The sequence below is a fragment of the Hyperolius riggenbachi genome, chromosome 5 (genome assembly GCF_040937935.1).
Source record: "Hyperolius riggenbachi isolate aHypRig1 chromosome 5, aHypRig1.pri, whole genome shotgun sequence".
NCBI classification, from domain to species: domain Eukaryota; kingdom Metazoa; phylum Chordata; class Amphibia; order Anura; family Hyperoliidae; genus Hyperolius; species Hyperolius riggenbachi.
The window spans coordinates 423,682,492-423,754,580 of record NC_090650.1 but is presented as its reverse complement, the minus strand read 5'-3'; positions in this window follow the sequence as shown (position 1 = coordinate 423,754,580).

The following is a 72,089-nucleotide window of genomic DNA, read 5'->3' as shown; positions in this document are numbered from 1 at the left end:
TGTACATACTGTTAACTGTTTCCTGGCTCCAGCAACATACAGTGAACAGGCTAGGGTCTGCAAAAACTCTCCATGTCAGCCTGAGTCTTATCTATTTGCCATAAATACCTCACAATCCTTGCAAAACCCTTGCAATTCATGTTTCTGGATGACACTTATAATTGCAAAAAAAATCTCAATACTTTCTTCTAAATGTATGTTCTAAAATTGTCAGTCAACAGGAATAGAGTCTGAAGAAGGCTTACAAGCTGAAAGCTCACTGTTTTCTTTTAAATTAGCAATAAACTAGAGCTTGTATTTTGCAGACAGGAAGTTTTGAACTGGGATAATAATCCTGATTCAAAACGTCCTGTCTGTAAAATATAAGCTCTGTTTTCTCCAGCAATGCTTAGCTACTAAGATAGGGAATTACACACACAGTGGCCCCTATGCTATTCATTTTTTCTCCTGAGTTATCTCCTATCTAGTAGTTAATTTTCATCTTCTCTGTAAACTACATTTTCAAAACTTTTTTTTTTCAAACATTTTTTACAATTGAAAAAGTACCCAAAAGTTAATGAAAAGGTACTATAAAATGCATTCTGAGAATTTTCTTGCTTGCTGGTGACTTAAAAGGCATTTTATGACAACTCAAGTGAAAAAGTGAATTGCATATGGGCCCGCGTTTCTCTCCCCTCCTGCCTCTTCCTCCATGGCCACCCCTTGTAGAGTCTTGAGACACAGGCTTGGGGCTGGAACGATTTGTCTGTGATCTGTCCACACAGGAGCAGCTTACTAGCAGGTAAGGATTAAAGCATGCCAGCCAACTAGCCAAGTACATTTGTAGGTAACTTTTTTTTCCATAATAGCACCTTCATTTGGACAATCTGCCCTGCTCAAAAGCCTCTCTGGCCCATATTCAATTAACGGTTTCTCCTGAGTTTTCTCCTAGGTGATAATGTTTTATCTTCTATTTGAAATACCTTTTTCAGCAGTTTGCAACTGAAAATGTACCAAAAAGTAAGTAAAAAAGTACCATGAAATTTATTTTGAGTATTTTCTTGCTTGCTGGTGGTTTAAAAAATTATTTCATAGACAAGTTTAAAAATATCCCCTAGGAGAAAAAATTAATTGCATATTGGCCCCCTGAGTTCTGTTTGTGATGTTTACATTTAGGAAAAAAAAAAATATCTAAAGCTAGCCATGCAAACATAATGTTTGATCACCGAAATAGGCCTCACCAGCCAGTCATCATGAACCTTTCCCCCTCCACCCAGCCCCCCACCCCCACCCCCCCCCCCCCCAAAAAAAAAAGTTGCTTGTGGGGACTCAGTAGTCAGTAGAGGTCTGTCTCTGACAGCAGTTGGTGCTCGTAAGGTAGTATGCTTGCCTGCATGTTGTGCAGCTTTGCTGCCAGATACAAGCTCATTCCCCTGCTGGGGGGCACTTTAATTACCATCTGTGCTTTGCGTGTGCAGTTTGTGTGACAAAGCAGCTGACTTTCAGTGGAAAGAAAAGACTGTCCCTGGCAGAGCGTTATTGGATGGGTTTTATCTAGGCCTGTGTGTAGTGACAGCATCGCAGATCACGAGAAGCTGTGTCTCCAGCACACATCTGTTTGTCATATCTGCAATACTGGCTAATGTCTAGCAGGCAGTTCTGTGCCAGTGTGAGGACGCGCTGTGGTCATAAAGTACTGCGCCTTGTTAGCCATCACTTAAAGGGAGCCTGATGTGAGAGTTATATGTAGGCTGCCATATTTATTTCCTTTTAAACAATACTCAGGGGCGTAGCAATAGGGGGTGCAGCGGTAGCGACCGCATCGGGGCCCTTGGGCCAGAGGGGCCCCGACGGGCCCTCCCTCAACTACAGTATTAGCTCTCTATTGGTCCTGTGCTCATAATAATCACTTCTATAGATACTTTGAATAGTGGTAATCATTTACAAGCTGTTCCCCATCCCCTTCTTGCACCTCTGACACTGTAGTTGCCATTGGCAGGTTTTGGTGCACCGTATCCATTATTATGTATAGAGTGCTTGAGGGGCCCCATTGTAAGACTTGAATCGGGGCCCACAGCTCCTTAGCTACGCCACTGACAATACTAGTTGCCTGGCAGCACTGCTGATCTATTTATCCGCCGTAGTGTTTGAGTAACACCAGAAACAAGCATGCAGCCAATCTTCTCAGACCTGATAATAATGTCAGAAACACCTGATCTGCGGCATGCTTGTTCAGGGGCTATGGCTGAAGTATTACTGTAGAGGCAGAGGATCAGCAGGATAGCTAGGCAACTGGTATTGCTTAAAAAAAGGTAATAAATATGGCAGCCTCCATATCACTCTCAACTTGGGTTCACTTTGATCTCTTCCAAAGAAACACCCCCAGTTACCATACCAAAAAAAAACAAAAAAACAAAAACAAATAGTTGCCACTTGCCTTAGGAACTGAGCATTTTTTATACTTTAATACTGTTATCTTAGTAATAAGGGCTTGTAATTATTGGCCCGAATACAAAAACCAAACCTGGAAAAAAATGCACCTTTATTTCTAAATAATATATAGGATGTATATAGTATATACATTGTACTAGGGCAGGGGTGTCAAACTCAAATAGACGGAGGGCCAAAATGAAAAACTTAGACCAGGTCGAGGGCCAACAGTCATATTTATTCCCCCTCCCCATTTGGAATGATCACATGGCACCTGACAATTTTCCCCACATGCTATAGCTACGGTGAAACAACAAAAAAAGCCCTCAGTATAGGTAGGTAGCCAGGTATAGGTGCCCCAGTATAGGTAGCCGAGAATAGGTGCCTCCAGATTAGATAGCCAGCCATAGTTGTCCCCGGTATAGGTTAGTCAGAAATCTGTGCCCCGAGTATAGGTTAGTCAGGGATAGGTGCCCCTCAGTATAGGTCAGTCAGGTAGGTGCCCCCAGTATAGGTAGCCAGCCATAGGTGCCCCCGTATAGGTTAGTCAGGGATAGGTGCCTCCAGTATAGGTCAGCCAAGTAGGTGCCCCCAGTATAGGTAGCCAGCCATAGGTGCCCCAGTATAGGTTAGTCAGGGATAGGTGCCCCCAGTATAGGTCAGCCAGGTAGGTACCCCAGTATAGGTAGCCAGCCATAGGTGCCCCAGTATAGGTTAGTCAAGGATAGGTGCCCCCAGTATAGGTCAGCCAGGTAGGTGCCCCCAGTATAGGTAGCCAGCCATAGGTGCCCCAGTATAGGTTAGTCAGGCATAGGTACACCCAGTATAGGTAAGCCAGGTAGGTGCCCCCAGTATAGGTAGAAAGGCATGCGTCCACCCAGTGTAGGTTAGCTAGGTAGGTGCCCCAGTATAGGTAGACAGGCATAGGTTGACACAGTATAGGTTAGCTCGGTAGGTGCCCCAGTAAAGGTAGACAGGCATAGGTGCACCCAGTATAGGTTAGCTTTGTAGGTAGGTGACCCCAATGGGTAGTCAGCCTGACTCCCCCCTCCTTTCCTGGTTGCGAATGCAGGAGAGAGGCTCCTCCTAGAAGGCGCATATACATACGCAATGTTACCAGGGGAGCCACTCTCCTGTCTTTGCATCATCGCTGATGCCTGTGCTGCATGCTGTGCCGAGCATGTAGTGAAGAGGATCGGGGAGCGGACTTCTTCCAGCCCCTGCAGTCTTCCTGGGCCATCGAAGTGCTTCCCCAATCCCCCAGTCACCCGTATACATACTCGATTGCTCTCCCATAGCTGGGAGTGTTTTGCGCATATGCAGTAGAAGGTTTTCTGTACTGTGCATGCGCAGAGCACTTCCATGCTCAGGGGGTGGGATCAGGGCATACAGCTGGCAGAGGGGCTATGCAACGGACCACTGTGAACCTAGCCTATGGGTGTGATCCCATTTGAGGGATGTGATTTTTTTCAAATAGCCTTACAATCAGGGCCGGATTTAGGCCAAGGCCACCTAGGCTATGGCCTAGGGCACCACAGAAGCGAGGGCACCAAAGCAGCAGGCTAAACTGGTGCAGCATTTGTAAGCTTGCAAATGCTGCAGTGCAGGGAGATCAGATTGCGGTGCTCTGCTGCCAGCTGTCTGTGCAGCAGCCACCCTGCTCTCTCTGCACGTTGGCGTTGTGGCCGGTGGCTATGGACTTGAGCAGCATTGCAGAGTTAAAAGTGGAGGATGTGGAATAACAGCTGCCAGTCGCTCACATCTCCACTTGTCTCCAACATAGAAGCTTCCTCTTCCCATCTGACTCCCTGGTATCATGCCGGCAAGTCAAGTGAGAGATGCTGGTTGGAGGGACAGATGTACAGCAGCGGCTGATGGAGATGGAAGAGAAAGCTTCTGCGCTGGAGACAAGTGGAGAGGTGACATTGTTGGCTGCTGTGCTGCAGTGTGGAGGCGAGCTGCCTACCTATACTGAAAGGTGGGAGTGGGAAATGGAGGGATTAAGGGAGTCATCTGGCTACCTACACTAGAGGGGGAGGAGTCATCAGGCTATCTATACAAGAGCGAAACAGGGAGGGATCATCTGGCTACCTATACTGAAGGGGGGGCGGCTGGTGACAGTGGCCTTGGGCGGTATACAGTACAAATCCTGCCCTGATTACAATAGCAAGAGCGTTTCACATCACAAGCCCTTAGAAAAGCACTGCTAGTGGGTCCCAGGCCTTAGGGTATTATCAGGATTTAAAGAGGAACTCCAGTGAAAATAATGTAGTAAAAAAGTGCTTCATTTTTTACCATAATTATGTATAAATGATTTAGTCAGTGTTTGCTCATTGTAAAATCTTTCCTCTCCCAGATTCACATTCTGACATGTAATACATGGTGACATTGTTACTGTGGGCAGGTTATGTAGCTGCTCCTAGCTGTTTTGGCCGTTACAGACAGCTGTAAACAGCTATTTCCTGTCTGTGAACATTGTTACATTGTGGCAGTTTGCCCAGAGTACCGGTACTCAGAGCTTCTTGTGGGAGGGGTTTCAGCACAAAATCAGTCATACAGCGCCCCCTGATGGTCTGTTTGTGAAAATCATTATATTTCTCATGTAAAAGGGGGTATCAGCTACTGATTGGGATAAAGTTCAATTCTAGGTTGGAGTTTCTCTTTAAAGTTTTCCATGTAGACAAATAGGTAAATACAGTAGTACATCACTGTATCTCTAGGCCAGGGAGAGTGTATACGAGAGGGGAGAAGGTGCAGAATACCTGCCCAGTGACACAGCTCTATGTACGTTTTCTCATGTTGTCAGGGAAACGTCATAATGAGAAACGTCTGGAATGATAAACTGCTCCACTTCAGAGGTAGTAAATAATACTTGGCAAATTGGGAGAGAATGACACACAGGCCTCTCTGACAGTAACAGGTCCGTTACAGTCTGGCATGGCAATACACGCTGAAATACTACACCGGCATTATGCAACGCGCCGGATTTCAGCTGAGATTAAAGTGTGACTCCGCTTATGGGGGAGAAAGTTAACTAGATTCCTCCGCGTACATCAAAAAAGGGCGTCGGGAAAAAAGGGCGCGTGGTGTAAACGATAAGCAGTATTATCGTTTGTAAAAATATTGTGTAGAATTTCATTTACAAATAGTGTTTTAAGAATTTATAAATCATTAAATAATGTGTATGAAATCGGCAATTCTTAAAACGTTAATCTTCCCTGTTTCTAAACTGAAACTTATAATTACGTTTGTTAAAAACCCTCCCTGTACCTATCCCTAACCCCTAGACCCCCTGTTGGTGCCTAAACCTAAGACCCCCCTGGTGGTGCCTAAACCTAAGACGCCCCTGGTGGTGCCTAAACCTAAGACCCCCCTGGTGGTGCCTAAACCTAAGACCCCCCTGGTGGTGCCTAAACCTAAGACCCCCCCTGGTGGTGCCTAAACCTAAGACCCCCCTGGTGGTGCCTAAACCTAAGACCCCCTATGGATAATAATGTTTTACAAACATTAATAAATACAAAAAATAAATAAAAAAATGTAAATAATTTTTTGGGGTGGATAATAATGTTTTAGAAATGTTTTAGAAATAGTGATTTAGTATCTTTATAAACGTTATTCGTCACGGGCTCATTTTGTAAAGTTAAATCATCACAAGCACAGTTATAAAACCTTAAAAATCTCCGGGCGCCGTTTGTAAAACGTTAATAATCTCCGGCACGTTTTTTTCCCTGTTCAGCGCCCATTAAACGATATTTATAATGGGAGTGAATGGGGCGCCCTTTTTGTCCACTTGTCTCATGCGCCCAAATCTCCTGCTTCCGATTCCTCCTGGTAATCTGCAGCTGTCCTTAAAAGTTTGAACACTTGAATATTCAGTAGTTCTACATAAATGAGACCTAAAAATGAGAAAAAAAACCTATTGGAGTACAGGGAGGCCCCGACTTACGGAGTTCCAAGATAGTTGGTATGAGCGCTTTGCCTGGGCCGATGTTGTCACTACTGGAACACATGGGACGGAAGCTACATAAAGATTCTAAGGACTCTCTCCCACTATATGCCCCGGCGGTGCACATATTGGCAGCACGTATGGTGTGAAACACGCAAGAACAGCACTTTTTTCCGTTCCCACCATACTGTATGTGCTGTGCAGCAGTGCGATGTGCAGTCGCACTGCTGCATGCATTTGTCAGGAATCGCAGCGCTGATCCATTCACTGTAGTCAGGGTCGGTTCTACACTAACCTTGTGAGGATGGCCCCTCCACCTTCCCCCTCCCCTCCCTCCCCGGTCACTTGAAGCTATCCGGAGGCCAAACAGGGAACTGCAGGTCCTTTTAATAGCATTGACAGGACCCCTGCTGGTGGATGGTGAAGGTTCGGGACAATGCAAAGTCCTCAGAGCCATCTGCCGGTGGAATAATGGATGTCCATGACAGTCCTGATCCATGCTGCCGCCAGCAGGCAGAAAGGGGCAGCATAAGGTTCCTGACACCCCCACAATTATAGTGCTCCCCTATAACAGTACTCTTTATCAGGGTTGGTCCTGGACGAGATGGATGGAGGAAAGGGGAACAAAGGGAGACAAGGAGGGGGGAGATGTGAGGGAGGGCACAAAAGGATAGATGTAAGCACAGGAGGAATGGAGGGAGACATGGGGGGCGGAAGGAGACACGGAGGATATAAAGTGACCTGGGGGGATAAATGAAAGCACAAAGGGATGGATAGAGGCACAGGTGGGACAGAGAGGGACAGAGGGGGACACGGGGGGGGGGGGGGGGGGGGTCCGAAACGAGGGGACAGATGGAGGCACAAAGGCATGGATGGAGGCACAGGGGCATGGATGAAGACACTGAGGGGCACAGGAGGCATACAAAAGGCACAGAAGTGGGCACGGGGGACAGGAAGGGCGCAGCGTTTCGACTTATGGTTAAATTCAGGTTAAGAATGAACCGACAGGCCCTATCTCATTTGTTAATCAGCGATCACCTGTATACACTATGGGCTTGATTCACTAAACCGTGAAAACTGATATCACGGCCGTTTTCATGTGCATTTTTGCGGTCGGGCGCGATCGTTAATTATGGCGCGCAATCGCGAATTATCGTTTTTTTCCGCATGCAAATTCATAATCCAACGGCCGTGATATGACTTATCACGGTTTAGTGAATCAAGCCCCATGTGTGCAGCAGCTTTCATTCTTACTTTGTGTGTATGCTAAAAGGCCACAAGATGGCACTGTGCATTTTGTTATTGTGCATGTTAAATGTTATCTGCTGATGTGCTGCTCTATGGTTTTCTAGTGCCTTCTTTCACTGTGTGAGAGGTTCTTGCTGCATTGCTGTTATCCAATGATGATGCACAGGTAAAGCATTTCCCCATGCAATCCACTTCCAACAACTCACTAATAAGAATCCAGTTATATTAAGGATTCCACTTCAAACATTATTTATTGAGAGATATGATCCATAGCTCAGAGGTGTGTCTAGTGTATGGCACAGCATGGCATGAACGTCGCATGCTGGAGTATTGGATGTGTAGATCAGGTGCTGGGCTCTGGTACAAGTTTTACATTAGCCCTGCCCCCTTCCCTCCCCCAAGTGCTATATACCTAACAAATAATACAGCACACTAGACAAATAACATTTATATCGCGCTTTTCTCCAGGCAGACTCAAATCGCCAGAGCTGCAGCCACTAGGGCGCGCTCTATAGGCAGTAGCAGTGTTAGGGAGACTTGCCCAACGTCTCCTACTGAATAGGTGCTGGTTTACGAACAGGCAGAGCCGAGATTCGAACCCTGGTCTCCTGTGTCAGAGGCATTAACCAATTCACCATCCAGCCACCACTAAGCCTGCCAAGGACAGCCACAGTGTCAGATGTACAAGAAGGGGATGGGGGACAGTTTGTTATTGATTACTACTAATCAAAACATATATTGAGGTGATTATTACCAGCATAGAACCAATAGAGAGCTAATATTGTGGTGTAGGGTGGAGCCCCTCTGGCCCAAGGGCCCCGGTGCGGTCAAGACCTCTGCAATCCCTCTTGCTACGCCACTACGCACAGCCGAGAACATAAGATCGCAATGGCAGGGTGACATGTCCTCTTCATCATCCAGGCATTCGTTGTTAAAATGTCCTCCTTTCACAGAAATGTCCTCCTTTCAAAAATAGAGTTGCCCATTTTTGACTAATTACATGTTATATACTGAGATTGAGCAGCCTTTGGCCATTCTCGATTACCGGTAGTCTCTGTGACCTTGCGTTACGTTATCAACAATTATGACATCAGCTAGTGGGCTGGCAACACTCATATTCTAAAACCACCCGACAGCTCAACAGGCAGCAGTTTGCGGTTGATTGTCTAAAAAATTAATAACTACTGTAATATGTTAAAGAGAACCCGAGGTGGTATTTTATTATGCTAGTGGGGCACAGAGGCTGGTTGTGCACACTATCACCAGCCTCTGTTGCCCCATGGTGTGCCTCAAAGACCCCCCTGCGCGCCGCTATACCCCCGCAGTGCTGGCGACAATGTTTACCTAAGCGCTGTCTGTCAGCGCCGCTCCTCCGCCTCCTTATCGGCGCTACCCGCCTGTATCCCTTCCCCCCCCCCCCCCCCGCTGATAGGAGGAAAGTGACGTGGGCAGGTAGCGCCGATGCGGGGGAGCTGCGCTGACAGACAGCGCTTAGATAAACATTGTGCTGGCGACACGCTGCGTGTCGCCAGCACTGTGGGGGTAGCGGCGCGCAGGGGGGGTCTTTGAGGCACACCATGGGGCAACAGAGGCTGGTGTTACTGTGCACAACCAGCCTCTGTGCCCCACTAGCATAATATAATCCCACCTCGGGTTCTCTTTAAAATAAATTTCAAATTCCTAAGAAAAACAGAGAAGTCTCACTTAAAGGGAATGTCCAAGCAAAATAAAAAAATGAGTTTCACTTACCTGGGGCTTCTACCAGCCCCATGCAGCCATCCTGTGCCCTCGTAGTCACTCACTGCTGCTCCAGTCCCCAGGGCCGGATTTGTACTTTCCAGCGCCCTAGGCCGGCTGTCACCAACCGCCCCCCCCCCCCCCCCATTCTGTCCAACTCTGACTAGTGTTCACTGGGTTACATGGGCTCCTGTCTGTTTTGCTGCTTTGCCCCCCCTGTTCAAAGAAGCAGTGCATGCTCTGTCCACTCCATGTAATTTTGCACTCCAGCCTGGATGCACAGCAGGCAATAGTGTTCTGGGCTTGCATAATTCAGAAATGATGCTCATATATGAGCAGCACTTGTCAAGTACACATACCCATAACACTCCAAGCCTTGGCTGCTGTGCACATGCATACAGGACAGGAGTGCGTAATAACAAGAAGCCCGAGAGGACAGAGCATGCACTGCTTCTTTGTCCTTTGTGCGACTTGCTTCAGTCAGAGTCACAAACAGGTGATGGTGCAGCGCAAAGGAGAGAAACCCATCCAAACCAGAGAACAGGTAAGTAGAAGGATCCGACACTACACACGCTGGCATAGATGTCGTGTAATGCTAGGTACACACAATGCAATTCTGACAGATTTACTGTCAGATCGATTATTTCCAATGTCTGATTTCCGATCAATTTTTCAATCGATTTTCCGTTCATTTCTATGAAAAAAATAATTCAGAAAATTGATTGGAAAGCAGATCGGACATGTTGGAAATAGTCGATCTGACAATAAATCTGTCAGAAAATTGCATCATGTGTACCTAGCATAAGCTTTGGTGTACTTTACACAGTGACAATTTAGCACTTGGGGCAAGTGAAGACAGATCTTAATCAGTCAGCAGAAAGTTTTTAAGTTTTGTAATAGAATGATAATATTTATTGGCTAACCAAAAGAAAATAGTGAGCCTTTGGCTAATGAGCCATCTTCAGACTTTGTTCCTGTATACAAGATGTTAGCACATACAGTTATATATACAGTCAGCAGGAGATGCATACAATGTTTTGTAAATATAAATAAATGTAATACAGTTGTCATTCTGTTTCAAAACATCCTGCTTTCACTGATGGCTAACACAGAACAATGCTTTGCTGCTTGTAAAACATGTCAGGAAAGAGTTAAACTGTACTAGCACAGAGAGAATGTTGCTGTCATTCCTTAGATTTATGGTTTGTTTTTATTTCCTAACAGGTCTCAGGTCTTTAAAGGGAACCAGAGAGGATGACACATACATACCTGGGGCTTCCTCCAGCCCCATACGCACGGATCGCTCCCACGCCGCCGTCCTCCGCTGCCTGGATCCGCCGCCACCGGGTCCCGTCATTGCCGCGAGTCGGCAAGTCGGCAGGCGGACGCGGCCAATTCTCCGCATCACAGGGTGCTCTCCCCATACAGATACGCATGTGGCTGCTTACTGCGCAGCCGCATGCGTACGTGTATGGAGGGAGCCCCTGTGATGCGGACAATTGGCCGCGTCCGCCGGAAGTGACGGGCCCGGTACCGGCGGATCCAGGAAGCTGAGGACGGCGGCGTGGGAGCGATTCAGGCTTATGGGGCTGGAAGAAGCCCCAGGTATGTATGAAATCCTTTTCCTTTTTTCACCCCCGTTCCTCTCTGGTTCCCTTTAACAGCTCTGACCAAGTAATAAAACATCAGTCTGGGGGAGAGGAGAGCTGATAATTCCTATCCTTGAATGCGTGCATAAAGAAACTAATCTGAACTCAAAAGTTCTACTACTTGAGCCCATATATTTTTTTTCTCACAGCAGCTTGTATGTCCCCACTCATTATACTAAGGACAAGATCCTCAGATGACAACAGATGCTGTCATCACACACACTCTGCGGTGAGAGAGATGCAGGGATCTCTGGAATTCAGGCAGAACAGAGCAAAGCAGAAGTGATTTACTTTGACATGTGACCTCTTATCTCTCCAAGTCCTGCGCCCTGCTGAATTTTATCGCCCTAGGCCTTGACCTTTGTGGCCTTTCCAGAAATCCGGCCCTGCCAGTCCCCCGATGGCAGCTTGTTCGACCTCGGAGGTCGGGGGCCGCTTTGCGTACATTTTTACGCATTCCCGCTAATGCAGGAACATTAACACATACATTTTTACGCGTTACTGGTTCAATGCATAAAAATTTAAAGGGACACTGTAGGGGGTCGGGGAAAAATGAGTTGAACTTACCCGGGGCTTCTAATGGTCCCCTGCAGACTTCCTGTGCCCGCGCAGCCACTCACCGATGCTCCGGCCCCGCCCCCAGTTCACTTCTGGAATTTCAGACTTTAAAGTCTGAAAACCACTGAACCTGCACAGCTGTGTCCTCGCTCTTGCTGATGTCACCAGGAGCTTACTGCGCAGGCACAGACCATACTGGGCCTGCGCAGTATGCTTATGGTGACATCAGCGGGAGGGAGGACACGACAACACAGGTGCAGTGGTTTTCAGATTTTAGAGTCTGAAATTCCAGAAGTGAACAGGAGGCGGGCCGGAGCATCAGTGAGTGGCTGCACGGGCACAGGATGTCTGCATTAGAAGCCCCGGGTAAGTTCAACTCATTTTCCCCCGACCCCCCTACAGTATCCCTTTAAGCATTGAACCAGTAACGCGTAAAAATGTATGTGTTAATGTTCCTGCACTAGCGGGAATGCGTAAAAATGTACACAATGCGGCCCGCCGACCTCCGAGGTCGGCAAGCTGCCAGCAGGGGACTGGAGCAGCAGTGAGTGACTACGAGGGCACAGGATGGCTGCATGGGGCTGGTAGAAGCCCCAGGTAAGTGAAACTAATTTTTTTATTTTGCTTGGACATTCCCTTTAAGTTCTCACTAAATCATAACCACACTGTCGTGTATGGCAACCGTGGAGTTTGGAAATCATATTTGATCAGCTTTATCACGACTCCTCTATGCGTTGACATCTTCAGCATGTTGCAGGCTGCAGCCTCTGCTCTCTATCGCCCTCTGGTGATGGGAGACGACAGTAGCGGGTGAGTAGAGGCGAGTTACTTCTACAGCTCTGCTCACTACTCTGCAATGGCTGGGCAAGGGAAGTGGGCGGGGTGCACCCTCAGGGCTGTGCGCCCAGAGGCTGGTGCCTCCCCAGCCTCTGCCTCAGCCCAACCCTAACCAGTGCCACACCTCTGGCTACCTAAAACTGGTGTGCAAGGTGGAGGGCGGAAGCACAGTTATGCCTTACAATTTTACAGGGCCCATCATTTCTGGCTGTGTCCCCGATTCAAGCACTTTATAACAAAACTTTTTGAAAGTATTTTTCATGCTTCCTTAGGTTTGGTAAGTGGCAGCAAGTTTATGATTTAAGATCCCTTTAACCACTTGCCGACCGCGCACTCATACCGCGCGTCGGCAAAGTGGCAGCTGCAGGACCAGCGACGCAGTATTGCGTCGCCAGCTGCAGGCTGATTAATCAGGAAGCGGCTGCTTCCTGTCAATTCACGGCGGGGGGCTCCGTGAATAGCCTGCGGGCCGCCGATCGCGGCTCGCAGGCTAAATGTAAACACAAGCGGAAATAATCCGCTTTGTTTACATTGTACGGCGCTGCTGCGCAGCAGCGCCATAAGGCAGATCGGCGATCCCCGGCCAATCAGCGGCCGGGGATCGCCGCCATGTGACAGGGGACAGCCTGTCACTGGCTGCACAGGACGGATAGCGTCCTGTGCAGCCCCGATCACCGGGGATGAGCAGATAGGAGAGGGAGGGGGAATTTCGCCGCGGAGGGGGGCTTTGAGGTGCCCCCCCCCCCCCCCCGCAACATGCCAGACAGGAGGAGCGATCAGACCCCCCCTGCACATCATCCCCATAGGGGGGAAAAAAGGGGGGCGATCTGATCGCTCTGTGTGCCAGCTGATCTGTGCTGGGGGCTGCAGAGCCCACCCAGCACAGATCACAAAAAATAACGCTGGTCCTTAACCAGCTGAGCGGTCTGGACGAGCTCAGCTCGTCCAACACCGCCAGAGGCTGCCGCTCAGGCCCTGCTGGGCCGATTTTAATGAAATAAAAAGCAGCACACGCAGCCGGCACTTTGCCAGCCGCGTGTGCTGCCTGATCGCCGCTGCAGCGCGGCGATCCGCCGCGTGCAGCGGCGAAAGAAGGTCCCCCCAGCCGCCTGAACCCGGCGCAGCCGGAACAAACAGTTCCGGCCAGCGCTAAGGGCTGGATCGGAGGTGGCTGACGTCAGGACGTCGGCTGACGTCCATGACGTCACTCCGCTCGTCGCCATGGCGACGAGGTAAGCGAAACACGGAAGGCCGCTTATTGCGGCCTTCCGTGTTACTTCTGGCCGCCGGAGGCGATCGGAAGAACGCCTCCGGAGCGCCCTCTAGTGGGCTTTCATGCAGCCAACTTTCAGTTGGCTGCATGAAATAGTTTTTTTTTTATTTAAAAAAAAACCCTCCCGCAGCCACCCTGGCGATTTAATCAGAACGCCAGGGTGGTTAAGGGGGGGGGGGGGGTAAAGGGTGGGTCCTCAAGTAGTTAAAAATGTTCTGAAACAGTCAGGAATGAAATGACAGAGCAGGTGACTGGTACCATCTGGAGTACATAATAAGCCCGTATATCATGAAGACAAAGTTAGATCTCGATCTTATTACACAACTTAATGCCGGATCCCGGCTCGGCCAAGGTTTAGACGTGAAGTTTTAATAGGCTTAGACCACGGCTTGCCTAATAAAGGAGAAGAACGTCTCGCTACCGTCTAATCTTCAAGGAATTAAGAAGGAAAACACTTCATTCCGCCTGAGCGACGCTTCGTGTCTTTTATAACCCCAATTCATCATTTTTATTTTAGATCGGCCCCGTGACATTTTCCATATTTTTCTCTTAATTCTCAGCAAAGGACCTTGGAGGGATGACAGATATTGTGCAATGGAAACAGCCGCTACCTCTGTCTGATGTTTGTTTTTAAATGAGATATATATAGGAAAAAAGCTACCGCAAATAAAAGAATTACTCTGAAGTGGGATATTAAAGAAAATCGGTAAGAGAAAAAAAAACCCTCTGGGGAATACTCAGGGCCGGATTTTTACTCTTTACCGCCCTAGGCCACTGTCACCGCGTACGTTAAAAAGGGGCGCTGGGAAAAAAGGGCGCCGGGTTTTTAACGATAAGCATGGATAACGTTTAAAAATGTATTGTACTGTATTTCGTTTAAAATTAATGTTTTTTAAAGTTATAAATCATTAAATAATGTGCATTAAATCGGCAATTGTAAAAACGTTAATCTTTCGTTTAAATACTGAAACGTATAATAACGTTAAAAAAAAAAAAATTACTAAGTAACCCTCCCTGTACCTACCCCTAACCCCTAGACCCCCCTGTTGATGCCTAAACCTAAGACCCCCCCTGTTGGTGCCTAAGTAACCCTCCCTGTACCTACCCCTAACCCCTAGACCCCCCTGTTAGTGCCTAAACCTAAGACCCCCCTGTTGGTGCCTAAACCTAAGACCCCCCTGTTGGTGCCTAAACCTAAGACCCCCCTGTTGGTGCCTAAACCTAAGACCCCCCTGTTGGTGCCTAAACCTAAGACCCCCCTGTTGGTGCCTAAACCTAAGACCCCCCTTTTGGTGCCTAAACCTAAGACCCCCTGTTGGTGCCTAAACCTAAGACCCCCCCTGTTGGTGCCTAAACCTAAGACCCCCCTGTTGGTGCCTAAACCTAAGACCCTGCTGTTGGTTTTTTCGTTTAAAAATAATGTAAAAAAAAAAAATGTACTGTTTTTCGTTTAAAAATAATGTTTGGAAAAAAATATTGTACTGTTTTTCGTTTAAAAATAATATTTAAAAATGTATAAATCATTAAATAATGTGTAATCATGAGAAGCAGTAATAAAACATTAAGTCTCCGGGCGCCGCTTTTAAAACGTTATTTTTCACCGGCGCCCTTTTTTCCTATCGGGCGCCCATTAAACGATATTTATTATAGGAGTGAATGGCGGCGCCCGATTTGTCCACTAGCCTCAGGCGCCCGAATTTACTGTTTCCACCGCCACCAGCCGCCCAACTTCAGTATAGGTAGCCAGACGACCCCTCCTCCTTCCCTTCAGTATAGGTAGCCAGATGACCCCTCCTCCTTCCCTCCAGTATAGGCAGCCAGATGACTCCTCCCCCTTCCCTCTAGTATAGGTAGCCAGATGACTCCTCCCCCTTTCCCTCCAGTATAGGTAGCCAGGTGACCCCTCCCCCCTTTCCCTCCAGTATAGGTAGCCAGGTGACCCCTCCCCCCTTTCCCTCCAGTATAGGTAGCCTGATGACTCCCTTAATCCCTCCTCCCCCCCCCCCCCTTCAGTATAGGTAGCCAGCTCATGTTCACACCACAGCAGCCATCAGTGTCACTCATTTCCCCACTTGTTTCCAGTGGACAAGCTTCCTCTTCCTTTCCATCTCCAATGCTGCCCAAGTCCATAGCCGCCGGCCACAATGCAAACGTGCACAGAGAGCAAGCTGGCTGCTGCACAGGCGGCTAGCAGCAGAGTACTGTGGTCAGGTTCTTGTCTGATCTCCCAGCATTGCAGCATTTGCAAGCTTGTAAATGCTGCACCAGTTTAGTCTGCTGCTTTGGTGTCCTTGTTCCTGTGGTGCCCTAGGCCATAGCCTAGTCGGCCTTGGCCTAAATCCGGCCCTGGAAATACTTACCTCAGGAGGTGGAAACCTCTGGATCCTAATGTGACTTCCCCCTTCTTCCTCCGTCCCAGCGATCCAGCGCTAGAAGCCCCCTCGGAGAGGTAAATATTTACCTACTGCGATCCAGCACAATGCAGTAGCAGTTTCCATTCGGGCTCAGGTAGAAATAGCTGAGCCAGATTGGCTGCGTTATACTGCGCTGGGGCAAATCGCCTGCACAGTAGAGTGGACCCGATTGCTCATCTATTTCCACCTCAGCCCATCGTTGGAGCCGGGTAAGGTAAATATTGCAGGCACTACAGCCGACATCCTTGATGGCTGAGGTTTCGGGGGCTGCCAGGGTTGGATTACCGGGACGGAGGAGGAAGTGGGAAGCTTAAAGAGACTCAGAGATTAATATAACTAAAGATTTTTTACTTACCGGTGCTTCCTCCAGCCCCATAAGCACGGAGGCGTCCCTCACCATCCTACCGCGATCTGCCATCAGCCCCGGTAATAGGCTCAGTCGCGTCCACTCTGGGTCTTCTGCGCATTCACGGACCTACTGCACATGCGCAGAAGACCCGGACTGATGTGACTGAGCCTGTTACCTGGGCTGATTGCGGCTGAACGGGAGACCACGGGAGGATGGTGAGGGACGCCTCCGTGCTTATGGGGCTGAAGGAAGCCGCTAGTAAGTAAAAAATCTTTAGTTATATTAATCTCTAAGCCTCTTTAATTAGTATCCAGAGGCTTCCCTCCACCAATGTAAGTATCCCCTAGAGGTTTTTTTTTTCTTACACCGGAATTGGACCAAAAGAAGTAGATTTCTACTTACCTGGGGCTTCTTCCAGGCCCCGTCGTCTTTCAGGTCCTTCGGTGTCCTCCTGTTCCCCTCCATTGTGCTGCTGCCACCTCTATCTGTGACTAGAGCTGCGGTCACAGCTAGTGCAGATGCCCGATTCCATCCCCCCGGGCCTCCATGCACACGCTCTTGAATACTCCTCAACCAGCTATCTCCATTCCTCCCGACTTTTTGAGATAAGAAAGAGGGACACATAAGCCACACCCCTAACCATGCCCCCCGACATCCCTAATCAAGCATATACTATAAAGATTTTATAGGAAAAATATGTTGTTTTATTATTTAAACCACACTGGTCCTTTCTTTCCTGCTTTATTTTCCTTCATAGTAACATTTGAAAAAAATAAAAAATAAACAATTTTAAGTATGGAAATAACGTTTAGAATCAATTAAACACATTTTTGAGTAGAAAAAAACACATATAATTACACATATCTGTACATCAGTCCTGAAAGAGGGACAAAGGAAAAAAGAGGGACAGAGGCACAGGGCTCCCAAAGAGGGACTGTCCCTCCAAAAGAGGGACAGTTGGGAGCTATGTATCTCAGCCGACCATATGACCACTGTGCCCTTTTTACATGTACGAATATTGAGGCCCTCATCTCTGATAATTTTCCCTTCCAGGAAGAGACAGTCTATCTGAAACTGTTTAGCAAATTGCAACAAGTAAACGAAAGAGAACACCGAGAGCCCAATGTAGTGCAGTATGTACTGGATTGATGTGGGTGATGAGAGGCAAGTATGGAAAGTTATACTCACAAACATGGGTTACCACTAAGGCAACCACTGTAAATGCAGGTGGGGAGATTAGACCTGTCCCCCCATTAAGAAGTCGCTGTCTGTACATCTGGAAACAAGGGGTTAACACCCTTCCACCATGGGTGGGCTCAAACAATGTGGAAATGAACAGAGGCGCCAAAAGGATAAAAGTACCGTAGCTAAAATGAAAACAAAAACGGGAGAGGCAGTGGTGGACTTTCCCCCTTCCAAGCAGACCAGAGCCGGGACAAGGTCCTCCAGCACCCAAGGCTGAGACGCCAAAGTGCACCCCTCCTTCCCTCCCACCCCAGCCGTCACACACTGATTGCTATTACACTAAGAGGCACCCCAGGGCCCCCAGCGGCGAAATGATCGGACGTGTCGGAAATTATCTATCGAGCCATCTAAATGACTCAGAATCGAGCCATGTATTCTTCAAACACAATAGGAGAATGATAGCTGAGTGAGTTGTGCGCCCTCTCCTACACTGCGCCCTGAGGCTGGAGCCTCTCTCGCCTCTGCCTCAGCCCGGCCCTGAAGCAGACACAAAAACAGGTTGATATTATATAGGGGATGGAGCTGTTGCTGTTTGCTCCATCCCCTATTGCCTGATGAAGCAGGGCAACACCTGCGAAACATGTTGCGATGACCCTTTGGAGTGTATATATGAATACATTTGCTTGCTGATATAATATCAATCTGTTTTTTGTGTCTGCTTGGAGGGGGTAAGACCGCCATTGCCTCCCCCCGTTTTTTTTTTTTAAATTAGCTACTTTTATCCTTTTGGCGCCTCTGTTTATTTCCACATTGTTTAGCAAATTGAGGTCACATGTGTTCCGTTCCTCAAAGTCCCTTTCCTGGAAAATTCATGCAGAAACTCTCTGGACAGTACTTTATTTTTACTATTCAGGGAGTTGCTAATCCGGCAAACATGGTCTGCATTTCCCTAACCGAAGCCTATCGGTACAAAAGCCACCCAGCACGTCACATCACAACATTGCTGGCTTTCCTTAAACGCAAATGAAAACCCTTCCAGCAAGACTCCTGCCGGCTTCCACTTCCACACATACAAAGTGTAGATACCTGCTACATAATCTTAAAGGACACCTGAAGTCAGAGGGATATGGTGGCTGCTATATTTATTTCCTTTTTAACAATCCCAGTTGCCTGGCAGCCCTGCTGATCTCTTTAGCTAGAGTCCTATGGGAGAAAAGCGCTTTACAAATGTTATTGTATTATTATTGTATTAGTAGTATCTGGATCACACACCTGAAACAAGCATAATGAAATCCAGTGGTGTCACAAGGGGGATGCTGGCCCGCACTGGGTGTAACTGCAGACAGGTTGACACCCAGACAGAGGGGCGTTTTTTTTCACCGTTGGGACCGGAAGGGGAGACGGAGAAATGGTCGGCAAAGGGGCGGGGTCACTGCAGGCAAAGGGGTCACAACAGGTGGCTTAGTGATCCTCCTGGCTGCTTTCTCTTGCCTAATCCCTCCATACATGCAGCCCCCTCTTCCATGTGTATCATCCATGTACTGTAGTCCCTCCCATTTCAAGTGCCGCCCACTCTTCCATGTGTACCATCCATGTACAGCAGCCTCTCCCATTCCATGTGCAGCCCCCTCTTCCATGTGTATCATCCATGTACAGCAGCCTCTCCCATTCCATGTGCAGCCCCCTCTTCCATGTGTACCATCCATGTACAGCAGCCTCTCCCATTCCATGTCCAGCCCCCTCTTCCATGTGTATCACCCATGTACAGCAGCCTCTCCCATTCCATGTGCAGCACCCTCTTCCATGTGTAACAATCCATGTACAGCTGCCCCCCTCCCATTCCATGTGCAGCTCCCTCTTCCATGTGTATCATCCATGTGCAGCAGCCCCCCTCCCATTCCATGTGCAGCCTCCTCTTCCATGTGTATCATCCATGTACAGAAGCCCCTCCCATTCCATGTGCAGCCCCCTCTTCCATGTGTACCATCCATGTACAGCAGCCCCCTCCCATTCCATGTGCAGCCCCCTCTCCTATGTGTATCATCCATGTACAGCAGCCCCTCCCATTCCATGTGCAGCCCCCTCTTCCATGTGTACCATCCATGTACAGCAGCCCCCTCCCATTCCATGTGCAGCCCCCTCTTCCATGTGTATCATCCATGTACAGCAACCTCTCCCATTCCATGTCCAGCCCCCTCTTCCATGTGTATCATCCATGTACAGCAACCTCTCCCATTCCATGTGCAGCCCCCTCTTCCATGTATATCATCCATGTACAGCAGCCCCCTCCCATTCCATGTGCAGCCCCCTCTTCCATGTGTAACATTCATGTACAGCAGCCTCTTACTTTCGTGCACCGCTCTTTTGAGCACCAGTTTCCCTTTTTCATGTGTTGCTATGCTCCCTATTTCCAGCCTCCTCTTTCATGTAGCCACCCCTTTTTCATGTTCAGCTGCTCCTCAATTGTTGTCAGGACAATTTCCAATAGATTTCATGCTGAAATCTTGTGGAAAATGTTGTGCAGTTTGTGGGCAGGTAATAGATCCCTCTCTGATCAGATTCCATCAGAGAGGTCTCTATATAATGGTCTATCTGGCAGCAGATCCAATAATGAATGTACACCTTTAGAGCTTATTCACACTAGGGCGATAAGCTGGTGATTTCCGCTAATCGCCGAAGCGCTAGCACAATTGTGGGCGATTGAGGGCGTTTCGCGATTAGCGGCAATCGCAAAATGTGTTGCCTGCAGCATTTGCTCGCGATTCTGGATTGATCGCTATACAGTGCTTATAAAAGCGTTGATCGCGATCGTTGAAAATCGCAGGAGTGTACAGTGATTTTATTGCGCTAATCGCAGTAAAATCACCCGTGCAAAACAGTTGCGCTGGGCGCTACCGTTTTGACACTTTCAAGTGTGAATGGATCCTTAGAAGCACAAGATCAGCAGGAAAGCCAGGCAACTGGTATTGTTTAAAAGGAAATAAATATGGCAGCCTCCATATACCTCTCATTTCAAGTGTCCTTTAAAGGGGAACTGAAGAGAGAGGTATATGGAGGCCGTCATGCTTATTTCCTTTTAGACAATACCAGTTGCCTGGCAGCCCTGCTGATCCTCCGCCTCTAATACTATTAGCCATAGCCCCTGAACAAGCATACAGCAGATCAGGTGTTTCAGTGGTTCAGACTTATAAGTCTGATCTGACAAGACTAGCTGCATGCTTGTTTCTGGTTTTAATCAGATACTACTGCAGAGAAATAGACCAGCAGAGCTGCCAGGCAACTGGTATTGATTAAGAGGAAATAAACATGACAGCCTCCATATACCTCTCTCTTCAGTTCCCCTTTAAACATTATTTTGTAAATCTGGATTGAAAGCCGTGACGTTACAAAAAGAAAAATATGGAGCAGCAGATCTTTCAGTATAGTATTATGTATGGTGTTTGGGCTGCGCAAGTTTCCATAACTATGTTTAGCTACAAGAATAAAATAGGCTTTATTTCTGCTATAAGCATTCCTTGACCTCTTCTGCATATAAGCCAGAATTGGGATGGAATAAACTGATCCCACTCAGTTACTGCAGACAGCGGAGCTTCGTGACATCTGCAGATTCTATACTGAAGTGCTTCCCATTCATTTTACAGTTGTGATTACATTAATAAGCACAGCTGGGGCTGGATGGGGTCGCAGTTCATTTATAATTGCAATGTCTGTCTGTTTCTCTGTCTATCTGCTGTATCTGTACCAAACCAGGGTCATCAGGAGCTGTCATTGGAGATCTCAGATCGCTTAAGCTTCTTACACACGCTAAATGAAACTCAACTGTATCTAGTATCTGTACTATGGCCCCAATGCATTCTGACAGTGATCAGTCTGCCCAATCACTAGCTAAGAGCATTGTTCTCCCAACTCGCTTGGCTCCTGCAAGAAGTCACTTACAGGCCACTCCATCCACCACCCCCGCAAAGCAACAGGTTCCCTTTAACCACTTGACCACTACAGGTGGTGTTCTACCAATGATTTGCCAATACCTTTATCACTACTTATCACACCAAAATGATCTATAGCTTGTTTTTTTCATCACAAATTAGGCTTTCTTTGGGTGGTACTTTTTGCTAAGAATTATTATATTTTAAATGCATTTTTATGGAAATAACAAGAAAAACATGAAAAAAAAGTTTTATTTCTCAGTTATTGACCATTATAGTTTTAAAGTAAAATGTGCTACCGTAGATAAAACTCACACATTTTATTCACCCATTTTTCCCAGTTATTACACATTTAAATTATATCTTTATTCCTAGTACAAGGTATGGCAACAATATTTTATTTGGAAATAAAGGTGCATTTTTACAGTTTTGCATTCATTTAAACTATATCACTAAATACAAACCCTTATTTGAAAAATTAACAGTAATATACCCTCATGACATACATAAGTTGAGTCCCTAAAGGAACTACTTAAAGGGCTCTAAAAATAATCGAAATTCGTACTTACCTGGGGCTTTCTGCAGCCCACCGTAGGTCGGGAGGTCCCACGGCGGTGTCCTGGCTCCTCTCCCAGTCTCTCCACACAGATGGCTCTTGGCAACAATGAGCCCAAATGTCGGACCCTCTCTTCCTGGAAGATAGATGACGTTAGTCGTCATCACGCCGGCCACCTCGCATCATCACAGTGGCCGGCGTGACTGTACTGCGCATGCGCGATTAAACCGTGCATGCGCAGTACAGTCACGCCGGCCGCCGTGATGACGCGAGGCGGCCGGCGTGATAACGATTAACATCATCTTCCACAAAGAGAGGGCCCGACACTCGGGCCTGGTGTCGCCGGGAGCCATTTGTGCGGAGAGACTGAGAGAAGAGCCAGGACACCGCCGTGGGACCTCCCGACCTACGGGGGGCTGCAGAAAGCCCCAGGTAAGTACCAATTTCGATTATTTTCAGAGGTCAGGGTCCCTTTAATTATTTTTTTTTATGTACTTTTTTTTTCAAGTGTTTTATTATAGGAAGAGTGGGGGTAGTAAAGGGGTAATTGATAACAACAATAATATTTTTATAGCGCTTTTCTCCCTGGGGACTCAAAGCACTGTGACCCTGCATTATGCAGTCTCAAAGGCTCGGGAAAAGAGGTGAGTTTTTAGCCTTTCCTTAAAGCTGTCCAGAGAAGGAGCCTCTTATACTGATTGTGGAAGTGAGTTTTAAAGCTGTCCAGAGAAGGAGCCTCTCATACTGATTGTGGAAGTGAGTTCCATAGAGTAGGGGCTGCATAGGAAAAGGCCCGAGCACCAAATGTTAAGTGTATCCTGGGAATAACCAGCTTCATCTTGTTGGCAGAGCGGAGGGTGCGTGGAGGGGCATACAGTTCCAATAGATCCGCTATGTATTTGGGTCCCATGTGGTTTAGAGCCTTGAATGTCAGCAGGCAGATCTTACAATGGATTCTCCATTTTACTGGCAACCAGTGAAGAGTTTTCAGTACTGGGGTGATGTGTGAGCTGCGGGGGCATTGGCTAGGAGTTTGCTGCATTCTGAACTAGTTGTAAGGGCGCAGAACGTTATCTGGGGTTCCGACGAACAGGGCGTTGCAGTAGTCTAGCCGGGAGGATACATAATTAATGGGGGATTTTGTTTATATTTAATGTAGTGTGTGTGTATTTTTACTATTTGGCCACTAGATGTCACCCTACTTTGTTCACAGTACACAGGAAGTAACGCGTCTCACTGATGCCATTGATCATTGATTGCAGGCAATCTGATTGGTTTTGGGAACACCTGTTACCATTCACCAATCAGTGTAGTAATGGCCAGCAACGAGAACCCGCGCAAAAATGGGTGATCACTGCAAGGTACGTATATCTACAGCTAAGATGAAGGGGCAAAGAAGTACTCATCGACAACAAGTTAAATAATCATATTCAATGCCAAGCCACTGCAGCTAAAGCCAATACAATTTTGGGATGCATTAAAAGGGAAATAAAAACTTGAGATGCTAACATAATATTGCCCCGTTTAACTCTCTAGTAAGGCCACATCTGGAATATGGAATTCAGTTCTGGGCACCACATTACAGGAAGGATATTGCAGTTTTAGTGCAGAGATGAGCAACAAAATTGATACGTGGGATGGAAGGTCTCACTTACCAAGAAAGGTTAGATAAATTGGGTTTATTTAGTCTAGAGAAAAGACGCCTTAGAGGGGATCTAATTAACAGAGGGCAATATAAAAGCTTGGTGGATGAGCTTTTTGTCCCAAGGCCTTCACAGGACTAGAGGACATGATCTGTGCATGGAGTAAAAACGTTTTAGCCATTTATTTAGGAAAGGGTTCTTTACAGTAAGAGTGATTAAGATATGGAATGCATTGCCACAGGAAGTAGTTATGGCAAATTCTATATCTGCATTTAAAAGGGACTTAGATGCTTTCCTTGCGTTGAAAGACATCCATGGCTTTCATTACTAGGTAATGCCCAGTGGTGTTGATCCAGGGATTTTATCTGATTGCCATCTGGCGTCGGGAAGGAATTTTTTCCCTTTTGGGGCTAATTGTACCATGCCTTGTAAGGGTGTTTCGCCTTCCTTTGGATCAACAGGGATATGTGAGGGAGCAGGCTGGTGTTGTACTTTGTTCTCTGGTTGAACTTGATGGACGTATGTCTTTTTTCAACCAAATAACTATGCAACTATATACTGGTGTGGGCCCGATAACTGGTTAATGATCCATTTCTGGTGCACCTTCAATATCTCAGGGTCTGGAGCCCAGAAAATCTTCACCACTCATGGGGGTTTCAGGATCACATTAAACATTATTAATGTCAAGAGATGGTCGATGAGATGCTAATTGTGGCTTGCATGCAAGCATAATGCAAATTTTAAACCGCTTGAAACGGTGCCAATCAAAAGCAATGCATTTGATTGGCCCAATTAAAATAGCCTTGTAAGTCAATGATAAGTGGTGATAGGCCAATGGCTGTAACAGATACTCTCTGTCTGGAGATCAGTAACCTATACAGTATACATTGTACTAGCAGCAGCCTTATAGCTTCTGGAAGACATAAGTAACCTCAGAGTTTTGTTTGTATGATTCTAATCCTGCAGAGAAGAGGTAAAGCAGAATCGCACTGCAGCCCGTTAGCTGGAGATTGCTGCAAGCCTGTAATTTCCTTTATGGAGAGTCCGCAGCCATTGTCAGTAACCAGCGTGCGCTGCTCTGGCCGCTCCGCCACTCTGTGATTTATATTGTGGTGGGCAGAAATTCTCAGATGTGGATTCCCAAATCCCATGTGCAGGAAGTGGGGCTGACGGCTGCTGGGCCACACGCAAGAGCAGAAATATGGACTGCAAAACGCTGCAAGATGTCTCCATACTGCACAAGCCTTCTCATAGCTATGCTTAAAGCTATTGCAGAAAATTGTAACATTTTAAATAAATACATATAACTATTCAATTGTCCAAGAGGAAAGTGCTTTATTCATTATTTTTTTTCCTATTTTGTTGTAACTTAAAGGGATACTTAGGCCCCATTCACACTTGAGCATTTTGCCGGCGACTTCAGCAAAACGCTGAAACGGTAGCGCTTTTCAAAGCGCTAGTGTAATAAAAGTCTATGGGCCCGTTCTTACTTGGCCGATTTGCGCTAATCGCTGCAAATCGCCCAAAAACACGAAACTCAAACGCGTCCCCTGCACCATTTTCAGGCGATTTCCAGGCGAACGCGGTTCAGTGCTATAGAAGCGCTAAACGCGATCGCTGAAAAATCGCCGCAGTGTTCAGTGATTTTTCCGCTGAAAAATCACTCACGCAAAACGCCGACGCTTTGCGCTTTCAAGTGTGAATGGGCCCTTAAGCCTTAAAAAAAAAATCAGTTTTACTCACCTGGGGCTTCTACCAGCCCCCTGCAGCTGTCATGTGCCCTCGCAGTCACTCGCGGGTCTTCCTGTCCCCTGCCGCCTGCGCAGGCCTGGCCAAGCATCTCCTTCTTTGGGTTCCCGTCTGCAATATCGCTATTACGGACAGAAATGTGAAGAAGACTACGCGTCGCACGGCCTGTTGGGCCTGTCGGCGAAACGAAACTAGCTGGCGGCGGAGGACAGGAGGATCTGCGAGTGACTGCGAGGGCACAGGATGGCTGCAGGGGGCTGGTAGAAGCCCCAGGTGAGTAAAACTGACAGACGGCTTTTTCTCTTTCTCCACTCGTGTCTCTGAACTTCCGACAGGTCTTCTGGGTCCCAATCACATGATATAACATATGATCGGGATCTAGGAGACCGTATCAGCGACAGGGACGGAAGGCACTCCAGCAATTGAGGTGGGGATTTCATTCCAAAATGCACCCCCCCCCACCGCCACCGCGAACTGTGCTCACCCCAGTATCGGTAGCAAATGTGCCCCCAGTATTCACTTCCTGGTACAATAGCCAGATGAGCCCCCTACAGTGTTAGGCAGCACCTCTGCCCAGTACACTATTTATTAGGCAGCAGTACTAGTAGATGTAGCGACATTGACATGAATATAATAGCTACATGTGCCTAACCTTCTGCGGTAAAACCAGCAAATGTGCCCCTCTGAAGCAGGAAGTACAGAGCGGCGGTGTTGCAGGGTGCACAGACGGAACCTCCAGCGCCTGGAACCTAGGGGAGGGGAGTTTGTGTGGGCTGCTTGTAATCCTCCCTGCTGCGCTCCGTAACGCTGCCGGGGGTGGTGGAGAGCGCACACTGCCACACACAATCTGCAGGAGGGGCGCAGAGGAGAGGGAGAAGATAGATATAGACAGAGGCGTAGCTAGGGCTTTCAGCGCCCGGGGACATAGACAGTTTATGTGCCCCCTCCCCACGGTGGCAAAGCGTGAAAAGGGGGCATGGCCCCAGTTTAGAATGTGAGTGTTGTCATCGGTGCTGCTATACAAATACATAATAATATGATAGGACATTAGACTATGACTATGGCAGGATTAGATTCTGAGCTCCTCTGAGGACAGTCAGTGACAGGACTATGTGCTCTGTGTAATGTACTGCAGAAGATGTCAGTGCTATATAAATACATAATAATAATATAGTAGGACATTAGACTATGACTATGGTAGGATTAGAGTGTTAGCTCCTCTGAGGACAGTCTGTGACATGACTATGTACTCTGTAAAGTGCTGCAGAAGATGACAGTGCTATATAAATACATAATAATAATATGGTAGTACATTAGACTATGACTATGGTAGGATTAGATTGTGAGCTCCTCTGAGGACAGTCAGTGACATGACTATGTGCTCTGTGTAATGTGCTGCAGAAGATGTCAGTGCTATATAAATACATAATAATAATAGGGCAGGACATTACACTATGACTATGGTAGGGATTACATTGTGAGCTCCTCTGAGGACAGTCAATGACATGACTATGTACTCTGTAAAGTGCTGCAGAAGATGTCAGTGCTATATAAATACATAATAATATTGTAAGAGATTACACCATGACTATGGTAGGATTAGACTGTGAGCTCCTCTAAGGAAAGTCAGTGATATGACTATGTACTCTGTAATGTGCTGCAGAAGATGTCAGTGCTCTATAAATACATAATAATAATATAGTAGGACATTAGGCTATGACTATGGTACGGATTAGATTGTGAGCTCCTCCAAGGACAGTCAGCGACATGACTATAGTCTGGTGGGTCGGGTCGGGTCTGGCGGCTGGAGGCCTCTGGCACAGGCATGGTGGTTTTGTGTACTGGGCTCCGGCCTAGTGGGGTCTATGGCTAGAGGCTTCAGGCTCAGGCCTGCCTGGTGGTGTGGTGGGCACCACCAGGCAGGCCTGTAGTGGGCTGGACCCTAGTGGGCTGGAGACAAGGGTCAGCAGTGAATGGTGGTGGGTGCCTGGGGAGGCTGGTATGCCTGGGAGTGAGGGGTTGCAGCAGCCAGTAGGCAGGCAGAAAACATACAGAAAACAGCCAGCCAGGTTGCAGCCTACTGCTACATGTGTGCTGCCTGAAACTGGATAGTACTGCCTGGATCTGGGTGGGCTTGCAGGAGCTTGGCTTCTATCCTTTCTTCCCCCCAGATACTGTGATAATGGCTGGCTGAATGTGTGATGAAATGCTAAAAGCTTTAAGCCTGAAGGGTCAGGGACAGGGTCAGTCAGTCAGTGAAAGGGAATGTATGTACAGTATGTATGTATGTATGACATACATAGATTCTGTGATTCCATCCTTGACTGTCTGACCCCTGTCCCTGTCCCCTGCAGGCTTCTTCGAGCATTTAGCATTTTATCACACAAGTACCCTATTTTTTGGACCATGACACCCAATTACAGTAATTCCACCCCCACTAATCTCCTCCACACCCTCAGTGACAGCAACCCCCCCAGTCACAGGAATTCCACCCCCTCAGTAACAGCAACCCTCCAAATAACAGTAATTCCACCCCCAGTAATCTCCTCCACACCCTCAGTAACAATAACCCTCCCAGTAACAGTAATTCTCCTCTCCCACCCCCCCAGTACCAATAATCTGCCCTTCCATAACTGCTCTACTCATCCGTCTCCGTCGCCCTCTCCACAGTTGCGCTCCACTTCTCTGCCTGCCTCCAGCGCTCCTCCTCACTCAACATCCGGCTTGTGAGGTCACACAGGAAGAGCCCCGAGCAAGGCAGCAGCAGCGGCAGACTCTGGCACAGAGAGGAGATTTACAAAAAAAAATGCAGCTGGGCGCCCTTAGGGAGTCGGCGCCCGGGGGCACATGTCCTACCCCGCCCACCCCTAGCTACGCCCCTGGATATAGATGTGCCCCCCTCTGCGCCCTTTCAGCCGTGCACCCAGAGGCTAGAGCCTACCCAGCCTCTGCCTTGGCCGGGCTCCGGTCAGCGTTTCAGTCCCATCCCCGAGGTGGAAGAGGGGTGATGAAAGAGACTCCTCTGTTACCCCTCTTTCACCACCAGGTGGTGCTGTAACACTGATCTGGTCTCCTGGATCCCGCTCACCTGTCATATGTGGTTAGAACTGAGAAGACAAGTCGGGGGTTACAGCGCCACCACGGTGGAGAAAGAAGAAGCTGATCCAGTATTCCGGACAGGTAATTATAGAAGCTCCCTGCCGCTCGGGATGGTCAGAAATGCCCATTTTCGATTCCGTAGAAATTCTGATTTCCTGCCGATTTCCAATTTTCCGTTCTCTGATTTCCAATTTTCCGATTTCCCAGGACTATTTTATTTGTCGTTTTTTGTATTTTGAATCAGAAAATACAAAAAAATCGGAATCAGAAAAACAGAATCTTGTGATTGGTCTAAAATTACAGCGGAAATCTGATTTCTGCAGAAACATTCTGCGCTCTCTGATTGGTCCAATGCTTCCGAGTTCCGTGATTGGCCTAGAATTATGTTGTGGTAAATCAGATTTTTCAACTTTTGGGGAAGAAAAAGTGCATCTTATGGTCCAAAAATATGGTAGGTGAAAATGATTGCCAAAATTATTTGGAGTATTTTCTTGCTTGCTGGGTGGCTTCAACAGCCCATAACACAGGAACATGAACTTAGAGGAACTCCAGTGAAAATAATGTAATAAAAAAGTGCTTCAGTTGTACAATAATTATGTATAAAAGATTTGGTCAGTGTTTGCCCATTGTAAAATCTTTAAAATCCCTGATTTACATTCTGACATTTATCACATGGTGACATTTTTACTGCTGGCAGGTGATATCACTGGACGTAGCTGCTGCTTGCTTTTTTGGCAGTTGGAATCAGCTGTAAACAGCTATTTCCCACAATGCAACAAGGTTCACAGACAGGAAACTGCCAGGAGTACCACGGTTCTCAGAGTTTCTTGTGGGAGGGGTTTCACCACAAAATCAGCCATACAGCGCCCCCTGATGGTCTGTTTGTGAAAAGGAACAGATTTCTCATGTAAAAGGGGGTATCAGCTACTGATTGGGATAAAGTTCAATTCTTGGTCTGAGTTTCTCTTTAAACTGGATATTATAAAAAATATATTATGAGAAATGTTGCAATATGGAATTGAACGTTCTAATTCTATGTGTTTTCTTAAAACAAAAGTTTGCTTTCCTAAAACAGAAAGAATTTGCGATAATTCAGGTTGGAGTGAGCTCGAGATGTCTCCCAGGCACCACTGCTGAATATATGCAAATTAACCATTGTACCCTTAGAAGCTAAACACACCTCCAGAACCGCTGGAATGCAATGATGTGTCAGCTTGTTAATATGTACAGAGCCATAATAATCCAACATGCATACAGACTGTTTCGGATTGTTTGATCCTCATCAGTGCATGGCATGGATTAATTTGGCTCTATGGAGTAGGGCTTGTAAATCCGAGAGGCACAGACTAACCAGCAAGCTCATGGTGACCCAGAACTCATTGGGGTGTGTAAGGGACTACAATGGTCCTAAAAGCTTTTAGGACCATTGTAGTCCCTTACACACCCCAATGAGTTCTGGGTCACCATGAGCTTGCTGGTTAGCCTATGTGTTTTCTTGTTGTGTTTTTTTGTTTTTTTTTGGTTTTGTTTTATTTTTAATACAATTAAATTCAACTTTTAACAATCTTAAATACTAAGCTGTTTATTTTTCAAAATGGCATGGAACTGGTTGTAATGCCTGTATATGACCAAATGTTGTGATATGTATATGGTTGCTCGGGTATGTATTTGGTTGGTGTCGGCTCCACTCACTTTCTCTAACCCTAACACACAATTACTCAATGACCACGTTTGTGAGCTTTGTGGTCTTTGGCATCAATAATTTGCATTGAAATGAATAAACCTGATTGGCTGAATTTGAACCCCAGTCGCCCAATGACCAACTGTACCAGGTTTGAGGCTTGTGCCATTAACAGTGCAAGAATGGTAGCAATTAAATGTTCCCCTTGAAAATAAACAGGTGAATTTTGATTGGCTTTTTTAGGCTCCACCCACTTTTGTGAATATTAATCCCAGTCACTGAGTGACCAACTGTGCAAAGTTTAAGAACCCTGCCATCAACAGTGTAAGAATGGCTGCAGTTTACCTTTTCCCAGTAAAATTTGTATTTGTCTCCACCCACTGATGACCCGGCATTGCCCGGATATGTATTTGACTGGTGTTGGTTCCGCCCACTTTTTCTAAAACTAACACACAATTACTCACTGACCAAGTTTGTGAGCTTTGGGGTCTTTAGCATCAATAATTTGTATATTCTCATAGAAATTAAACAAATCAGATTGGCTGTTTGTGGCTTCACCCCCTCTCCAGCATTTGAACCCCAGTCACCCAATGACCAACTGGCTCTTCTACTGACCACATATGCTATTGCTCCGTTGTTATTGCCTGATGAAGCGGGATCAAACCTGCGAAACGCGTTGCATATTTGGAGTTCATAAATAAAATATATTGACTGTCTTTACTACAGTCGTTGTGTGTCTACTTGGAGGAGGTAAGTCCACCACTACCTCCTCTATTTACCAAGAATTTGGTTTTTAAGCTCATTTAGCTTCCTTTTATCCTTTTGGCGCCTCTGTTCTCCTGCATAATGACCAACTGTAGCAGGTTTGAGGCATCTGCTATTAACAGTGTAAAAATGGCAGTGTAACGATTGGTGTCAGCACACAGAGAGAATCACATTATTGGTGATCTGCAGTATCACCAACAATACAGATATATACCCGATTATTGATGATCTGCAGAATCACCAATAATACAAGTATGATTAACCTCTGGACACCTGATAAAGTGTAAGTGTTTTGGTGCAACAGTAGGCTGTCTCCCGTGGGGCGGGAGACGCAGATAACAATGAGCATGGACCACCTGAGGAGCAGGAGGCCCCTGGCTGTGTGTGAACTATCTCCTAGGAGAGGGGATAGAGATAACCTGCGAGCCAGTGATTCCCTGCAATACTGGGAATCAGACTATACTGCAGCCAAAGGACTCCTAAGGGATAGAGCCGCTGACTGGACTGCCGAGAGGCCTCTCTGAGGAACAGGAGGTCTCTGCAGCTACCTGACACTTGGCGGGGTAGTGTCACAGGTAGTACAGACAGGCTGAACACTCAAGGTATGAGTGACAGCCAGAAGGGTCGGCCAGGCCAGGTCGGCAACACACGAGCAGATAAGGTACAGAGACAGAAGGCTGATTCGGTAACCAGGTACAGGCAGGGTTTGGTAACAGGTAGGCAGATATGCATATGTACCGAATTAGAAAGCAGGAGAGAGGTCGAGAGAGCAATTGGTCATAACAGATAAAGCAGAGGCCTAGTCTAGAGTGTGAGGTCCGTGGTCTCGACACCCAGGAACTAGTCTAAAGTATAACACAGCAATGACACAGTATTCCTAAGCTTGGGTGTGAGGTCCTTGGTCACAACACCCTGGAACTGGTCTAAAGTATAACACAGCAATGACACAGTATTCCTAAGCTTGGGTGTGAGGTCCTTGGTCACAACACCCTGGAACTGGTCTAAAGTATAACACAGCAATGACACAGTATTCCTAAGCTTGGGTGTGAGGTCCTTGGTCACAACACCCTGGAACTGGTCTAAAGTATAACACAGCAATGACACAGTATTCCTAAGCTTGGGTGTGAGGTCCTTGGTCACAACACCCTGGAACTGGTCTAAAGTATAACACAGCAATGACACAGTATTCCTAAGCTTGGGTGTGAGGTCCTTGGTCACAACACCCTGGAACTGGTCTAAGGTATAACCCAGTAATGACACAGGCATAATCTGGCTAAGAGTGAATTCCCAGGTCCACCTGGTTCTAACACACTGTGGGATCTGACTATGGTCTGAGTGCTCACACGTATGTATTCGCAATGGCAGACAACCTGAGACTGACCAGCGAGATCTATATATAGTATATAGGTTATATATTCAGGTTGGTCATCAACCAACACAGGGGGGGGGGGGGGGGGGGGGAGGAATCCACGTGCACTGCCGGCTTCAACAGAGACACATGGAATGATCTCATGCCTCGCATGCTGGCTGGGAGATCAATAGCATAAGTGACGTTATTGATTTTTCTGGTCACTGGAAAAGTTCCTATGAATCTAGGACCCAGTTTGGGTGACAGTTGCTTCAAGGCCAAATGCTGAGTGGACACCCACACCAAGTACCCTGGAGAGAATTTCCACTCTACGGACCACTTTTTGTCTGCCTGCTTTTTCTGGGTCTGGAAGGCTTTCCCCAAGTTTCTCTTAACCATTCCGCAAATCTCCTTCAAAGTCCTATGCCAGTCCTCCAGGGCCGGGAATGGTGTAGATGCCACTGGCAATGGGGCAAACTTGGGCAATCTTCCCGACACTATCTGAAATGGGTAAAACCCTGAAGAGGAACTCTTCAGGTTGTTGTGCGCAAATTCTGCAAACGGCAAAAATTTTACCCAATCGGATTGCGCATCTGCCACATAACATCTAAGAAATTGTTCCAGGGACTGGTTAACTCTCTCGGTCTGGCCATTGGTCTGTGGGTGGTAGCCTGATGAGAATGCAAGATCCATGTCCAGCTGATGGCAAAAAGCTCTCCAAAACTTAGATACAAATTGGACTCCCTGATCTGACACTACATTTTCCGGAATGCCATGCAGCCGGAAAATGTGCTGGATGAAAAGATCGGCCAATTCCTGGGCCGAGGGGAGTCCTTTCAAGGGGACAAAGTGAGCCATCTTACTGAATTTGTCTACCACCCAAATGACTGTCTTGCCCTCAGATCTGGGGAGTTCTCCCACAAAATCCATGGACAAGTGAGTCCAAGGTTCACTCGGGACTGGTAAAGGTTGTAAAGTACCAACAGGAGCCTGACGAGAAGGTTTACTCCTAGCACACACTGCACACTCTCTTACAAACTCCTTACAGTCTGTTGCTAATGTAGGCCACCAAGCACATCTGGCCAGCAATTCCTGAGTTCTGGTGGCCCCAGGGTGACCAGCATTTTTGTGAGAATGGAACAGCTGTAACAGTTGTAGACGGAAAGGTAGTGGCACAAACATAACCCCGTCAGGCTTCCCCCCTGGAACATCCTGTTGGTAAGGGCTCAGAGTGACTGTCCAATCTTTCCAGGTCTCAGTGGCTGCCAAAAGCACCTTCTGAGGTAGAATGGTCTCAGGGGCTAAGGGCTGTACCGTCTCGGGCTCGAAACACCTGGACAAGGCGTCGGCCTTGATGTTTTTACTACCAGGGGTATACGTAATTACAAATCTGAATCTCGAGAAGAACAAAGACCATCGGGCCTGACAGGGGCTAAGTCTCTTGGCACCCTCTATGTACTCCAAATTTTTATGATCTGTATAAACTGTGATAGTGTGTTCTGCACCTTCTAGCCAATGTCGCCATTCCTCAAAGGCTAACTTGATGGCCAAAAGCTCCCGGTTGCCTATATCGTAGTTTTTCTCTGCGGGTGAAAACCTACGAGAGAAGTAGGCGTATGGGTGGAGTTTACCCTGTAAACCCAAACGCTGAGACAATACAGCCCCCACCCCTACCTTTGAAGCATCCACCTCCACGATGAAGGGGAAGGTGACATCCACATGTCTTAATATGGGTGCAGAACAGAACAGTTTTTTCAGTGTGGAAAAAGCAGTATGTGCCTCTGCTGACCAGTGGTAAGTATCAGCCCCCTTTTTGGTGAGACTGGTGAGGGCGAGACCACTGTAGAGTACATGTTGAAACAAAATGGGTAAGTCGGCACTTGCTGTATACTGTCATTTATTCCAAAGGTGGTAATACATCATTTCACAAAAACATTGTGGAGGAGGTAAACATACCGTATAAGGAGGCTGTATGTGGTGGGTGGGTGCTGGGCACAGAAGAGCCTGACGGCCGTTTCGCGCTATATACGCGCTTCTACGGAGGCTATAAGCTGTGTGCTGGTTGGCCGGGCTGAAATAGATTCACTTGCGGCGTGTGGCGGATTTCCGCCGCTTAGAGCCGCCCATTCTGCTCCCATGGAACCAATCATTTACTGGAGCGCATCATCGCGCTCCAGCGCTGGTTGATGGGAAAGTGTGACATCAGATAGGGACGGAGGCTTGCGCGGACCAAACTATATTAGGTGGCTGCTATTGCTATTGCAATGAATATCCTCCGATTCTTACTTTACGCCATCTTGTGGCGGAAGGCCTAACTGCAACACAGTGTGCAACATATGGTGTTGTAGTGACAAATCTATTGTGCAAACACTTATGATTCTTATAATTAAGATAATATTTAGTTGTTGTTGGTGCAATTAAATTAAATAAAGTTGACTAGCAGCCCTATTTTAAGCCAAAATGCTGGGCTGCTCCATAATTAAAAGAAGTGACAATAATATTATGGTGCATGTGTCGCTAAAAATGCACATAGAAGATGGGCATGTAAAAAGGGAGAGTGGGAGGGAGGTATTATTAATACTACGCTGGACAATTTGCGTTAATGGACGCGCGAGGGGGAAAAAAGGGGGGAGGGGGTTGGGAAATGGAGGAAGGGGGAAGGAGGAAGGAACAGGGAATAGGGGAACAGGGGAGGGGAAGGAAAGGAAGGGGGGGGGAAGGTTTAAGAAGACTGTTCCCCCCTGCCGTTTCCCTCCTAGCATGTGTAGTTAGCTGTAGTGCCGACTCTTTTTTCTTTTTTCTGCTTGTGTTGCACTCAACGTTGAATATCTATCCTACAGAGTCTGAGCACACAGCATGTCAACTACTGTGGCCAATGATCATAATATCCGCACGGAGTCTGAAGACGAAAGTACAGACAGTGGAGATGAATCAGAGGGATTAGCAGTGGCTAACGGCAGAAGTGACATCAAAGATTTCTTTAAGAATCGAGCAACGTCATCTGCTTCAAGCAAAAAGGTGGGCGCTAGGGTTGCTGAAAATAACTTAGAAAGGCTGAGTGAAAAGGAGGTTAAACTATTCTGGACTCTCACAACGCTACAGCAATATAAGGACGACCAAATCACAGCAAGGGGTTTTAGACGGTATGTTGAGCCGTCCGAATACCAGGACGATGAGGAGTTTGTCAAAAAATGGAAAACAGCGTACCTAGAACTAGCAGTGAAACTGCAAGATATTGTATTGGAGCGCACCAAACAGGAACACATTAAAACACTCAAGGAGATTGAGAATACCAAACTCCGCTATCAAGAACTGGTGGAACGCGCCCAGTACTCCAAAACACTGAAAAAAATAGATCGTAAACTAACAACTGTACAAGATACAATTAAAGAGCGCAAGTTGCGAAAGTTTCAAAGGGACAAGGACGACTATCGTCAGAAAAAGTACTTCTCCTGGCAAAGAGCCGGCAAGCCAAGAACCCCAAGAAAAGGGAAAGGGCACTGGACGACCGATACAGACTCCAGTGAGGAGCCCAGCATTTTGGCTTAAAATAGGGCTGCTAGTCAACTTTATTTAATTTAATTGCACCAACAACAACTAAATATTATCTTAATTATAAGAATCATAAGTGTTTGCACAATAGATTTGTCACTACAACACCATATGTTGCACACTGTGTTGCAGTTAGGCCTTCCGCCACAAGATGGCGTAAAGTAAGAATCGGAGGATATTCATTGCAATAGCAATAGCAGCCACCTAATATAGTTTGGTCCGCGCAAGCCTCCGTCCCTATCTGATGTCACACTTTCCCATCAACCAGCGCTGGAGCGCGATGATGCGCTCCAGTAAATGATTGGTTCCATGGGAGCAGAATGGGCGGCTCTAAGCGGCGGAAATCCGCCACACGCCGCAAGTGAATCTATTTCAGCCCGGCCAACCAGCACACAGCTTATAGCCTCCGTAGAAGCGCGTATATAGCGCGAAACGGCCGTCAGGCTCTTCTGTGCCCAGCACCCACCCACCACATACAGCCTCCTTATACGGTATGTTTACCTCCTCCACAATGTTTTTGTGAAATGATGTATTACCACCTTTGGAATAAATGACAGTATACAGCAAGTGCCGACTTACCCATTTTGTTTCAACATATGCATCTTCTGTCCACATGCAAGCCTGAGCACGCTGTCTGCACCTAAGGTTTAAGAAGACTGTTCCCCCCTGCCGTTTCCCTCCTAGCATGTGTAGTTAGCTGTAGTGCCGACTCTTTTTTCTTTTTTCTGCTTGTGTTGCACTCACCACTGTAGAGTACCCCTTTATAAACCTCCTGTAGTAGTTGGCAAAGCCCAAAAACCTTTGGAGCGCCTTCAGTCCCACAGGCTGAGGCCACTCCAAGACAGCAGAAACCTTACCAGGATCCATAGAGAGGCCAGACATAGAGATAATGTACCCCAGGAAGGCAACAGAGGTCACTTCGAAAAGACATTTCTCAAGTTTAGCGTAAAGCAGATTCTGTCTTAACTTCCCTAGGACAAACTTGACATGCTTTCGGTGTTCCGAGAGATTAGACGAAAAGATCAGAATATCGTCCAGATATACTAGGACAAACTTCCCCAACACCTCCCTGAACACCTCATTAATCAACTCCTGGAAGACGGCCAGGGCGTTACACAACCCGAAGGGCATCACCAGGTACTCGTAGTGCCCGTCGGGTGTGTTGAAGGCCGTCTTCTATTCGTCACCATCCCTGATACGAACTAGGTTGTATGCACCTCTTAAATCTAATTTCGAGAAAATCTTGGCGTTAGTAACCTGAGTGAACAAATCGTCAATCAAGGGCAGAGGATAACGATTTTTCACTGTAATCTTGTTTAAACCTCGGTAATCAATGCAAGGACGAAGGCCTCCATCTTTTTTCTTTACAAAAAAGAATCCTGCTGGTGAACGAGAGGGGCGGATGAACCCTTTAGCCAAATTTTCTTTGATATACTCCTGCATTGCCAGTTTCTCAGGCCCAGATAGATTATAGAGGTGACCTCTGGGAGGCATACAACCAGATCTTAAATCGATGGGACAGTCGAAGGTACGGTGGGGGGGGGGAGTTTATCAGCTGATTTGGGACAAAACACGTCTGCAAATTCTGCGTATTGGCTTGGCACACCTTTAACCTGAATCTTGGTGTTACCCATAGTTACTTTCGATAAACAGTGATGATAACAATGGGTAGACCAGCTTGTTAGCTGACCTGAAACCCAGTCTATCTGAGGTGAGTGAAGCTGTAACCATGGCATGCCAAGAATAACGGTGGAGGTTGCCATACGCAAGACCAGAAACTGTAGACTCTCTTTATGTAGTACCCCAACACTGAACCCCAACTCCGGGGTCCAAGACAGAGGATGTCTACTTTGCAGAGGACAGTCATCTACTGCAGTGACCAAAACCTGCTGGTCCAATGAAAGTATGGGAATCCCCAACTTTTTTGCAAACTCGTAATCCATAAAGTTGGCTGCGGAGCCAGAGTCTAAGAAAGTTTCAGTGGAAACAGTCTGACCTTCCCATGTGACAGAACAGGGAAGGAGCAAGCGATTATCGTTCAGAGGTAAAGACTGCGCGCCTAGGGTATTACCTCTGACTACACCTAGGCGGCAGCGTTTCCCGACTTCTTGGGACGATTCTGCACCTTATGACCCTCCTCTGCACAGTATAAACAGAGCTGTTCTGTTTTCCTGCGATTCTTTTCCACCCGTGTCAATTTTGACTGCCAAATTTGCATTGGCTCTGGTGGAGGTGACACGGGTGGAGGAGAGGCGTAGGAGACATATCTCACAGTGTTCTTACCCCGGGTCTGTTTCTGATAGCGTAAACGCCGATCAACCCGTACTACTAAGGCGATTGCCTCATCGATAGACTTAGGTTCAGGGTGTCCCAACATCAAATCTGAGACTGCGTCTGACAACCCTGATAAAAAACAGTCTAACAATGCAAATGTCCCCCACCTAGCTGACACAGACCACTTCCTGAACTCAGCTGCGTAGACTTCTACCGGATCCTTTCCTTGACGCAAAGTTTTGAGCTTCCGCTCAGCAGTGGAGGCAATGTTCGGATCATCATAAATTATGGCCATGGCCTTAAAAAATTCCTCGACTGACGTCAAAGCCTCATGCCCTGGATCCATCTGAAAATAGCGCCTGCGAACAATGGCGCACAGTGTTGCCGCTAATCCATTTGCCTTTTATCGCTATTTAACGTTAAAGCCTTATTGTTATTTAATGTTAAAGCCTTATTGTTATTTACCGTTAACACACAGAACCCTCTCTATACCTATCCCTAACCCCTAAACCCCCCCTAGTGGTGCCTAACCCTAACCACCCCCCTGGTGGTGCCTAACCCTAACCACCCCCCTGGTGGTGCCTAACCCTAAGACCCCCCTGGTGGTGCCTAACCCTAAGACCCCCCTGGTGGTGCCTAACCCTAAGACCCCCCTGTTGGTGCCTAACCCTAAGACCCCCCTGGTGGTGCCTAACCCTAAGACCCCCCCGTTGGTGCCTAACCCTAACCACCCCCCTGGTGGTGCCTAACCCTAAGCACCCCCCTGGTGGTGCCTAACCCTAAGCACCCCCCTGGTGGTGTCTAACCCTAACACCCCCCTGGTGGTGCCTAACACTAACACCCCCCTGGTGGTGCCTAACCCTAAGACCCCCTTGATGGTGCCTAACCCTAAGACCCCCCCAGTGGTGCCTAACCCTAACCTTGACAGTGTTACATTAAATCCATTCACCGTTTTGCAGTTAAATAACGTCTGCAGTTTGGCTTATGTAGGGCGCTATTGATAAACAACGTTAGTGTGTGCCACTATTGATAAATAACGTTAGTGTGTGCCACTATTGATAAATAACGTTAGTGTGTGCCACTATTGATAAATAACGTTAGTGTGTGCCGTTATTCTTTTTTTTCCTCTGTGCGCCATTATTATGCAGTACTAACGATAAATAGCGATAAGCGTATCTTTTTAATGCGGCGCCATTTTTATGCATAGGCGCTGTGCGCCATTATTCACTGATCCGTTACAGAGTACCCAGCAAGCTCGTCGTGGTGAACCAGAACTCTTAGGAGAGTGTAAGGGGCTACAAAGGACCGAAAACACCCTCTTACTAAAAACACGGAGCAATTTGCATTCTCAAAACAGGAGGAGTTTACGATTATTCAGGTTGGAGTGGGCATATTAGGCATCCCACAATGCATCACTGCTGAATATGCAAATCATCCTTTGTTGTCCCTGTAAGCTAAGCTCACCAAGCTCACTGCCAACCAGAACTGCTAGGAGTGTGTAAGGGGTTCAAAAGTACCAAAAAGTCCTCATACTAAAATCAACAGATTACCCAAGCAGCTTGGGGTGACCCAAACCACTAGGGATGTATAGGGGGATAAAAGAGCCCGAAAAGCCCTCCAACTAATAAGCAATGCTTGGTGAAATTTGCCTTCTTGAAACAGAAGGAAATTTGCAATAATTCAGCTGTAAGTGAACATTTGTGGTTACCCACAATGCACCACTACTGAATATGCAAATTATCTCTTTTCGCCCCTGTAAACCAGGCAAGCATCCAGAACCCCAAAGTAGTTAACCCGGTGATAGCTGTTACTATTTATGGCCCTTTAGCTTGAGTAGCTCGCCCACGGCTCTGCTCCCTCTGCTGGGTGGTGCCAGTGATGGTGCTTTAATACTTTAATATAGATAGACACGCATAGAAAATTGCACTTACAGTGTATGTGCAAGTAATGCCCATGTAAGAGGCCACCAGTGAGTCTCTTCTGCCTCCTGAGCCTGGCCAGGGCTAACAGGGCCCATGAGTGATGTTTGCAGGTGAAGTGGGGGACAACCGCTGGCTCAGACTCCTCACGGCAAGCCGTCTGACGTCACAACGTGTTTCGGCGCTTAGCCACGCCTTCTTTGGGTGACGTGACGGCTAGACGGCTGCCATTAAGTGTGTGCTTATGATATGCTCCTGGTGATATGCTTGATAAAGTTTTATTGAAAAAAAAAATTAAAAAGCTGTATCAGGCTAGTTTTAAAAATTAAAATTAAAAGTTTACATGATAATCAAAATTTATAATAAATAAAAAAAGTTAGATGAAAAAACAGTGTGTAACGGGGGTTGCGACGCTGGATCGGAGAAGTGGAACAGGGGTTAACCCCTGTGGATCCGCGGCTGTGCAGGACTCACTAGGCAGCCTCAAGCAATACATTGAGACCACATCCTATATTAGCATACGCCTGCATTGCATGTTACAATGTACTGTCCTGCACGAAAACATCTTACAGAGGAACTCCAGTGAAAATAATGTAGTAAAAAAGTGCTTCATTTTTTACCGTAATTATGTATAAATGATTTAGTCAGTGTTTGCTCATTGTAAAATCTAACCTCTCCCCGATTTACATTCTGACATTTATTACATGGTGACATTTTTACTGTGGGCAGGTTATGAAGCTGCTCCTAGTTGTTTTGGCTGTTAGAGACAGCTGTAAACAGCTAATTCCTGTCTGTGAACATTGTTACATTGTGGCAGTTTTCCCAGAGTACCGCGGTACTCAGAGCTTCTTGTGGGAGGGGTTTCAGCACAAAATCAGTCATACAGTGCCCCCTGATGGTCTGTTTGTGAAAATCATTATATTTCTCATGTAAAAGGGGGTATCAGCTACTGATTGGGATAAAGTTCAATTCTAGGTTGGAGTTTCTCTTTAATACTTGTTACATAGCGGTACTGTTGTTATGTTTGTAACCCCAATGATGTTTGTTATATAAAATCTCTTTGCTATGCATTTAATAGACTTGGCACATGAATGCATTAGAAATTCAGTGTGCTAAATGTAATGTAATGAATGAATTAGATAATTAAAATGTCCAGCAAGTATGGATCTGGGGTGCCGATTTTTATACATTAATTGCACATACAGTGTAAGTGCAATTTTTTATACGTGTCTATCTATATTAAAGAGTTAACGCACCATTGGAGCGCTCCCTTGTCCCCTTGTATCAAGCATCCAGAACTCAGGGGCGTAACAATAGACCCTGCAAAGAATGCAGCTGCAGGGGGGCCCAGAAGCCACAGGGGGACCTGTCCTGAGAGACTGACAACTAAGGGCAACGAGAGAAAAAAAACGTTCTTCTCTCTGCACAATTGTTCTAATGACTGCATCTGCTCAGCCACTGATAAGGAATCATACAAAGTTTTGCAGATAAAGATTTGTTCACAGTCCCTATTCAGTGTGCAGCAGGGTCTTCTGTACAGTGCCCAGCCACCAACCTCTCTACCCCTCCCCGAGTTCTCTGTCCTGGCAGGAGGGGGCCTCATCCAAAGTTTTGCAGGGGGCCCAGTGATTCCTAGTTACGCCCCTGCCAGAACCGCTGGTGTATAGCTAGCCTAAAGCTTTAAATATTACGTAGCCATACCAACCCCACATGTAGACAGCCTGTTTCCGGCTTTTGGCCCTCATCAGTACATGGCAGAGATTGATATGGCTGTATGAGATAGGGCTTGGACCAGTACAACAGAGTAACCAAGCAGCTCGGGGTGACCCAAACCACTATACACCAGCGGTTCTGGATGCTTGCCTGGCTTACAGGGGCGAAAAGCGATAATTTGCATATTCAGTAGTGGTGCATTCTGGGTAACCACAAATATTCACTTATAGCACACTGGTTCACATCTATGCTCTGTGCTGAGCAGCGTTACAAAAACGTAGTGTTGCATGCATTTCTGTGTGTTGAGCTGTAAAGCGCACTTCAATGCAAGTGAATGGGTGCGCTTTTTTACAAGCGCATAGAAGCGCATGCATTTTTTACCCCAAATTGGAGAAAAAAATACATTTACATAAAAAACCAAAGCTTTATTGACAACTGCCACTGCTACTAATAAGCAAAACGTGCTTTAAAGAAGCGCAGCACAACGCACAGAAACGCGCACTAAAGGGCACACAAGCGCATGCGTTTTTTCACCACGCCCTTTCACACGTTTCTTAGCGCAGCAGATGTGCACGAGGCCTAAAACAGAATTTGAGATTATTCAGGTTGGAGTGAGCATATAATGTCTCCCACAATGCATCACTGCTGAAAATGGAAATCATCCTTTGTTGTCCCTGAAAGCTAGCCACACCTCCAGATCCGCTGGAATGCAGTGATGTGTCAGCTTGTTAATTGCACAGAGCCACAATAATCCAACATGCATACAGACGAACTGGTTGATCCTCATCAGCCTGAGGAAGACGCCTCACTTGGCATCGTGGGCAGACTGAGGGCCCTCAGGCCCGATCCACCCATGATGCCAAGTGAGGCGACTTCCTCAGGCAGCAGAAGTCTGGGGGCAGCACCAGGCAGAAACAGGAAGTGAAGAGAGCACCTGGCCAACCTATACTGGGGACAACTGTATCTGGCCAAACTATACTGGGGACAACTGCACCTGGCCAACCTATACTGGGGCAACTGCACCTGGCCAACCTATACTGGGGCAACTGTATCTGGCCAACCTATACTGGGGGCAACTGTACCTGGCTAACCTATACTGGGAGCTTCTGTGCCTGGCTAACCTATACTGGCGGCTACTGTGCCTGGCTAACCTATACTGGGGGCAACTGCACCTGGCCAACCTATACTGGGGGCAACTGTACCTGGCTAACCTATACTGGGGGCAACTGTACCTGGCCAACCTATACTGGGGACAACTGTAGCTGGCTAACCTATACTGGGGACAACTGTATCTGGCCAACCTATACTGGGGGCAACTGCACCTGGCCAACCTATACTGGGGGCAACTGTATCTGGCCAACCTATACTGGGGGCAACTGCACCTGGCCAACCTATACTGGGGGCAACTGTACCTGGCTAACCTATACTGGGGACAACTGTATCTGGCCAACCTATACTCGGGGCAACTGCACCTGGCCAACCTATACTGGTGGCAACTGTACCTGGCTAACCTATACTGGGGACAACTGTATCTGGCCAACCTATACTGGGGCAACTGCACCTGGCCAACCTATACTGGGGGCAACTGTATCTGGCCAACCTATACTGGGGGCAACTGTATCTGGCCAACCTATACTGGGGCAACTGTATCTGACTAACCTATACTGAGGGCAACTGTACCTGGCTAACCTATACTGCGGGCAACTGTACCTGGCCAACCTATACTGGGGGCAACTGTACCTGGCTAACCTATACTGGGGGCACCAATACCTGGCTACCTACCTATACTGAGGGTGTTTTGGGGGACTCACTGCAGCTATAACGTGCGGTGTAAATTGTTGGCTGCTGTGCGATCATTCCAATTCAGAGGGAGGAGGCAACACGTTTGCCTCAGGCAGAAAAAAGTCTAGAAGCAGCCCTGAGGGCCCCACCTACTAACCTTCCCTTCCTCCGATACAAGGGACTATACTTCAGATCTACAGGGGACTATACTTCAGATCTGGTGTATTTAGGCTACAGTTTTTATGGCTGTGAAGATCATGAAGGCATCACTTGTCTTATAACCCTTGTGAGATGGGCCCCAAGGCCTTGAAGGCCAACAATGGGAGGCAAGGGAAAGGGTGGGAACATTGCTGGACCCCATCAAACTTTCCCTGGGGGGCCCCAAGAACTGTATTTATGCCACTGCCTCATATGATTCAGTAACTTCCCTTCTGTGCAAGAGACTGGCCAGCCTAGCAGTTCAGCTTGGCCTAGTGAGGGGTTAACAGTCCTACAACCTGTTGTTAAATACTTGTCTCATTAGCTGCCTCTCAGTGACAGTGCACAGCCCTCACTCTGCTTATGGTCCATACTCACGGGGTACAATTGTCGCCGCAACACGCGGCGCGCGCGTGTTGCGGCGACAGGTCGCCCGTGAGTATGCGCCGCACGGGTGCGCACCCCGAACTGTCGCTGATGTCGCCAGGCGATTGAACTGCTCAATCGCCTGGCGACAGTTGCCGCCACAACTCCGCCGCAACTGTCGCTAGTCTGCATGAGTACGCGGACTAGCGACAGCAACCTCCATTGAGGAATACGGAGCTTCCGGCGGGGGGAGGAGGAACGTCGGCGACAGCTTCCGTCACGCCGCTGGTCCCTCTTCCGCGTGTGTACGCGAGGGGCCTGGCGAGGAGCTGTCGCCGGCCTGTCGCCCACACGCTCACGTGTGCTGGCGACAGGCCCAAAAAGTTGCCCGTGAGTATGGGCCATTAGTGTATCCGAGAGGACAGGCGGAGGGAAAGGCATTTCCTAAGCAAGGTCTTAAAGATCAAAAGGGCTTCAGAGAAAGCAGCGGTGGATGTAGAAATCCTCCAGCATGTCAGTGCAGAGCCTTCTTGTCTTGTGTGCTACTGAACTGTGCCCTGGTGCATGGCTCGCATAGGCCTTTCATGACTAGTACAGGAAGCCAAGGGTATTATATTATTATTATTATTATTATTGACAAGACACATAACATTTATTTTGCACTTTTCTCCTGGAGGACTCAATGGGCCTGATTCATCAAGCTGTGCTGCTAAAGCTAGGCACGCCTTACATAGCAGCTCTCGTGGCAATGTAGGAGCGTGCCTTCCCTTAGTTACACACATTGCTTCCTTAGCAACGCGCGCAACTTTCAATGCAGGCAGGCCCGGCCCTAGACCATTTGCCGCCTGAGGCAAACTTTAAAGAAATCGCCGCTGCGCCCCCCCGTGGGTGTGGGGGGGCCGCCCGAGCTGGAGGGGATAGCGGGCAGGAAGGGGGTATTGGGGCTAGCGGCGGGGAGGGGGGTCGGACCCCCCCCCTCCCTCGCCTGGGTCCCCCGTCCTCTGCTCCCCTCCAGCTTGTTATGCGCGCTGGCTGGCTGGCTGCGGCTGTAAGAGGCAACGGGCGGGGATCACTCACCTCTTCCTCGTTCCAACGTGCGCTCCACTGACGTCACTTCCTGCTACGCCGCAGGAAGTGACGTCAGTGGAGCGCAGGCTGAACGAGGAAGAGGTGAGTGATCCCCGCCCGTTGCCTCTTACAGCTGCAGCCAGCCAGCGCGCATAACAAGCTGGAGGGGAGCGGAGGACGGGGGACCCAGGCGAGGGAGGGGGGGGTCCGACCCCCCTCCCCGCCGCTAGCCCCAATACCCCCTTCCTGCCCGCTATTACCTCCAGCTCGGGCGGCACTCCACACCCACGGACGGGCGGTTTCCGCCCCCTCAGAAGCGCCGCCTGAGGCAAACGTTTCACCCCGCCTCATGGGCGGGCCGGCCCTGAATGCAGGCGATACTTCACTAACAACCGCTACTATGACAATTAACATGGAGGCCGCAATAGCAGCATAGGGGGCCATATTTTGGCTGGGAGCGTTCCCATGCCTGTCGGGTCCTGACGGCTAAACCAGAAGTGGTTGCCGGCGGGGACGGCAGGATCAGAGAGACACGGCGAGGGCACCGGTCGGCTGCAGGGGGCTGAGGGAAGCCCCAGGTGAGTAAAACTCATTTTTTTAAATGACTTAAGTGCCTCTTTAACTTTGCCAAAATGAACAGGTTTTTGTGACCCTAGGCTATGACCTCTTTGGCCTAGGGGCCCGAAACTCACCAGTCATGATCCCCCTAAGAGTCCCTACAATGCTATAAAATGTGCCACTGCTGAGCCATCGTCCTTTGAAAAGATTTGGGATTTTTGAAAGTGAAATAGGGGGCCCAATAAAAGCCAATCGCAGAATTCAGCACTTTTGCACCCCTATAACTCTGGTTGGTTATCACCCGCCGACTTTAGCAGTTAATAGCAAAGGCCCCTTACATCCTAGCAACACCAAATTTGCAGGATATGTTAAAAGATAGCAGGAAACAATATTTAAAGGACTTACGAGGCCACAAATGGGAAAAAAGTTAAATACCTTTTCATAATCCAGATCCATGGAGGACGCCATCCGGCTGTGCAGTCCGCAAAGGCGCGATTGCGGCTGCGCAGCTCTAGGACCTAGAGCTGCACAGCCGCAAACACGTCTATGTGAACTGCGCAGCCACAGCAATCTGTGGCAGCCATATTGAGGGGGGAATGAGAACCCGACCCGTTCGGAGGGGTCAGGAACCGACAAGGGCCGGTATTACTGCGGGAGCCATGGCGGAATGAACGGGAGAATGCGGATGGCGTCCTCCATGGATCTGGATTATGAAAAGGTATTTAACTTTTTTCACATTTGTGGCCTCGGAAGTCCTTTAAAAAAATTGTTTTAATTATTATTTTTATGTGCTGAGTATGGGAAATCTGAAAAAAAATGGCATGTGGTCCCCCCTTCCAAGCCTCTGTATCCCCTGTCCCCCATGCAGGCTGGGATAGCCAGAATGCGGAGTCCTGGCCGACTGGGGCTTCGCACCCTGAGCTATACCAGCCCACATGGTCCATGGTATGGGGGGGGGCTCCGGGGGGAGGGGTGGCCAAGCCACCCCTCCCCCCCTGGAAGCCCTTGTCCAATCCATGGACAAGGGGCTCTTTCCCACCTCCGGTGCCCCAGGAGGAGGTGGGGGTGATGACTCCCTGGGGGGGTTCATGGTGGCATCTGGGAGTCCCCTTTAAGAAGGGGACCCCAGATGCCCACCCCCTCCTAGGAGAATTGAGTATAGGGGTACAAAGTACCCCTTACCCATTTCCACAAAGGGTTAAATGAAATAAAAACACAACCACGAGAAAAGTATTTTATTATTCTAAATTAACCATAAATACTTACCTGTACCTTTAAAAAAAAATTCCCACGCCAATATCCTCCGTAAACGATCCAACGAATACAGTATCCTCTTATGTTGAGATCTTCAATTAAGTTGATTGAAGATTTCCGATGCCTTCCACATAGCAGAGAATGCGTCCTTTGTGACTCATAGCTGCCGGCTCCTGCTTTCTCTCCCCACTTCCTCACCTAGCCTGGCACCCATGGGTGCACCGGGTGCCAGCCTAGGTGAGGGTGACAGGTGAAGGCAGGTGGGGAGAGACAGCAGGAGCCGGCAGCTATACGTCCTGCTCAGGACGCATTCTAAGCTATACTAACGGTTCATGAATCATCCGGTTCTTTTTAATGAATCGGTTCTTTTTTTAATGAATCGACTCTTTTTTCTTTGAAACGTTAAAATTGATTTTCTCGAAAAGTATAAGGTCTTTTTGAAAAAAAAATTCCTCTTGTTCCCACTATTCCACTTAACATTCCCAGCAATTTTGGTGTTTCTACTATGTAAGGGGACTTTGCTATTAACCGCTAAAGTCGGCGGGGGTTTATTTTCCCACGGTCAGAAGGAGAATTTACATTGAAACTTTAAAATCGATTTTCTTAAAAAGTATAAGGTCTTTTTGAAAAAAAAATGTTCCTCTTGTAGTCACTGCCCTCCTCTACATACCTTGCAAATTTGGTGTTTTTACTATGTAAGGGGACTTTGTTATTCACCGCTAAAGTCGGCGGGCATTAAAGTCTATGGGCGGCCGAACTTTTTTGAAAAAAGTTCCTGGTTCACTGCTAACGCGAACCACTGAAGTTCGCCTGGAACCGTTTGCCGGCGAACCGTTCGGCCCATTTCTACTCAGCAATTGCAGAAATAAATGACATAATTGAAAGTAAAAAAAATAGCCTTATTTTGTTCTCATACATTCCATCAAATTCCACCAATAATCTATTCAACCAAAACTATCAATGCCCCCACTGATGGATACCTTATGGGGTCTAGTTTTCTGAATGGTGTTTCTTTTGGCCGGAATTTGTCTCTTTACCTTACACTTCATTGAAAGCGGCCTATGCTGGAAAATACAAGCGTGTGATTTATGCTCTTTGAAAGTTCACTCATTCGACACACACAAGCAATAGACCTCAGCAATACATGCATCCAGCTACATTTAAGTGGTCAGCAGGCGCTCGTCAGCCAATCAGGATGCACTGTCATACAACATTTACCTGCCATACCACATCTAGCAGCCACTAGCATTCAGGTGGGAGGCTTCAGTTGGACGAAATCGCAAGATTGCGTCGCTAGCAGGACCGCCCCATGCAGGCATCCCTCCCACGGGGGTCTCTCCCTAACCGCTCACCTGTCCGCCATGTCCTAGAGCTGAAAAAAAAACAATTAAAAACACACGATTCTGGTTCACACGATGGCCACCTGAATGCTAATGGCTGCTAGATGTGGTATGGCAGGTAAAGGGTGTATGACAGTGCATCCTGATTGGCTGAGGAGCACCTGCTGACCACTTAAATGTAGCTGCATGCATGTATTGCTGTGGTCTATTGCTTGTGTGTGTTGAATTTAGCATTCAGTATGGAGGCAGTGTTGGTGCGTTTTCTGGATGTGAGAGGTCCAGAACCTGGGTGTGAGAGGTCCAGGCCCACCTGCACTCCCCTCCAAGTATCGCATGTTGGCCTTGGGGCCCCGGCCAGTGAGAGAGGTCCGGGGGCCCCTGGCCATCGTGTGAACCAATCGTGTGTTTTTAAAAGTTCAATCATTGACAACTTTTTCTGGACACTGCATTTTACTAAAGAAATAGTGTAGCCACACATATCTAGTATTGTTTTATTCAGAAGGGACTAGTGAATCATTTTGGGGTGAATTTCTAGAATATTCCAAAGCATGTCTGTGAAAAAAAAAACAGAAAAACTTTCATATCTGAAGAAAAAAAGGAATTTTTCATTTTGTTATATATTCTATCCAATTCCACCAATAATTTGTGCAGTCAAATTTCTTATCGCCCCCATCGATGGATCGAGGGGGTCTAGTTTCATGAATGGTGTAATTTTTGGCAAGTATTGACAGTCCTTTACCTCAGACTTCATTGAAAGCAGCCTATGCTGAAAAATATAAGCATGATTTATGCTCTTTGAAAGTTCAATTTTTGACTTTATCTGGACATTGCTTTTTACTACAGAAATAGTATAGCCACACATATCTGGTATCATTTTATTCATCAGGGATTACTGAAACATTTTTTTGGGTGAATTTCTACAATATTCCAAAGCATGTCTGTAAAAAAACAGAAAAACTGACACACCTGAATAAAAAAAAAATGAAATTTTCATTTTTGTTGTTATACATTTCATCAAATTCTTGCAATCTTCTGTGCAGTCAAAATTCTCAATGCCCCCATCGCTGAATACCTCAGTGCGTCTAGTTTCCTGATTGGTGTAATTTACGGCCTTCATTTGACAGTCTTTTTCTCTCAGGGCTCGTTTCCACTATTGCGGTGCGGAATCGCCTGGATTCCACCGCTGATGAAATCGCATGCGGATGCGATTCCCCATGCGTTTTTTGCCGCGAATTCGCATAGGTGAGGGTATATGCAATTTTAACCATGTCACTGCCTGTGTGAATTTACATTGGCACCTATGCGAATTCGCGGCAAAAAACGCATGGGGAAAACGCATGCAATTTCCCTATTAAATACATTGCATGCGATTTGCATGCATTCCACTTGCAGGTGAATTCTGCGGCTCCTGTGTGCGTTTTTTCACTGCTAAAAAAACGCACCTCAACAACGCTACAGTGGAAACAGGCCCATCCACTTGCATTACATGTGCGAATCCGCATACGGTGGACGCATGCGGAATCGGATTCGCGATAGTGGAAACGAGCCCTTAGACTTCCTTGAAAGCGGCCTATGCTGGAAGTACAAGCATGCGATTTATGCTCTTTGAAAGTTCAATTATTGATAACTTTTTTTGGACATTGCTTTTTACTACAGAAATAGTCTAGGAACACATATTTGGTATCATTTTATTCAGAAGTGAACACTGAAACATTTTGGGGGTGAATTTCTAAAATACACTAAAGCATGTCTGTGAAAAAAGGGAAAACCTGATATATCTGAATAAAAAAATTAATTTTTAATTTTGTTGTTATACATTCCATCAAATTCCACAAATAGTCTGTGCAGTCAAAATTCTCAATGCCCCCATCGATTAATACCTCAAGGGGTCTAGTTTACCAAATGGAGTCATTTTGGGAGAACTTTTACTATTACAGTGGCTTAGTGCTTCAAGAGAAGTGATGTACACTGCAGAAAACAAGCATTGTCACTTTTGTTCACTGAAAAGCTAAATTACACCTTTTTTTCCCCACAGTCCCTACAATGTACCCAAGAAGATGGAAGTGTCAGAATATGAAGAGCAGCATGGAGCGCACTGAGAGTGAGACGGCGGCCTAGGTGAGTTAACCCCTGCTAACAGGTTCACCTTGTTGAGGGGGAAATTACCAATGGTAGGAAAGTGGCTTTAATGGGCTTGATTCACAAAGCGGTGCTAACTGTTAGCACGCTTGAGAAAATCCCTTTAGCACACCTAAAACAGCCGTTCCCGTGTTAAATCGCGAGCGAAACACATTTTGTGCAAAGTTATGCACACGAATTTTTGCGCGCGTAAAGATTTGTGTGGCGCGGTTCGCGCGAAAGGTTGCACCATTCGCGCATATTTAGCGTTCGAACGGTGCAACATTTTGCACGCACAAACTTTGCGTGCGATTTTTTTGGAAGCTTTGTGTGTGCTAATTACTTAGCTCCGTAGTTAGCACGTTCAAAGCCTTTAGGCGTGCTAACTAGGTTAGCACCGCTTTGTGAATCGAGCCCAATGTATTCTACGTGTACAAAGTCATGATTCCACATTCGAAGCCATTTTTTTAATCTATGTGTTTACATATAACATAAAATCTGATAGAAACTGCCGGAAGGTCCCATCTACTCCTACCAGGCACCACTGGTGATGTAGTGATGTCATAATATAATGTTTACCTCTGTTGATGTCAGTGAAGTGATGTCATTATAGCAGCTTATATGTATATAAACAGATTCAGTGTTAAAATCTGATAGGATCTTCTGGCATTTTCTATCTCCTCCCACCAGGCACCTTTGGTGATGTCATAATAGCATGTGTACCTTTGGTAATGTCAGGGGAGTGATGTCATAATAGCAGGGTGGGTATATAAGCAGTTGCAGAGCTGCCAAAGGGTTACTTTTGCGACAGTGAAGGCAATTGATTTTGCTCTTGAGCAAGTTCTCATTAGTGATATTCTCATTGGTGAACTATGTTTCGCTGCTATAAAAGGCGCAACAGAGTTGTGCCTTTTAATGCTGCCCCAGAGCCCGCACCATCGGCCAAGGGCAGAGTCCGAGCAGCTCTGAGTAACATCAGGGCAGCCTTGGGCAGACTGTTCCGCCGCTGTAGACCTGCCCCGTCCATCGGGCCTTCTGCAGCAGTGCTGGAATATCCGGTATTGGATGATTCCGGTCATGTGGAGGAGGGAGTAGCTGGTGACCCAGCGCCGGAATGTCTGATATTGGATGTTTTACCTCATGTGGAGGAAAAGGAAGAAGCTGGTAAGTGTAATATCATCATATGTTATTACGCATCCCAAATACATAGGTTAATATTGAGAAACCTATAGCAATAAGTGTACAGCAGTCAGAACAATAATGAGTGCGGACTGGTTGCTATTGTCAAGGCATGTTACCCAATGTTTCTTTTGCTTTCAAATGTATCAATATTTGTTCCCTTTGTTCCCACCCTCCAGATTGTGTTGCCCCCGGGCCCAGAGCCGGATGATCACCCCCAGGAATCCCCTCTAAGCTAATAGTGGTTCTCTAGGGCCCTGTAGTTTCACGATTACACTATTAATGGGAGGGTCCTCAAGCTTGACAGTTGAACCAATCAATTTCCACAATGGGTGCCATGTTATTGGTCCACTCTAATTGGTCCAACTGTGCAATGTGATTGGTACAATCATGCAATGTAATTGGTCCAATCGTGCAATTACCAATTGTGAAATTTGATTGGTCCAATCTGGTCCAAACATGCAATGTGATTGTGTAAAATTATTATAAGGGAGCCATGAACTATAAATGTATGCATTTAATTAAACAATGCAATGTGATTGGTCGTATCTTATTGGTTTAATCGCACAATGTGATTGGTCCAATCTGACTGGAGCAATCAGATGTGATTGGTTTGATCAAACAATGGGATTAGTCTAATCAATTTCACTCTAAAATATACTGGTCCTGAAGTGTGTGGAGAATAAAATTCAGAAAAAGTGGGTGGAACCTACAAGAGCCAATCAATTTTCACCGATGGATTTTCAAGAGCAGTAGTGCAGGTAGAAAAAAACAAAGTCTTGTAAAAGTAATACCTTTTAATGGCTAACTGATAACGTTAAATAATGCAAGCTTTCTGGGATCTAGTCCCCTTCTTCAGGCATAAATTTAAAATCTAGAGAGGAACTATTGAAGTACACCCCAAAGACTGAAAACAACAATAGTCCCAACAGTGGTCACCTACAACCCAAGATTAAAGACACTGAGGAAGATATCGAAAGCCCTGCAACCGATACTTCACAAAGACAAACGCCTGAAAGAAGTCTTTCCTGATTTACCACTGCTTGCTTTCAGACAACCTCCCAATTTGAGACAAATGATTATCAGAAGTGCATTATCTACACCAGAAACTCCAGGCACATTACCCTGCAATAACGCAAGGTGTGAGACCTGCCCTTATATCTTGTGCACAAGCCAAATACAAATACCAAACTCACAGAAATATCATCAAATATCAGACCAATTTTCCTGTGAATCATCCAATGTTGTATACATGATACACTGCATGAAATGCCCCTCAAGAGGAATCTATATAGGAGAAACAGGACAAAAACTGCGCACAAGAATGAACCATCACCGCTTTAAAATTAATGAGGGTAAAATGGACACACCAGTGGGCCAACACTTCTGTGAACCAGGACACAGCATGCAAGATCTCAAAGTACTTGTTCTTAAGGGTAACTTCAAAAATGAACAAGCAAGAAAGATTTCTGAGTACAAATTTATGAAAATGTTCAAGACATTAACAGAAGGTTTAAATTGTGGAATGGGATTCATGACTCCTTATGTAACATGATTGACTTGGCTTCACTATCTTCAGAAACAGCTATATTTCATGTTTGCTTGCATAAGCTCACTGGCTCCAGCCTGCTGATCACCTGACATCTAACTGCTAAACAGCAACCAACATAACTGCTAAACAGCAACCAACACAACTGCCATCTTCATGTTTGCTATTTCGCTGCATCAGTGTTTTACTACAGCTTACATCTGGAAATATGCCTGAAGAAGCGGACTAGATCCCAGAAAGCTTGCATTATTCAATGTTATCAGTTAGCCATTAAAAGGTGTTTATTTACCAGACTTTGTTTTTTTCTACCTGCATATATTGTTTGGCTAACACGGTACAGAAACATTTTTACTACTATCAAGAGGAGTAGTGAAATGTATGCCATTCTTACACTATTAATGGGATAGGATGTTCCGGCAGTTTCTATCTCCTCCCACCAGGCACCTTTGGTGATGTCATAATAGGATGTGTACCTTTGGTAATGTCAGGGGAGTGATGTCATAATAGCAGGGTGGGTATATAAGCAGTTGCAGAGCTGCCAAAGGGTTACTTTTGCTTTTGCGACAGTGAAGGCAATTGATTTTGCTCTTGAGCAAGTTCTCATTAGTGATATTCTCATTGGTGAACTATGTTTCGCTGCTATAAAAGGCGCAACAGAGTTGTGCCTTTTAATGCTGCCCCAGAGCCCGCACCATCGGCCAAGGGCAGAGTCCGAGCAGCTCTGAGTAACATCAGGGCAGCCTTGGGCAGACTGTTCCGCCGCTGTAGACCTGCCCCGTCCATCGGGCCTTCTGCAGCAGTGCTGGAATATCCGGTATTGGATGATTCCGGTCATGTGGAGGAGGGAGTAGCTGGTGACCCAGCGCCGGAATGTCTGATATTGGATGTTTTACCTCATGTGGAGGAAAAGGAAGAAGCTGGTAAGTGGAATATCATCATATGTTATTACGCATCCCAAATACATAGGTTAATATTGAGATATCTATAGCAATGAGTGTACAGCAGTCAGAACAATAATGAGTGCTGACTGGTTGCTATTGTCAAGGCATGTTACCCAATGTTTCTTTCGCTTTCAAATGCAGCAATATTTGTTCCCTTTGTTCCCACCCTCCAGATTGTGTTGCCCCCGGGCCCAGAGCCGGCTGATCACCCCCAGGAATCCCCTCTTAGCTAATAGTGGTCCTCTAGGGCCCTGTAGTTTCACGATTACACTATTAATGGGAGGGTCCTCAAGCTTGACAGTTGAACCAATCAATTTCCACAATGGGTGCCATGTTATTGGTCCACTCTAATTGGTCCAACTGTGCAATGTGATTGGTACAATCATGCAATGTGATTGGTCCAATCGTGCAATTACCAATAGTGAAATTTAATTGGTCCAATCTGGTCCAAACATGCAATGTGATTGTGTAAAATTATTATAAGGGAGCCATCTATATATATAAAATCGTATGTATGTATGTATGTATGTATGTATGTATGTATGTATGTATGTATGTGCCGCGATCACGCGAAAACGACTTGACCGATTTGAACGAAACTTGGTATACAGATCCCTTACTACCTGGGATGATATGTTCTGGGGGTCTCGCGGCCCCCCTGCACACGTGGGCGGAGCTACAAACAGCGAATCAGATTTCACCCATTCAAGTCAATGGAAAAATGTAAAAGGCTGCCATTCTGCCAGTAATCAAGCCAGAGTCCCCACACTTGGCACAGTTGGTCACTTGGTGACCGAGGTTACAAATCTAGGAAAAGTGGGCGGAGCATAAAACAGCCAATCAAATTTCAGCCGTTTATTTTCAATGGGAAAATGTAAACTGCAACCATTCTTACACTGTTAATCGCAGGGTTCTCAAACTTGCCACAGTTGGTCACTGGGTGAATGTGATTAAGATTCAAGAAAGTGGGTGGAGCCTAAAAAAGCCAATCAAAATTCACCTATTGATTTTCAAGGGGAATATTTAAACTTCCTACAGTGTGTCTTTGGGTAACTGGGGTCCAAATTCACTAAAGGGGCGGGGCCACAAACAGCCAATCAGATTTTCTTGGTGGATAAACTGCTTCCATTCACACATTTTTGATGCCAGGAACCTGAAAGCTCACAAACTTGGTCATTGAGTGACTGTGTGTCCAGGTTACAAAAAGTGGGCGGAGCCAAAAACATATCTGACTAGGAAAATATAAACTGTAGGCATTCTTACACCGTTAATGGCAGGGTTCTCAAACTTTGCACAGTTGGTCACTGGGTGAATGAGATTAAGAATTTGGAAGGTAGGTGAAGCCTACATTAGCCAATAGAAATTCACCTTTTGATTTTCAAAGGGAATATTTAAGCTGCTACCATTCTTATACTGTTAATAGCAGATGCCTCAAACCTGGTACAGTCGGTCACTGGGTGATTAGGGTTCAAATTCAGAAAGGGGGAGGAGCCACAAACAGCCAATCAGATTTGTTTATTTTTCAATGGGAATATACAAAGTATTGATACCAAGGACCCCAAAGCTGATAAACTTGATAGAGTGACTGTATGTCAAGGTTAGAAAAATTGTGCGGCGCCAACAACTTAATTTTTTACATGGCAGGGTTCCTAAATTTGACACAATTGGCCACTGGGTGACTGGGATTAATATTCAGAAATGTGGGTGGAGCCTAAAAACAGCCAATCAAAATGTACCTATTGATTTTAAAGGGGGAACATTTACATTACATTTTACACCGTCTAATCTGGGCTGCGTGTGTGTTCCAATACACCAAGCGTCACATGCTAATCATGTGACGCTTGGTGTAATGGAGCGCACACGCAGCCCAGATTAGACGGAGGGGACAGCGTGCTTCTGAGCCGAAAGCTATGCGCCGGCCAGAAGTGAATAGGGAAGAAATATGTTCAGGTCAAGGGTCAAGCAAGTCGCCGGGACACCGGCATGAATAGTGCACAAACAGCGGCAGACGGAGGGGGCAGGAGGAGGTCACAGTATGTACTTTTGACCCCCCACACACTGGAGTTATCTGTTTATTTAGCTGTGGTATCCTTTAATGGCAGAGGTCTCAAACCTGATACAGTCAGTTATTGGGTGACTGGGGTCCAAATTCACTAAAGTGGGTGGAGCCACAAACAGCCAATCAGATTTTTAAAATTGATTTTAGCCATTCTGTTATTGGCAGGGTTCTCAAACTTGAAACAGTTTGCCACTGGGTGACTGGGACTAATATTCAGGAAAGTGGGTGTAGCCTACAACAGCCAATCAAAATTCACCTTTTGATTTTCAAGGGGAATAATTGCATTGCTGCTATTCATACACTCTTAATGGCAGAGTCCTCAAATCTGGTACAGTCAGTCACTGGGAGACTGGGGTTTAAATTCTGAAAAGGGAGTGGGCCAAAAACAGCCAATCAGATTTGTTTAATTTCAATGGTAACATGCAACTTATTGATGCCAAAGACCACAAAGCTCATAAACTTGGTCAGTGAGTGACTGTATGTCAAGGTTAGTGGGCAGAACCAAAAACAACTTTTTACATGGGAAAATATAAATTGCAGCTATTCTTACACTGTTAATGGCAGGGATCTCAAACTTGACAAAGTTGGTCACTGGGGGACTAGGATTAATATACGGAAAAGTAGGTGGGGCCTACAAGAGCCAATCAAAATTCACCTATTGATTTTCAAGGGGAATATTGAAACTGCTGTCAATCTTACACTGTTAATGGCAGAGGCCTCAAACCTGCTACAGTCGATCATCAAGTGACTGTGGTTCAAATTCACTAAAGGGGTGGAGCCACAAAAATCCAATCAGATTTGCTTTTTTTGGATAAACTGCTTCCATTCACACAATTTTGATGCCTGGAACCCAAAACCTCACAAACTTGGTCGACTGTGTGTCAAGGTTACAAAAAGTAGGTGGAGTCAAAAACTGATTTTCTGGGAAATTGTAAACTGCAGCCCTTCTTCACTGTTAATGGCAGGGTTCTCAAACTTTGCACAATTGGTTACTGGGTGACTGGGATTAAGATTCATAAAAATGGGTGGAGCCTAAAAAAGCCAATCACAATCACCTGTTGATTTTCAAGGGGAATATTAAATTTTCTGCTATTCTTGCACTGTTAATGGCACAAGCCTCAAACCTGGTACAGTTAGTCATTGGGGTTCAAATTCAGAAAAGGGGACAGAGGCACAAACAGTTTCATTTCTTGGAAAATACAAATTATTGATGCCAAGGACCCCAAAGCTCAGAAACTTGGTCATTGAGTGACTGTATGTCCAGGTGACAAAAAGAAGGCAGAGCCAAAACCAAATTTCACTGGGAAAATGTAGACTGCAGCTCTTCTTACACTGTTAATGGCAGGGTTCCCAAGCTTTGCCCAGATCGTCACTGGGTGACTGAGATTAATATTCAGGGAAGTGGGTGGAGCCTATAATAGCCAATCAAAATTCACCTGTCGATTTTCAAGGGGAATATTTAAATTGCTGCCATTTTTAAACTGGTAATAGCAGATGCCTCAAACCTGCTACAGTTGGTCATTGGGTGACTGGGGTTCAAATGCTGGAGAGGAGCAGAGCCACAAGCAGCCAATCTGATTTGTTTAATTTCTATGGGAATATACAAATTATTGATGCTTAAGACCCCAAAGCTCACAAACTTGGTCATTGAGTGTTTGTGCGTTAGGGTTAGAAGAAGTGGGCGGAACCAACACCTGTCAAATACTTACCCGGGCAATGCCGCGTCATCAGTGTGTGGAGACAAATACAAATTTCACTGGGAAAATGTAAACTGCAGCCATTCTTACACTGTTAATTGGAGGGTTCTTAAACTTTGCACTGTTGCTCACTCAGTGAATGGGATTAATATTCAGAAAAGTGGGTGGAGCTACAATAGTGTATAAAGCTTCACCTATTGCTTTTCAAGTGGAATATTTAATTGCTACCATTCTTGCACTCTTAATGGCACAGGCCTCAAACCTGGTACAGTTGGTCATTGGGTGACTGGTTTCAAATTCAGAAAAGGGGGTGGAGCCACAAACAACCCATCAGATTTTTTCATTTCAATACAAATTATTGATGCCAAAGACCACAAAGCTCACAAACTTGGTCATTGATTAATTGTAAGGGTTAGAAAAGGTGGGTGGAGCCGACACCAGCCAAATATATTCCCGGGCAACGCCGGGCAATCAGCTAGTGAACTATAAATGTATGCATTTAATCAAACAATGCAATGTGATTGGTCGTATCTTATTGGTCTAATCGCACAATGTGATTGGTCCAATCTGACTGGACCAATGAGATGTGATTGGTTTGATCAAACAATGGGATTAGTCTAATCAATTTCACTCTAAAATATACTGGTCCTGAAGTGTGTGGAGAATAAAATTCAGAAAAAGTGGGTGGAACCTACAAGAGCCAATCAATTTTCACCGATGGATTTTCAAGAGGAGTAGTGCAGGTAGAAAAAAACAAAGTCTTGTAAAAGTAATACCTTTAAAGAGAAACTGTAACGACAAAACGGACCCTGGAGGGTACTCACCTCGGGTGGGGGAAGCCTCAGGTTCCTAATGAGGCTTCCCACGCCGTCCTGCGTCCCTCGGGGGTCTCGCTGTAGCCCTCCGTACAGCCGTGACGCAATATTTACCTTCCTGGCTCCTGCGCAGGCGCTCTGACGGCTGTCGGCGCCGAAGTAGGCGGAAATACCCGATCGCCGTCGGGTCTGCTCTACTGCGCAGGCGCAAGTTTCCGGCGCCTGCGCAGTAGAGCGGACCCGACGGAGATCGGGTATTTCCGTCTATTTCCGTGCCGAAAGTCGCCACAGCGCCCCCGCTGGAGCCAGCAAAGGTAAATATTGAACTGACAGTCGGCACAGTCGCCGGCTGTTCGGAGGGCTGCGGCGAGACCCCCGTGGGACAGAGGACGGCGTGGGAAGCCTCATTAGGATCCGGAGGCTTCCCCCACCCGAGGTGAGTACCCCCCAGGGGATCTTTTTCATGTTACAGAGTCTCTTTAAATGGCTAACTGATAACGTTAAATAATGCAAGCTTTCTGGGATCTAGTCCCCTTCTTCAGGCATACATTTAAAATCTAGAGAGGAACTATTGAAGTACACCCCAAAGACTGAAAACAACAATAGTCCCAATAGTGGTCACCTACAACCCAAGATTAAAGACACTGAGGAAGATATCGAAAGCCCTGCAACCGATACTTCACAAAGACAAACGCCTGAAAGAAGTCTTTCCTGATTTACCACTGCTTGCTTTCAGACAACCTCCCAATTTGAGACAAATGATTATCAGAAGTGCATTATCTACACTAGAATCTCCAGGCACATTACCTTGCAATAACGCAAGGTGTGAGACCTGCCCTTATATCTTGTGCACAAGCCAAATACAAATACCAAACTCACAGAAATATCATCAAATATAAGACCAATTTTCCTGTGAATCATCCAATGTTGTTGTGAGGAAACGCGGAAAAGCCGCCGTCTCTCGAGGTGAGGCGGCTGTTTCCGCGTCCAGCATGGCGTCACAACGCGGAAAAAACGCCGCATGCCGCATGGGCAGTGCGGCGGAATCCGCATTGGTAACGGCGGAATCCGCATCAGAGGCGGCCCCCGCACTAGATACATTGCATGACAGTACTGGTGTGGCTGGGACTGATAGTCCACCAGGATTCAGACTTACACGCGCGCGAGCACAGAGGCAGAGTTTAAATAGCAGTTAGAAGGGTGTCGGCTGACCAGCTGGGTCAGCTGACAAATTCCACTGCTCTCATTGGACCAGCAATTAGGGAGGTCCTGGAAAGGTCCTAGAGTATATATACTGCTGGTTGTTCACTTGCTCTTTGTCTGGCGTGCGATCACATATGTGGGAGCACCCAGATCCGTAGTCAGATCCTTAAGTGTGCCGGGACCAGCTGGAGCTGTAATCCTACACTTAGCTAGATTCTGTTGATAGCTAAAGTACTAGTTTGATTGTGATTATATGTTATGACTTTTGCCTGCTTTGACTATCCTCCTGAACTCTGATCTTGTACCTCGATATTTCTGATACTCTGTTGCCGAACCCCGGCTCGTTCCTTGACTCTGTTTCTGCCTCCTGATTTTGTACCCCGATATATCTGATACCCCGTTGCCGAACCCTGCCTGTACTTTGACTCCGCCTTTGCCTACTGTATTTGTACTTTATCTGTCCGTGTGTGTACGACCTGGCTTGTCTGACCTCGAGAACCGACCTCACGATTGGAGGCGGTTCCCAGTCCTGTTAGTGACACTTCTTCCTGAGTGTCACTCTCGGACTTTCCTTCCTACTGTCAGTCTGACTCCTCCCGTCTTGGAGAGCTCAGGTCTGCGGAAGGAATCCGTGCAGTTCTCCTTGCTGCACTAAGGCCTAGGCCTCCTAGTGTTACTATTACACCAAAACACTACACTCTACTCAGGTGAACAGAGGTTAGTTTGTATATCGGATTATCGGTGAGACTGCAGATCACTTATAATCTGGTATATATCTGTATTTCCGGTGATACTGCAGATCACCGGTAATCAGATACTCTCTGCGCCCACCGATCGTTACAGAACGCCAGACCAAAATACAAAATGGACGCAAACACTGATTGTCTGGGTGTACTTGCCGCTTCGGTGGACAACATCAATCAAGTACTGGGCACTCACATAACTCTTATTGATGCCCTATCAGGGTCTGTACAAACCCTCCAGACATCAGTGGATCATGTGCGATCCTCTCCTAGCTCTGACATACGTATGCCTGTACCTGAAAGCTTTTCCGGCCACAGATCTGACTTCCGGAATTTTAGGAGTAGGGTGTTGTCCTATTTTGAGTTGAGACCCCAATCTTCGGGTACTGAGACCCAGAGGGTCACGTTTATTAAAACTTTGTTGTCCGGCGACTCCCAGTCTTGGGCGTATAGCCTGCCCGCCGGAGACAAAGCTCTTACCTCTGTAGAGGAATTTTTTAAAGCTATGGCGGTAATTTACGACGATCCGGACCTTGCCTCGACTTCTGAGCGGAAGCTCAAGCTTTTGCGTCAAGGCGAAGGTCCGGTCGAAGATTACGCGGCCGAGTTTAGGAGGTGGTCAGTTACGGCCAGGTGGGACACCTATGCCCTATTAGATCATTTCTTGTCAGGGCTGTCCGATGAGGTCTCTGATTTGATGTTAAGCCAGCCCGAGCCCAGAACAGTCGATGAGGCCATCTCAGCGGCCATCCGAATCGACCGCAGGCTGCGCTACCAAAAACAGACCAGGGGTAGTTCCCGTCTCAGAGGGGTATCTTACACCACGGTCCCAGTGACTCCACCTACTACTATTTCACCTTCTCCTGTCGTGCCTCCTTCCGAGCCGATGCAGATTGCTCGGTCAAAATTAACCCAGGTAGAGCGAAGACGGAGAATGACCGAACAGCTGTGTTTGTACTGCGGTGAAGGGGGGCATATAGTACAGAACTGCCCCAATAAGCCAGGAAAACGCTGCCGCTTAGGAGTGGTGGGGGGTAACACCCTGGGCGTCCGACTTTTACCCCTAGAAGAAAAACGATTGCTTCTTCCCTGTACCGTTACATGGGAAGATAAGACTGAGGTCACGGAAGCCTTTATCGATTCAGGCTCCGCGGCAAATTTTATGGATTCGGAGTTTGCTAAGAGATTGTGTATTCCGCTCACACCAGTACAACCACCCATCCAGGTTACGGCAGTGGATGACTCTCCTCTGCAAGGGAATCACCCACTGTCTCAGACACCAGAGGTGGGGGTCACCATAGGGGTACTGCACTGGGAAAAGTTACAGTTCTTTGTGTTGCATATGACAACCTCCACCATTATACTCGGCATGCCATGGTTGCACCTTCATTCTCCACACATTGATTGGGCCACCGGCCAACTAATTTCTTGGTCAGCACACTGCTTTCAGCGATGTTTAGGGAAGGTGACATTGGGCCAAACCAGGGTTCATGTTCAGGGGGTACCTGAGCAATATGTGGAATATTCTGATGTATTCTGTCCCAAGGCTGCAGACAAGTTACCCCCACATCGCTCTTTCGATTGCCCCATTGATATACGTTCAGGTTGTATGCCCCCTCGGGGTCATTTGTACAATTTATCTGGGCCAGAGAAATTGGCTATGAAGGAATATATCCGTGACAATTTAGCCAAAGGCTTCATCCGGCCGTCCCGATCGCCTGCTGGAGCAGGTTTCTTTTTCGTTAAAAAGAAAGACGGGGGCCTGCGGCCCTGTATTGATTACCGGGGACTAAATAAGATCACGGTAAAGAATCGCTATCCGTTACCCCTGATAGACGATTTATTTACGCAGGTCACCGATGCTAAGATCTTCTCAAAGCTGGATTTACGGGGCGCGTACAACCTGGTGCGCATTAGAAAGGGCGATGAGTGGAAAACGGCCTTTAACACGCCAGACGGGCATTACGAGTATCTGGTGATGCCCTTTGGGTTATGTAATGCCCCGGCCGTTTTCCAGGAACTCATCAACGAGGTCTTCAGAGAGGTGTTGGGGAGATTTGTGCTGGTCTATCTAGACGATATACTTGTTTTCTCCAACAACCTCTCTGAGCACAGAATACATGTGAAATTTGTACTCAACAAATTAAGACAAAACTCACTTTATGCTAAGATTGAGAAGTGTATTTTTGAAGTCACATCTGTCGCCTTTCTGGGGTACATAATTTCCACCACGGGCCTGTCTATGGACCCCGCCAAAGTCTCCGCTGTTTTGGAATGGCCTCAGCCGGTTGGGTTGAAGTCTTTACAGCGGTTTTTAGGCTTTGCGAATTATTATAGAAGGTTCATAAAGGGGTATTCCACGGTTATCGCACCCCTCACCTGTCTTACGAAAAAAGGGGCAGATACCACCCACTGGTCTCCTGATGCATTAAGTGCTTTCTCCACTTTAAAAGATTTGTTTTGTTCCGCACCCATCCTGAGACATGTAGACACCTCTTATCCTTTTATTGTTGAGGTAGACGCCTCGGAGGTTGGGGTAGGGGCTGTGCTGTCTCAGCGGTCAGGCTTGCAGGGAAGGCTACACCCTTGTGCGTATTTCTCTCGTAGGTTCTCTCCGGCAGAGAGAAACTACGATATAGGCAACAGAGAGCTCTTAGCCATTAAACTTGCCTTTGAGGAGTGGCGTCACTGGCTGGAAGGAGCAGAACATACAATTACTGTATACACGGATCACAAGAATCTAGAATACATCGAGGGGGCTAAGAGATTAAGTTCCCGTCAGGCTCGATGGTCTTTGTTTTTTTCGAGGTTCAGGTTCATAATTACGTATACCCCGGGTAGCAAGAACATTAAGGCAGATGCCCTGTCCAGATGCTTTGAGTTGGAGACAGCACAGCCTTCTGCCCCAGAGACCATTGTCCCACAAAATTTGGTGCTGGCCGTAACAGAGACTTGGGAAGACTGGACAGAGACCTTGAGTCCTTTTCAGCAGGATGTCCCTGAGGGGAAGCCTGAGGGGGTTTTATTTGTGCCTCTGCCATTCCGTCTCCGGGTGCTACAGATATTCCATTCACACAAGAATGCGGGACATCCTGGGGCATCTAGAACGCAGGATCTTGTGGCCAGGTGCGCTTGGTGGCCGTCTCTGGCAGCCGACTGCAAAGAATTTGTTAAGGATTGTGCGGTATGTGCTAAAAGCAAACCCTCCCGGCTGGCACCTGTAGGGAAGTTGCAGCCTTTACCCACCCCGAATGAACCATGGACCCACTTGTCTATGGATTTTGTGGGTGAGCTTCCCAGATCAGAGGGCATGTCGGTCATTTGGGTGGTAGTCGACCGCTTCAGCAAGATGGCCCATTTTGTGCCCTTGAAAGGACTCCCCTCGGCCCAGGAATTGGCCGACTTGTTTATCAAACACGTGTTCCGGTTACACGGCATTCCGGAAAACATAGTGTCCGATCGGGGAGTCCAATTCGTATCTAAATTCTGGAGGGCATTCTGTCATCAAATGGGCATGAAGCTGTCGTTTTCATCGGGCTACCACCCACAGACCAACGGTCAGACGGAGAGGGTCAACCAGTCGTTAGAGCAGTTTTTGAGATGCTACGTTGCAGAGGCGCAGAATGACTGGGTCAAATTTCTGCCCTTTGCAGAATTTGCACAAAACAATTTGAAAAGTTCTTCCACTGGATTTTCTCCGTTCCAGGTTGTGTCTGGAAGATTGCCCAAATTTTCACAGTTACCAGTGGCCTCCACTCCGTTTCCAGCTCTGGAGGCTTGGCAAAGGTCTTTTAAAGACATTTGGCGGACGGTGAGAGACAGTTTGGAAAAGGCGTTTCTGAGTCAGAAGGGTCAAGCTGACAAGAAACGGTCTTTGGAGTGGAGATTCCAACCAGGAGACTTGGTTTGGGTATCCACACGTCACTTGGCCCTGAAACAGCCCTCAGACAAGTTGGGTCCCAGGTTTGTCGGGCCTTTCCCGATAGCCAGAAGGATCAACAACGTCACTTACGCGGTTGATCTTCCCGCTAGCATGCGTGGGGTAAGGTCCTTCCACGTATCCCTGCTTAAGCCAGCAGTCCATGTGGGTCCCACTCCTCCTCCTCCTGTGTTGGTGGATGACCAACCTGAGTACGAGGTAGAAAAGATTTTAGATTCACGCGTTGTACAAAACTCGGTACAATATCTCGTACATTGGAAAGGGTACGGCATTGAGGAGAGACAATGGGTACCGGGGAGTCGCATGCATGCGGACGAATTAAGGAGGGAATTTCACGCCTTACATCCCGAGAAACCTGGTAGGAGTTGTCCGGAGTCCACTCCTCGGGAGGGGGGTACTGTGAGGAAACGCGGAAAAGCCGCCGTCTCTCGAGGTGAGGCGGCTGTTTCCGCGTCCAGCATGGCGTCACAACGCGGAAAAAACGCCGCATGCCGCATGGGCAGTGCGGCGGAATCCGCATTGGTAACGGCGGAATCCGCATCAGAGGCGGCCCCCGCACTAGATACATTGCATGACAGTACTGGTGTGGCTGGGACTGATAGTCCACCAGGATTCAGACTTACACGCGCGCGAGCACAGAGGCAGAGTTTAAATAGCAGTTAGAAGGGTGTCGGCTGACCAGCTGGGTCAGCTGACCAATTCCACTGCTCTCATTGGACCAGCAATTAGGGAGGTCCTGGAAAGGTCCTAGAGTATATATACTGCTGGTTGTTCACTTGCTCTTTGTCTGGCGTGCGATCACATATGTGGGAGCACCCAGATCCGTAGTCAGATCCTTAAGTGTGCCGGGACCAGCTGGAGCTGTAATCCTACACTTAGCTAGATTCTGTTGATAGCTAAAGTACTAGTTTGATTGTGATTATATGTTATGACTTTTGCCTGCTTTGACTATCCTCCTGAACTCTGATCTTGTACCTCGATATTTCTGATACTCTGTTGCCGAACCCCGGCTCGTTCCTTGACTCTGTTTCTGCCTCCTGATTTTGTACCCCGATATATCTGATACCCCGTTGCCGAACCCTGCCTGTACTTTGACTCCGCCTTTGCCTACTGTATTTGTACTTTATCTGTCCGTGTGTGTACGACCTGGCTTGTCTGACCTCGAGAACCGACCTCACGATTGGAGGCGGTTCCCAGTCCTGTTAGTGACACTTCTTCCTGAGTGTCACTCTCGGACTTTCCTTCCTACTGTCAGTCTGACTCCTCCCGTCTTGGAGAGCTCAGGTCTGCGGAAGGAATCCGTGCAGTTCTCCTTGCTGCACTGAGGCCTAGGCCTCCTAGTGTTACTGTTACACCAAAACACTACACTCTACTCAGGTGAACAGAGGTTAGTTTGTATATCGGATTATCGGTGAGACTGCAGATCACTTATAATCTGGTATATATCTGTATTTCCGGTGATACTGCAGATCACCGGTAATCAGATACTCTCTGCGCCCACCGATCGTTACAGTTGTATACATGATACAATGGGCCTGATGCTATTCCAGGTGATAAGTAGCTTGCAGATGCGAGCTACTTATCACCTTGCCATCGCACGAGGATTACCGGCAAATCCTATTGCCAGTTTCACTCGTGCGATGGCCGATCGTTAGGGAGCATTACTCAGGCGAAAGCCTGAGCGATGCTCCCTATTACCGGGCGATGGAGAGCGAGGTTTACCCTGTGGTGCTGTCCATCAGCACCACGGCCTCGCTCCCCACACATGCGCACAACCCGCCGAACATCCGTCGCCATCTTCCGCCGCTGCATCTGGGGGTCTCCTTTAATAAGGAGACCCCCAGAGCTCCCCGCCGGCCCGCGCTCGTCTCCGCAACCCCCCACAAAGTTGCAAAGCTACAAATTGCTAAAATTCCTTACCGACGCTTTACACCCGCCAGCCGCCGCATCTCGCCGCAAGTCCCCGCTGTGTAATTACAGTGTACGAGTTACTGTAATTACACTCACTAAGAACAGAGTCCCGGCAAAGCATCTTTGAATCAGCCGCCGGGGCTCCACATTGGTTCACAGGCAGGACCAATGAAAATGGCTCAGCCTGTGAACCAATAGGGAGCCCCGGCGGCTGATTCAAAGATGCTTTGGCGGGACTCTGTTCTCAGTGAGTGTAATTACAGTAACTCGTACACTGTAATTACACAGCGGGGACTTGCGGCGAGATCCGGCGGCCGGCGGGTGTAAAGCGGCGGTAAGGAATTTAAGCAATTTGTAGCTTTGCAACTTTGTGGGGGGTTGCGGAGACGAGCGGCGGCCGGCGGAGAGCTCTGGGGGTCTCCTTATTAAAGGAGACCCCCAGATGCAGCGGCGATGTCGTGCGTTAGCATGTTTAGACCTGCTTTTTGCAGGTCTAAGCTAACGCTCATGTCTGCCGGGAAGCATCGCTTCCCGGAGGCATGCAAAGTGTAATAGGATAGGGTGTAAGGAACTTGCTGGGCGATAATAGCGAGTTCTTTTAGCACACTTTATAGTCGCCTGATTGTCGGACTCAGCAGTGTTTAACACTGGCGAGTCTGACAATTGCATCAGGCCCACTGCATGAAATGCCCCTCAAGAGGAATCTATATAGGAGAAACAGGACAAAAACTGCGCACAAGAATGAACCATCACTGCTTTAAAAAAGAATGAGGGTAAAATGGACACACTAGTGGGCCAACACTTCTGTGAACCAGGACACAGCATGCAAGATCTCAAAGTACTTGTTCTTAAGGGTAACTTCAAAAATGAACAAGCAAGAAAGATTTCTGAGTACAAATTTATGAAAATGTTCAAGACATTAACAGAGGGTTTAAAATGTGGAATTGGATTCATGACTCCTTATGTAACATGATTGACTTGGCTTCACTATCTTCAGAAACCTGCTAGATTTCATGTTTGCTTGCATAAGCTCACTGGCTCCAGCCTGCTGATCACCTGACATCTAACTGCTAAACAGCAACCAACATAACTGCTAAACAGCAACCAACACAACTGCCATCTTCATGTTTGCTATTTCGCTGCATCAGTGTTTTACTACAGCTTACATCTGGAAATATGCCTGAAGAAGGGGACTAGATCCCAGAAAGCTTGCATTATTTAACGTTATCAGTTAGCCATTAAAAGGTGTTACTTTTACAAGACTTTGTTTTTTTCTACCTGCATATATTGTTTGGCTAACACGGTACAGAAACATTTTTGTTACTATCAAGAGGAGTAGTGAAATGTATGCCATTCTTACACTATTAATGGGATAGGATGTTCCGGCAGTTTCTATCTCCTCCCACCAGGCACCTTTGGTGATGTCATAATAGGATGTGTACCTTTGGTAATGTCAGGGGAGTGATGTCATAATAGCAGGGTGGGTATATATACAGTTGCAGAGCTGCCAAAGGGTTACTTTTGCTTTTGCGACAGTGAAGGCAATTGATTTTGCTCTTGAGCAAGTTCTCATTAGTGATATTCTCATTGGTGAACTATGTTTCGCTGCTATAAAAGGCGCAACAGAGTTGTGCCTTTTAATGCTGCCCCAGAGCCCGCACCATCGGCCAAGGGCAGAGTCCGAGCAGCTCTGAGTAACATCAGGGCAGCCTTGGGCAGACTGTTCCGCCGCTGTAGACCTGCCCCGTCCATCGGGCCTTCTGCAGCAGTGCTGGAATATCCGGTATTGGGTGATTCCGGTCATGTGGAGGAGGGAGTAGCTGGTGACCCAGCGCCGGAATGTCTGATATTGGATGTTTTACCTCATGTGGAGGAAAAGGAAGAAGCTGGTAAGTGTAATATAATCATATGTTATTACGCATCCCAAATACATAGGTTAATATTGAGATATCTATAGCAATGAGTGTACAGCAGTCAGAACAATAATGAGTGCTGACTGGTTGCTATTGTCAAGGCATGTTACCCAATGTTTCTTTTGCTTTCAAATGCAGCAATATTTGTTCCCTTTGTTCCCACCCTCCAGATTGTGTTGCCCCCAGGCCCAGAGCCGGCTGATCACCCCCAGGAATCCCTTCCAAGCTAATAGTGGTCCTCTAGGGCCCTGTAGTTTCACGATTACACTATTAATGGGAGGGTCCTCAAGCTTGACAGTTGAACCAATCAATTTCCACAATGGGTGCCATGTTATTGGTCCACTCTAATTGGTCCAACTGTGCAATGTGATTGGTACAATCATGCAATGTGATTGGTCCAATTGTGCAATTACCATTAGTGAAATTTAATTGGTCCAATCTGGTCCAAACATGCAATGTGATTGTGTAAAATTATTATAAGGGAGCCATCTATATATATAAAATCGTATGTATGTATGTATGTATGTATGTATGTATGTATGTATGTATGTGTGTGTATGTGCCGCGATCACGCGAAAACGACTTGACCGATTTTAACGAAACTTGGTATACAGATCCCTTACTACCTGGGATGATATGTTCTGGGGGTCTCGCGGCCCCCCTGCACACGTGGGCGGAGCTACAAACAGCGAATCAGATTTCACCCATTCAAGTCAATGGAAAAATGTAAAAGGCTGCTATTCTGCCAGTAATCAAGCCAGAGTCCCCACACTTGGCACAGTTGGTCACTTGGTGACCGAGGTTACAAATCTAGTAAAAGTGGGCGGAGCATAAAACAGCCAATCAAATTTCAGCCGTTTATTTTCAATGGGAAAATGTAAACTGCAACCATTCTTACACTGTTAATCGCAGGGTTCTCAAACTTGCCACAGTTGGTCACTGGGTGAATGCGATTAAGATTCAAGAAAGTGGGTGGAGCCTAAAAAAGCCAATCAAAATTCACCTATTGATTTTCAAGGGGAATATTTAAACTTCCTACAGTGTGTCTTTGGGTAACTGGGGTCCAAATTCACTAAAGGGGCGGGGCCACAAACAGCCAATCAGATTTTCTTGGTGGATAAACTGCTTCCATTCACACATTTTTGATGCCAGGAACCTAAAAAGCTCACAAACTTGGTCATTGAGTGACTGTGTGTCCAGGTTACGAAAAGTGGGCGGAGCCAAAAACATATCTGACTAGGAAAATATAAACTGTAGGCATTCTTACACCGTTAATGGCAGGGTTCTCAAACTTTGCACAGTTGGTCACTGGGTGAATGAGATTAAGAATTTGGAAGGTAGGTGGAGCCTACAACAGCCAATAGAAATTCACCTTTCGATTTTCAAAGGGAATATTTAAGCTGCTACCATTCTTATACTGTTAATAGCAGATGCCTCAAACCTAGTACAGTCGGTCACTGGGTGATTAGGGTTCAAATTCAGAAAGGGGGAGGAGCCACAAACAGCCAATCAGATTTGTTTATTTTTCAATGGGAATATACAAAGTATTGATACCAAGGACCCCAAAGCTTATAAACTTGATAGAGTGACTGTATGTCAAGGTTAGAAAAATTGTGCGGCGCCAACAACTTAATTTTTTACATGGCAGGGTTCCCAAATTTGACACAATTGGCCACTGGGTGACTGGGATCAATATTCAGAAATGTGGGTGGAGCCTAAAAACAGCCAATCAAAATGTACCTATTGATTTTAAAGGGGGAACATTTACATTACATTTTACTCCGTCTAATCTGGGCTGCGTGTGTGTTCCAATACACCAAGCGTCACATGCTAATCATGTGACGCTTGGTGTAATGGACCGCACACGCAGCCCAGATTAGACGGAGAGGACAGCGTGCTTCTGAGCCGAAAGCTATGCGCCGGCCAGAAGTGAAGAGGGAAGAAATATGTTCAGGTCAAGGGTCAAGCAAGTCGCCGGGACACCGGCATGAATAGTGCACAAACAGCGACAGACGGAGGGGGCAGGAGGAGGTCACAGTATGTACTTTTGACCCCCCACACACTGGAGTTATCTGTTTATTTAGCTGTGGTATCCTTTAATGGCAGAGGTCTCAAACCTGATGCAGTCAGTTATTGGGTGACTGGGGTCCAAATTCACTAAAGTGGGTGGAGCCACAAACAGCAAATCAGATTTTTTAAATTGATTTCAGCCATTCTGTTATTTGTTCTCAAACTTGAAACAGTTTGCCACTGGGTGACTGGGACTAATATTCAGGAAAGTGGGTGTAGCCTACAACAGCCAATCAAAATTCACCTTTTGATTTTCAAGGGGAATAATTACATTGCTGCTATTCATACACTCTTAATGGCAGAGTCCTCAAATCTGGTACAGTCAGTCACTGGGAGACTGGGGTTTAAATTCTGAAAAGGGAGTGGGCCAAAAACAGCCAATCAGATTTGTTTAATTTCAATGGTAACATGCAACTTATTGATGCCAAAGACCACAAAGCTCATAAACTTGGTCAGTGAGTGACTGTATGTCAAGGTTAGTGGGCAGAACCAAAAACAACTTTTTACATGGGAAAATATAAATTGCAGCTATTCTTACACTGTTAATGGCAGGGATCTCAAACTTGACACAGTTGGTCACTGGGGGACTAGGATTAATATACGGAAAAGTAGGTGGAGCCTACAAGAGCCAATCAAAATTCACCTATTGATTTTCAAGGGGAATATTGAAACTGCTGTCATTCTTACACTGTTAATGGCAGAGGCCTCAAACCTGCTACAGTCGATCATCAAGTGACTGTGGTTCAAATTCACTAAAGGGGTGGAGCCACAAAAATCCAATCAGATTTGCTTTTTTGGGATAAACTGCTTCCATTCACACAATTTTGATGCCTGGAACCCAAAACCTCACAAACTTGGTCGACTGTGTGTCAAGGTTACAAAAAGTAGGTGGAGTCAAAAACTGATTTTCTGGGAAATTGTAAACTGCAGCCCTTCTTCACTGTTAATGGCAGGGTTCTCAAACTTTGCACAATTGGTTACTGGGTGACTGGGATTAAGATTCATAAAAATGGGTGGAGCCTAAAAAAGCCAATCACAATCACCTGTTGATTTTCAAGGGGAATATTAAAATTTCTGCTATTCTTGCACTGTTAATGGCACAAGCCTCAAACCTGGTACAGTTAGTCATTGGGGTTCAAATTCAGAAATGGGGACAGAGGCACAAACAGTTTCATTTCTTGGAAAATACAAATTATTGATGCCAAGGACCCCAAAGCTCAGAAACTTGGTCATTGAGTGACTGTATGTCCAGGTGACAAAAAGAAGGCAGAGCAAAAACCAAATTTCACTGGGAAAATGTAGACTGCAGCTCTTCTTACACTGTTAATGGCAGGGTTCCCAAGCTTTGCCCAGATGGTCACTGGGTGACTGAGATTAATATTCAGGGAAGTGGGTGGAGCCTATAATAGCCAATCAAAATTCACCTGTCGATTTTCAAGGGGAATATTTAAATTGCTGCCATTTTTACACTGGTAATAGCAGATGCCTCAAACCTGCTACAGTTGGTCATTGGGTGACTGGGGTTCAAATGCTGGAGAGGAGCAGAGCCACAAGC